This window comes from Triplophysa rosa, linkage group LG12 (genome assembly GCF_024868665.1).
Source record: "Triplophysa rosa linkage group LG12, Trosa_1v2, whole genome shotgun sequence".
In the NCBI taxonomy this organism is placed as follows: domain Eukaryota; kingdom Metazoa; phylum Chordata; class Actinopteri; order Cypriniformes; family Nemacheilidae; genus Triplophysa; species Triplophysa rosa.
The window spans coordinates 1,240,716-1,312,804 of record NC_079901.1 but is presented as its reverse complement, the minus strand read 5'-3'; the positions used below and the strand labels follow the sequence as shown (position 1 = coordinate 1,312,804).

The window sequence follows — 72,089 nt, the reverse complement described above, 5'->3', positions numbered from 1 at the left end:
CAAATCCGATTTTTCTGCCGTCACAGAATGTGCAAACACCGACCAGCTGACAGAGCAACACAATGATGCTAATCTTCTAATTCTCTGTAAACAAATGAAAATATGCCAGTGATTGTATGCTACTTTTCCCCCTGGATGGACAAACACTTTATCTTACACAAACACAGAGACAGATTACCATGAGTGACTGGGGTTTAAAATCAGCAGAGGTTTCATTGAAACACTGTACGTCAATGTAAAGCACCATCATTATTCAACAAACACAGTCTTCATCTTTATCAAAAGCTTTAGCATCTCACATGTTTCATATGTACAGTAGCAGACAGTGAAGAATGTAAGGATGACATTATAAGCATTATAAAGTATAGAATAGGGTCCCTTTATATCAATTCAGATTAGGTGTAAGTATGGAATTTAAATGGACCCAAAACTCACGCGCATGGAATCCGCACGCGCACGCGCTATGCAAACGCGCGGAAAGCTGCTCCGCGAGGGCGCATTTAAACTCCGCGAGCGAGCAGAACAGTAATCGCGTGCGCGTGAGTTTTGGGTGCATTTAAACTCCATATGTAAGGCCCTGTGTGGCTCTACAATATGTTAAAGTGGGGGTAACATGCTATGTCATGCATTCTGACTTCTTTACACTGTTAAACCTGCTGGCTTCAAGCTTAACATGGTCAACTTGTTAAAAAACGTGTTGGACGTATGACGTAGTATTTCTGTGCTCCATTCACTCCGCCAGGGTTCTTACGGGTTTCGGAAAGTTTTTTTCAAACATGGATTCCCATTTCCAAACAAGGGTTCTTAGTCCCTTATTGGAGAATTCTCCCAGAAAAGCACACCCACGTGCACGAGCGTGAGAGAAAGACCACGCCCACGTGTCAACCAGCCAGCATGACAAAGAGCAGCACGCCCATCAATGCCCGCTTCACTCGGCTGACGGAAGTTCAGCTGTGTTTGTTTGCTCACTGCATTTCAGGGATGGCTGTTATATAAACGGTGGATATAACGCTGGATTTGGAGATGGTTTGAAACTGATAGATGGGGCTGTCCCAGCGCTAAAAGATGCCGGACATGAAACGCACGCGGTAAGTCAAACTAAGTCATATGTTTGTGTTTTGTTGGCAATCGGCGCATACGTGCATAAAGTAAACAACACAAACTTATACTGAATCAATGCGATGATGTGTTGTGTGCTCGTGCTGTACTTCCGATCCCCCCCCCCCCACCCCCCACATGCCTCCAGGCGCTCGTCTTTTTCCGGAAAAACTCGTACAGCTGTATCTGTCTTTCATAAATGTGTGAGCAAACTAAATGCTCTTCGAAGATATGAAGTATGCAATACTACTCTATAGGTACTGAAGATTAACATGCGATTGGCAGAAACCGCATGTGATGCCTCATCTTTAAGATTATAAATGGTTTTGAAGTGCTGTGTAGTTCTGGAGGAGCACTCGAGTTATGTTTAGAGGAGTTTGAGATGGGATTCCTCAGGGCTTGAGGATCTTGTTTCACACATGGAGTCAGGAGAGATGATGGTTGGATCGCTTTGCCTTTTCAGGCTCCTGGGGGATATTTCGATTCGTGTCCTGATGTTGTCTCCTTCACATCAGCTCTGGAGACGCCAGGTAACTGAATTCAGCGACACAAAGAATGGATCAATGTTTTTGTCTTTCTGATATGCGCTGTCTTTCATCAGTCCATCCCTATCGTTTGTCTGTGGGGTGTATGGCGGGGCAGGTGAAGTGCAGATGTCACAGCTGAGATGAGCACACACGCAGACAGACTGGCGGGTGTTGTGCAGACACTGCAGGAAAGAAACAATCATTGATCTAATTATCCTCCAATGAAGGTGGAGAAGACACCACCCCCATCCTACACTGTCGTTTCTCTCTCGCTCTTACTCACTCGCACACACACACACACACGCACGCACGCACGCACGCACGCACGCACGCACTCTGAGCTTCAATTCAAGCATGCTAATGAAGGGAATGTGTTGTGATGGCACACGACACGGGTGCATTATATTGATAAAGAGAGTTTGTGATTGAATGTTAATAACAACACTCCAGTGATGTCAGTGTTAATGCCTCTGCCCACCAGATAACACTCACAATACCATACCCGCTAATTACAAAACAACACACGGATACACCGAGTAAATCCATCATCGCATGTGTTTGTTAGTTCTGTAAACAACAGGCCTGTCAATCATTCATGAGCAACACTTAATGCCAATCTTCTCCTGCTAATGACTCTACTGCCTGTAAAGTGACAAAAAAAAGACCTACTAAACCACATGTTTCATATACAGAAATGAAAGTTATTAGCAGTGTGCATAACTAATGTAAGAGAACTAAGATCTCAAAGTACTGGTACATGTCTTATCTTAGCTCATATCCACATTACTGTATATAATAGTGCTATTGTCAGGGGTTTAAATGACACACCTGAATAAACTCATCAGTGTGTGTTTAAGAAGAGAAGAATCAAAATGTGCAGAACTCTGCTGATTTCTATTATATATCCTATGAGACATCTTAAGAGAAACATCAATGAAATCCCCTGAGTTATGTATATAAAAGCAGAGCAGACTGAGCAGACTTCAGCTCTGGGAATACATAATAGCTGTATTTTGAGAATAACAATGATTTCTGTGAACAGAAACTTCAGATGGGTTAAGATGAGATGCTGGTTAATGATGGGATCAGCCAATAATTGTGTTTTTACACCATTATATGAGCGGAGTATTGAAAACTGTGAATAAGAGTTGGAATGTTAATTGAACTTGAATTGGTTGGTAAGACAATAAATCTCACTGTGTCAGGATGGCTTTACCCAGCTGGAGAGATCAGTGCCAGATCCCGAGGTTATGCCAGAATAAACTAAGCCAGACCAAAAGTTTAACCCAAATGGAAAAACACAAAGAATCACAGTAATAAGAAGCTTCTAGTTCTGGACAGCATCACACATGGAAGTGTATTTATGTCCATACCAGGCTAAAGATTGATCTACAGTTCAGTCATCAAACTCTAGAAGTGCTGACAGTTCCTAAATGCAGTAGACCAACACACTTTAAAGAGATGCTCCTCAGTTCTTCTCAGTTCATCATAAGAAATGCATTCTTATATTGCCTTCACGGTAAAAGACAACTGTGATGCTGCCAAAGAATTGACCAAAAATGAGCCATTAAAGCAACACTTTGGAACATTTGCTCACGGGTTCCCCCATGTGGTTGATAAGCGCAATCGTCTGTTACTAGTGTCGTAAATAGGCCTATATGCTTCCCCGTGGGCAGCGCAACACCCTTGAATTTTTTGAAATATACAGGCAGAGGAAGAAATCTTAACCATATCCATCACCACAGATTCTTTTCATTTAAGTTTTTGTTTGAAATTTTTTAAGATTAAGTTATTTATAATAAATAATATTTTTAAAATGCTCCAGTTTTTCGTGTTATGTTCAAACAGTGGTGTGTCCTCGTGTGTAGACGAGTGTGTTGTGGTGGACGGCAGATGACACAGTAGAATCCGTCTGGTCGCTGACCTCTTCCTTCCTGAGAAGATTAAAGCTGTAGACAGTGACATTCACTACGAGATCTGTCCTCTCAAACAAGCCATGGCCTACTACAGTGACAGAGCGAAGCCTAGCCTTTCTCCTCCAGAAACAAACATCTGACATTTAACTAGCGTTTTCCATCTTTTGTGCTGACAGGAAGAGTTCAGTCACAACAGTGCCCCCCGTCTGGAGGTGGGATTTAGTCGTCTGCGAGGTCAGCTCACCGTCTTTGAGAGGGATGATGTCTTCTTTGAAGTTTCATCAAAGACGGCCTGACTTTAACAGCATTGAGGACAACGCTGGACTCATATCTGAATACATGCTGTGAAAAACAGCCCTGACATCAAAACATGTTCAACAAAGACTCCTAAATAGAGGATACACACAGTCTACACAAGAATACACAATGTCAAACAGACACGGGTCAGGTGAGGTGGTCCCTATGAGATGTTTGGATGAGGTGCACACCATAGACTCAATGTTGGATTCCAGTTATACACTATATGGAGAAAAGAACTGGGACGCCTTCTTTTCATGAACAGGTTCGAACAGGTTTAGTCATTTCCATGAGAACAAATTTTAATTTTAATTGATTGCAACAGCAATCAATGGTCTCATGCCTCGTGAATGTAAATATAAGCTGTGTTCGACTGTTTGTGGCGCTGCACACACAGACAGATCTGCAGATTTAAATGGGCGTGGTCACTGTCAGAAGTATGAAGGTATTTAGTAGCAAAACTTGAGAGCATGTAGATTTTAATTTGTGAACTTGTAAAGTAAGTATTTGTACCTGTACACTAAAATGTACACTCACAGCCCCAATGTCAAAACTTGTAAAATAAAAAACTGAAGTTGAATGTTGAGATTTGCACTCGTGGACAAAACTCACAAATCTGTCTTCTTTGTGACGTCATCAAATGCCGTTCTTTCTCTCGCCTCTGAGCTTTCAAGTGCACAAGTTAGTTTTGCAACGGGTTTATCGCGAAAGTAGTAGCAAAAGTCAAGGCGGGAAGATTTGAAACTGCAGTGACAGGTTTGAGAGGTTGTAGATGCCTATTTGTGGTTGCAATTCAAATCTGAATCTAGGAAAATGTGTAAATATGTCCTAATCATTTGTATCTGCCAATGTATTTTGTAAATGCCAGTTTACAAATTTGTGACTATTTTTCTGCAACTTCAGATGCAGAAGACAGATTTGTGAGTTTTGTCCACGAGTGCAAATCTCAACATTCAACTTCAGTTTTTTATTTGACAAGTTTTCACATTGGGGCTGTGAGTGTACATTTTAGTGTACAGGTACAAATACTTACTTTACAAGTTCACAAATTAAAATCTACATGCTCTCAAGTTTTGCTACTGAAATACCTTCATACGGAAGAAGGGTTGGGGAATGGGCGGAGCACGGGAGAAAGAGAGGAAACAACTGTCATCTGTTAGTCTCCTCACCAAATACCAGCATATACAACATAATATGTTAAATGTCATTTTCCATTCAAAATAATATATTATATTAGTAATATATTATATATTAGATTAATCATAATTTCGTATAACACTATCGAGTTGTTTTGGCTCAATGAAGTGCTCAGCAATGCAAAGAGGATCTGTCATATCGCTTATATATTACTTTTTTAAATCTAATAAAAAAACACCCATATTTGCCCGCCAAAAATCCTCCTTTTCCCACACAGTGCTATACGACTGGAAACGACTCTGCCGTCCCAAAAGCTCACCGGCGCCATCTTGTGCAACTAGCCGTGCTGTTAAAACACAATAAATATGAAGAGTGACAGCGAAGTTAGCAGTGTCAACAGTAGGCAGAGCTCTGATGAGGTGGAGGACTACTGGTCAGGAAATATTTGAAATGTGTTTTGTAAAGAAAATAAAGGTGTGTTATAGGCTATATAGGATTGTTAAATGCATTACAGTGTTAAACACTAAAGAACAGCAAAGTCTGGAAAAGCATGAGCATCAGTTAGAAAAAGTAACGCAAAAGTACTTTGAGTTACTTTCCACAAAAAGTACCCAAGTACCGTATTTAGTTATTTTTTTATAGAGTAACTCAATCTTGTAACTAGTTACTTTTAAAAGTAACTTTCCCCAACACTGCTGTTCACAAAGCCCGATTCAAAAAGAAAGGGTTGATTCAGTCTGATGTGGAAGAAGAACCTGACAGAGCTGAACCCAACTGAACATCTTTGAATCAAACGCTCATCACACAAATCCATCAATGACTTTGAACACAGATGTACACAAAAAGACCCTTCCAAAACTGTTGCAACAAAGATGGAAACCAAATTCTTTGTGCTGTTGTACAGTATATGGCATTAATATTTGTTTTGATTGGAATTACTGGAATAAATAAAGATGTTTATAAGAAGGGGACACACCAATACTTTTGTCCATATAGTGTGTCTTGTAGACTTGGGTTGGGCTCTTTTAAACAGCAAGTAACCATGTAAAAACCACCTAGCAACACCTTAGCAACCAGCGGCAGTGCTGAGTGCTGTGCTGTTGAAAGAACATTATATGATCAGTGGGTTTAATTGCATGTTGATGTCTAGCAATAATTGTGAATACAGGAGGCAAATAAAAACAAACTACAGCAGAGTTTAGAATCACACACAGACATCAAGTATTAGTGTATGAATCTCAACAATGGAGACAAACAACAACAAAAAATGAATGCAGCAATGCATCCTGGGTAACATCATAGAACAAACACATTCTTGATTCCCAGTATGCATTGCAGCATGAAGCTTTCTTTTGTTGATTGTCACCTTTATTGAGATTCATACACTGATTCTTTATGTCTGTGTGCTTCTAAACTCTGCTGTAGTATAAGTTTTTATTCATGTCCTGTTTTCACAAATCTTCCTAGACATCAAAATGCAATTAAACTTTCTGACATCACAACGTTTTTTCAGCACACAATCCAGATGAGATCGGTAAATCAAGCTAGATATGGCGGTTAGTTTAACAACCAACACCATTTGATTCGATTCGAATTAGTGTCACCACAAAGAATGTATTTCAACAGTACACAGGTACAGCACGCCTGAAAATCCAACAAAGAATACGTTAAGAGACTAACTAAAGGTGACTTTATGAACAAAGCAATATTCTGTTCATTCTTAATAAGAGCTTTTGTATACACATATGAGGGAGATAAAGTAAAGATGTTAATGGTGTTTGTATTTAATTCTCCTCTCATGAGATCTTGACAGATTTACACTTGATGTTCATCTAAAGCTGTGTGACTGTACGTCAGCGGTGTTTTTTCTGTTTTCTTCATCTTTTCTTCAGTGATTCTGCTTGTTAGCAGCAAATGTTTATGTATGATCAGCACTTCATTATTCACTCTCATTAACGTTTGCTGTGTAGCTTAACTCAAAAGCAAGATGAATATTTTATGTTAGGATAAAGACTAAATGCAATATTTTATTGAGAAAACTCACTGTAAAATCTTGTGAAAACCTGGCAATGTTTTACAGTGTACAGTAAATTGACTTTGTAGGACTTTTTTATTATGATCATGAATATTTGTTATTACATCGATATATATCCGCATTTGAAAATGACTTGGAGAAACCTGAAATTACAAGATTTTCCTTTTTTTCATGAATTCACTTTTAACTATTTTGTACTCATGTGTAGAGATGAGAAGAGAATGTTCCAGGTCCGCATTGCGATTTGACTGTGATGTTTTCATTTCTCATAGTGGATCAGAGAGCGAGTGAGTGTGGAAGTAGACGTCTGTTTGATGGAGTGAGCTCAGGCCTGGGTTTCGATGCTAACAGCATTAGTTTTCTCTTACCCTGCTAAAGGATCTGCGCTGGCGACGGTTCCAGTCCGTCAGTCGGCTCCTCATTAGCTGCCATGGCAACCTGCCAGATTAAACCAGAGCAGAGGATGTTAAACGTGGAGCCCGGTGGGACGGCACGCTTCCTCTTAGATAAATGACCATGATCAATCTCTCCTCTGCTCCGGTGCTTTTGGGAAGGCTCTATCTCTCTAAAGTGCTGCGGAGCTGTCATTGATCTGGCTTCAGCTGAAACAGGACAGACGGCTCAGCAAGCGCACACAAGACCATGAAACAGAATGCAGAAGACACCTTTTAACACCCACCATGAGTTAACTCGTGTAGTCTACCTGGATGTGTAAATGGATTTGCTACACAAGCTTGATTTTTTGTGTGTTAGATCACAATTATCATAACACAGCTGCACATTATGCAAGTGGACATTGCATTCTCAGAATCTTAAACTTACAAGTATACTTGAAGTAGAAAATCTACAGCCGTTTTTACTAAATGTGCAGAATGATAATTGTGCTATTGTACTAAAAATATTCACGAGTCATGTTGAACTCAGTGGAGGCAGTGTGGGCAAAGCTTCTGATAGGGTGGGCAAAGCCCACCCTGGCCCCCCTGTGGAGACGGGCCTGAACTCGGCTGTTTTGTCCAATCAAATGATCTCTAGAATGAGATCACCTGCCTCTGTGCACCAATAAAAAGCAGTTTATACCTGTGACATAAAAAAACTCTTTATCAAAACAGGAAAGAAAAATGCACTTGTTTAAATGATGTTATTGCCTTGATTTGTTATATTGTCTTATTTTGCAACATGTTATGTACTAGTACTGCAGCTACAAACACTTTGACCAATGAAACACAGAATTAAAAAACTGCATTTCCACACAGAAGCTTCATTTAAATGTGATCATCATGGCCCGAGTTTACCTCAGCCTACATTCAGCTAAAACACACCGTCACTTAAGTTAACTAACACAAAACATGTGTTATATTTTTTCAAAAACACAGAAAAATGAAATGTGAGCGGAGCTTTATGTTGGTCTGATCCCTTAGTAAAGTAGTAGCACAACAACATTCAGCTAGATTAATGCATGCTGTGGATGTTGGAGTTCATTTTACTTCACGATAGCTAATGCATGACCGAAAGAGATGTGTCTTTAGTGCACCCTGATATGATGAATGAAAAGTGCTGAGGTCTTGGTTCTGTTTCTGTCCTGTCAGCAGCCAGCTTTCAGACATATTAAGTGGTCCAGAGAGATTTCACTGAGACAAGACCTCCAGAGGTCATCACCTTCTGACCACAGCATTAGTTCTTCACGTCCACACAGCAAATCCAACATGACACTACAGGCTTTCAGAGCTAAACCAGAGAGAGAGAGTCATATAAAGCGTTTACAACAGGTCAATAACAGGTGAACTGTCGAAACAATTTGAACCTTTATTTTTATTTGTTATACTGTATATAGAACTCGTCATTGTGTCACCCAAGTGAGATAAATATGAAGGTTACATTTGTTATTATTTATTTACTTTCTAGTGGCTTATTTTGAAGAACATTCTACATTTGTTGCTGGGAAAAACCCCCCAATGGAATACATGACAGTAAATTCTGCACCGAAGGAAAAACAAAGATGTGTATATTGTGGTGGATGTTTTCTTTAGCAGGTGATTTTGGTTGTTGATTTAAATCTTTCACATCGCAGACAGTAGTAAGGGTCAGACTATCATTCTTGCCATTTGAAATATTAATAATCATGTTATATCTTAATAAAGTTACCCGCCAATTAAGGTTTGTTTACTTAAAACCATTTTTTCTCATACGCTCACATCTCTTTGAAGAATCCAGTGTTTCACGCACTTGTCTATGAGCAGAACATTTGAAGTTGTCACATTTTAAATGGTGTATTTAACAATAATAATTATATATTATATAATAATGTTGTATACTGTGAGTTTCTGCATTTGCACAAATTAAAAATGTAGGTTAACAGACAAATGATAAAAACAAAAATGCTGTTATTTGATTGTTTTTAGAGATAAAATGGAGACTAGAAGCATAAAGACTGAGTGGCGGCATCATTTACACGTCTCAGTCTCAATCTTTGCATAATTTATTCTGTTGATTTTCAAAACCTCATAAACTCCGAAGATCATTTCAGGAGCACCAGAAAACAAAAGCAAAACTGAGAGAATTTTCATTCCTCTGAATCCATCAGCACAATCTCTGAGGTGAAATTCATTAGCTTATAGTCATCATTTATCCTTAAGTGAGTCTGTGATGACTGTGTCTCTGTGATGGATCTCTTATTTTTGTTTATTTCTTTTGCTTTCTCGTTCTCTCACGCTCTCTCTCTCAGGGAACACAAAGCCTCATTAGAAGTCTGCAGACCACCTTAAGGCGTCTCCTCACGGGCTGAAGCGGGTGCAGACACCCCCCCCCCCCGGTGGTCCCCCTGCAGAGCAGTCAAATGGTCTTTTCCTCCCTACGGCCTCACAATCTAATAAAGTGCAGATTTCCCCCACAGCGGCACCATCGCTCTCTCTAAAGCCCCACATGATGCCTGTTTCTACAGTAACTCAAGAGCTAAAGCAGCCGAGACGTGTACCACCAATTAAAATCTGATCATGGTGTGCCCTCCCACCGCCTGGCTATTGTCACCTCTCATAGTTTAAAGAGTACATTCCTCGAGATCATAAAAAATACATTTCATGAAGTGTTTAATTTTGCCGTGTTTGAATGTAAGCAATCTGCCAAGTTGTAAATCCGCAGGCGAACGAATAACAAAGTTATTATCTTATAAAAAAGGTAATCGACTCTGAATCACGCGAACAAGTCATGACCTGTCCGAATCTTTAACCACAATGTATCTACGTCACTAGAAATAATCCCCGCCTAGGACTGACTGCGAAAACTTAACTCTCTCCTCCCCAAACACTGTACTAGCTCGTTCGTGACGTGTGCATCATGTCTAAGGGAAGCTGTGTTCTATGTAGTGAAACTAAGTCAGTCTTATTTTCACTACCAAAGGAAGAACTTCTGAGGAAAAAATGGTTACTATTTATTTTTCAAACGACACCAAAGGAGTATAAACCGAACGTTTTACTTTGCGCGCGTCATTTTACCGAAGATTGCTTCATCAATCTTGGCGCCTTTACTGCAGGATACATTAAACGTCTTTCCTTAAAAGATGTTGCAATACCAACTTTATTTGGACCTGTAAGCTCCACCGAATCACAACCTGTAAGTGTGACTCTTTATTTTTGTCTTTACTTAAAATTAAATTTGTGTGACGTTATCTCATGTCTGTGTTTAGCTAACGTTACCGTTATTTTGGGGGTTGTTACTGTTTGTTTACCTAACGTTAGCTATAAACTCGTTGCGCTAATGTAAGTGTTCAACCATATTAACTCACAAAGTCTTTATTTCAAGAACTGCGTGGTGTACTATAGTTATAATAACATCTGAAGATACGAACACCGTACACTGTATGCCGTGATAACTAACTGTTACAAGAGAAGTGTCTAAAACAGTCCTTTTTCTTACTGGCATCTGTATAAGGATTAAAGAATGATTCGTCAGACTCGGGCTCGAACTGGTAAGGTAAAATCGACGCCATCTCTCTCTATACACTGTTAATATCCAACCACCTGCAAACCGTAATACAGTAGTAATGATAGGCGGTCCATTTGTGACACATGCTGAACATGTTTGACCAATCACAGCAGACTAGACCATTTGACCAATCACAGCAGACTAGACCATCTGACCAATCACAGCAGACTAGACCATTTGACCAATCACAGCAGACTAGACCATCTGACCAATCACAGCAGACTACACTATCTGACCAATCAGATCAGACTACGCTGGCGGAAAGGCGGAGATTACACAGATGAATCGCGGAACGAATCATTTGAGAGTCAGTCAAGAAGTAAGGTAATAAAAACGGCTTATTATTACGAAATAACAGTATTTTTACATCATGTATGTACATAAACTTGTTGTCGGACACTCCATAAACCAAAATAAGCCCTTAAAAATATTGAGGAATGTACTCTTTAAGACGTTTTCTGCTTATTTTCCTTCTGAACCAAAACACAAACTTGACAGTGGACCATTGTTTTTAAAGAGCCAGTGTACAGTTTTCATTCTCCACACTGTAAAAAAATTCCCTGTTAAATTACAGTAAACAACTGGCAGCTATATTTGCCAGCACATAGCTGTAATTTTACAGCATACCTACTGTAATCTGCAACAACAGTTTATTACTGTAAAAGACATTATAATTTGCACAATATAATACTGTTATTTTAGTGTTCCTGCTGTGATTTCCATTAATTGTTTATCAGAGGTGGGACCAAGTCATTGTTTTCAAGTCCGAATCAAGTCCCAAGTCAAGATAGGCGAGTCCAAGTCAGGTTGCAAGTCCTGAATGTTAATGAACTGAATCAATATCACTTTTGTGCCCACAAAAATCACCATTATTGTGATCAGTGTACTCCTTCCACTTCTACTCCGCGTGTTTCTCTGCACAGAGCCCAGGCTTCGAGAACACGGTCAGCCCAAATGAACTTCACTCCTGCGCCGGCACACCCACGGTGAAAGGCGCGCGCCAGGACTGGAGCGATGACCCAACTGCCGCCACCGGTCTTCGAGATCCCGACCAGGAACCGCTTTGCCGCCCTCTGCGAGACGGAATGCAACGCTGTGGTCATCGGAGACTCAATCGTCCGGAACGTACGCGCTTCCTCCTCGATGCTAACGTGGGAGCTGTCGTGCTGCATGCGGGGGTGAATGACATCAGGATGCGGAAGTCGGAGATCCTGAAGAGGGACTTCAGGAGTCTGATCGAGGCGGTACGCAACGCATCGCCCACGGCGAGGATCATCGTATCAGGGCCGCTTCCTACCTACCGACGAGGGAATGAAAAGTTCAGTAGACTATTTGTTCTAAATAAATGGTTGATGTCATGGTGTATTGAACAGAAGCTGCTCTTTGTTGATAATTTTGATCTGTTCTGGGAGCGACCTAGGCTCTTCCGCCCTGACGGCCTGCACCCCAGCAGCATCGGAGCGGTTCTTCTGTCTGACAATATTCTTTGGTTCTTCCGTCTCCCAGCGGTAAGTCAAAACTTTAACCATAGTCTGTGTTCCTCCCACTCATCTGTTATAAATGTTACTGCTTCCAAATGCATAGAAACTGTGTCTGCCCCCCGAATAATACTACAAAATAACAAAATAGCCAAATCTCAGAGAAAAAATCTAATCGTGATTAAACCCGAGGACAATGTAATAAACGACCAAAACAAACTCATAAAGTTCGGCCTACTTAATATTAGATCACTAAATTCAAAAGCAGTTATTGTAAATGAAATGATCACAGACAACAGTTTTGATATACTTTGCCTTACCGAAACCTGGCTTAAACCAAATGATTATTACGGTCTAAATGAGTGTACACCACCAAGCTACTGTTATATGCATGAGCCACGTGCGGTTGGTCGAGGTGGCGGTGTCGCAACAATTTTTAGAGACTTTCTTACTGTAACTCAGAGAACGGAGCATAAATTTAAATCATTTGAAGTGCTTGCGTTGAACATAATTGTTCCAATTGACAGTAAAAAACCATTGCTTTCTTGTACGTTGGCTACAGTGTATAGACCCCCTGGTCCCTACACTGATTTTCTGAAAGAGTTTGCGGACTTCCTATCGGACCTATTGGTTAACGTTGATAAAGTACTAATTGTCGGAGACTTTAATATCCACGTAGATAGTGCTAACGATGCATTAGCAGTGGCGTTTACAGAGCTATTACACTCTTTTGGAGTAACACAACACATCAATGGACCCACTCATCGATTTAATCATACACTAGACTTGATTATATCTCACGGAGCCGATCTAACCAATATAGATATTATACCTCAAAGCGACGATGTCACTGATCACTATCTTATAACATGTACACTGCGCACTGCAGAAATCAGCCGTTTAACTCGTTATCGACAGGGTAGAACAATTACCTCGACTACTAAAGATAGTTTCGCAAAGAGCTTGCCAGATCTGACTCCTTTAATAACCATACCAATAAATACAGAATCGCTCGATGACATGACCAGCAAATTGGGCACTATTTTCTCTAATACATTAGAAGCTGTCGCACCTATGAAGTCAAAAAAGATTAATGAGAAAAACGCAGCACCATGGTACAATAGCACCACTCGCGCCCTTAAAAGAGAAACACGTAAACTGGAGCGCAAATGGAAACAAACCCAATTAGAGGTCTTTAAAATTGCGTGGAAAGAGAGTGCAAACTGTTATAAAAAGGCACTAAAAGCAGCAAAGGCCGAGCACCTCCGTAACCTCATAGAAACTAACAAAAACAATCCAAGGTTTTTATTTAGTACAGTTGCTAAACTAACAAATAAACAGACTTCACCTGACCTGGGTATTCCGCCGCACCTTGGTAGCAATGATTTCATGAATTTTTTTACAGAGAAAATCGAAAACATACGAGACAAAATAGTAAAAACTCAACCTCCAAGTCTGTCCTATAAATTAGTACCAACCATCGCCCCAAAAGAAAGGCTACAGTGTTTTTCACCTATAAAACAGGAAGATTTAATTAAACTTATTGCAACATCTAAACCTACAACTTGCTTATTAGACCCCATACCAACTAAATTATTAAAAGAGTTATTACCCGTTGCAATTGAGCCCATTTATAACATTATCAACTCGTCAATTAATCTAGGCCATGTCCCAGGAGCCTTTAAACTGGCCGTCATTAAGCCTCTTATCAAGAAACCAAACTTAGACCCCAATGAACTAGGAAACTATAGACCGATTTCAAATCTCCCTTACCTGTCTAAAATACTAGAAAAAGTAGTGTCCACTCAGTTGTGCTCTTTCTTACAAAATAATGACATACACGAAAAATTCCAGTCAGGCTTTAGACCGCATCATAGTACTGAAACTGCGCTCGTTAAAATTACAAACGACCTGCTTATAGCATCAGATAAAGGTAACATCTCACTCCTAGTCCTGCTCGACCTTAGTGCTGCGTTCGATACTGTAGACCATAAAATACTTCTAGATCGCTTACACAATTATACCGGTATTCAGGGACAGGCACTACAATGGTTCAGATCTTACTTATCAGACAGACATCAATTTGTCCATTTAAATGGGGAATCATCAAATCTAACGCAAGTAAATTATGGATTACCTCAGGGATCGGTTTTAGGACCCTTGCTATTCTCCATATACATGCTGCCCCTTGGAAACATTATTAGAAAACATGGAATTAGCTTCCACTGTTATGCAGATGATACTCAGCTATATATCTCATCAAGACCAGATGATTCCTTCCAACTATCCAAATTGGCAGAGTGCATCGACGATATAAAGCATTGGATGACTTGTAATTTCCTTCTTTTAAATTCTAATAAAACAGAAATATTACTTATCGGACCAAAGACACGTGAGCAGAATATTTCGGATTATGACCTGCAAATTGAAGGCTGCACTGTTACTCCAACAAATACAGTTAAAGACCTTGGCGTTATATTAGACAGCAACCTGTCATTTAAAAATCACATCTCAAATGTCACAAAAACAGCCTTCTTCCACCTTAGAAATGTTGCCAAATTGCGAAATATTTTATGTGTGGCTGATGCAGAGAAGCTTATTCATGCATTTGTGACCTCAAGACTTGACTACTGTAATGCACTGCTTAGTGGTTGTCCTGCAGCATCAATAAACAAACTACAGTTAGTTCAGAATGCAGCTGCCAGAGTTCTAACCAGGTCCAGAAAATACGATCACATAACCCCAATGTTATCAACCCTTCACTGGTTACCCATTAAGTATCGTATTGACTTTAAAGTTCTTTTAATTACTTATAAAGCCTTAAACGGTTTAGCCCCTACCTACATAACAGAGCTTCTACCACACTACAACCCATCACGCTCTCTAAGATCTCAAAACTCCAGACTTTTGATAACACCTAGAATAACTAAATCCACCAAAGGGGGTAGAGCTTTCTCATACGTAGCACCTAAACTCTGGAATAGCCTCCCCGATACTATTCGAGGGTCAGACACACTCTCCCAATTTAAATCTAGATTAAAGACACATCTTTTCAGCCAAGCATTCACTAATACATAGCTAATGAACAGCAGCTACGCTAATTATTCTCTTTCTGCCCTCGCCTCGGGATGCCCATCCCGAGGTAGGGAGAGATTCCGCCAGGCCCAGATGAACGTCATATGCCCATCCACAACTAGAGATTACGCCAGCTACATCGGAAAATCCCGTGCCATCCTCCTGCGAGAGCCTGCGGACTGACTGACCATCCAGCTCCATCCAAGGCAATTCCATCACCACCCAAGAAAAAGGCGACCATCTGGCCGGCCCAGCTCAGACAATTCCATCCCCAACCGAGAGCAAAGACGGACTACCTGTCACATAAATGCTAAATTTACAATACTTGGTATTTAATGCTAAACTTACATCACACGACAGCAGTTTGAAGTTATGGCTGCACTCAGTGACTTTGATTGGAGGTAGCTGGGTGGGTGTTGTGGGGAGTGGGGGGGCTTGTTGGTTGTGGTTCGGGGCGTTTCATTTGTTGGGACTGTGTGGATCTGGTCTGGTTGGTCTTGTTTTGTGGTCGATGTCGGACAACAGAGGAATAAAGTTAATTATGCCATTACTACTTTTCCCTGGTTGTTCCTCTGTTGTCTGTTGTTGATCGCGGAATGAGACCGGGTTGGACCTGCACGGTTTCGGCGGGTGGGGCTTCCTGGGTCGCGGCTCGTGGGCTCTCCCTGTTCTTCGTGGACGTTGCTCGGTGGCTTTGGTCGGGGTCACTGAGTGCAGCCATGACACGTCAGAGGAGATCTGGCCCTCCCGGCTGAGCCTGGTTTCTCCCGAGGTTTTTTTTTCTCCATTATTCAGCATTGGAGTTTGGGTTCCTCGCCACAGCAGAGCAGTGCAGTGTTGGCTTGCTCACCGGGAGACTGCATTTATTTATTTATTTATTCATTTATTTATTAGATATTATTTATTATAATGATCTTGCTTGGTCTATAAACACCATGCACTGTGCTGTGTTTTACCTTTCTGTGTTTTTCTTATTTGCTCCTGTAAAGCTGCTTTGGAACAATGCACATTGTGAAAAGCTCTATATAAATAAAATTGAATTGAATTGAATTAACACTAAAAACAGAATATACAGCATCCTGCACACAGCCTGTGACCCATCAGCCATTGTCTTGTTGAATGTTAGAAGACTCTGTGGCTGCATCTGAAATGGCCTACTTCCATACTATATAGTAGGTGAAAATGAGTATGAGTCATGAATAATGTGTCCGAAACCTCAGTATGCAAAAACAGTAGGCGAGAAATACCCGGATGGACACATTCGTCAGAGTGGATCGGATGGATACTTCTCTATCACATGATGCCACGGGAGCTGAGCAACGGTCACATTTCAAACGTAAATCAAATAAATATAGTGGAAAACTTTAAGGCGGACGTCCGTTTTTAATGCAAGTGCCAATAAATGAATTTCTCGTGACTAGATTATGTTTTATCAACGCTCACATGTAGGTTGTTGTTAATACGTCATTGGTCAAAGAGTTTATGGGTCACATGACCATAAAACATGGCGGATGCAGTATGTCCCAAATGTATTCATACTACTCCCACTCATACTATATAGAACATACTGTTTTAACGGCCGATAGATAGCTACTTATTCAGATTCAGTACGTACTGCCACAGTATGCCATTTTGGACGCAGCATCTGGTTTGACTGTTGAGCTGAACACTTCCTGAGGGCTTTTAGTGTATGAAGTCAGCAGTGTGAGCGTGACAGAGGGCAGCGTGTACTGCTTTAAGTGCATATTGAGTTTGGTCGGTGGGAGTTTAAGCCGTAAATGGGCTCTGTAATTTTGCAGAGTGCTTTTCTTTGCAGTCCAGTGAGCTGTCCGAGGTGATTCATGATATCAATGTGCTTTACTGTGTCCATTCAGCACTCACAGAGGTCAATAGCTGCATGAATCACTGCCATTAATTAACTGCATTATTTCTTACTGATGAATGAAGAGTCACACACACTTACTGTATAAAGACCAAATAAAGACGCACAACTACACTACAAGAACAACTGAATTGAAGTTTACTGAAGGGGTCATTTGACTCATTTTCACTTCAACTTTAGTTTGCGTGTAATATTGTTGTTTGAGCATAAAAAAACATCTGCAAAGTTACGGCACTACAATGGAAGATATTCTCTTGAACAGAAATCACTTTTAAAACACAGCAAACAACAGCTCGTTGGGCCCACAATGAGCTTCTTCTGGGTTTGTGACATCACAAACCTCTACATTTACAGAAGCTGCTTTAGAGAAGATGAAGGGCTGCTGCTGCCGTAGTGTTTTGATGTCATGACTGAGCTGTGTGCTCACTGTCACTTTTGTAAGTCTGTGTTTACTGCTGTTTGCTCTGATGATTAAGATGTAGTTTAGATTTAGTAAGATACTGAACTGACGCTGAACGGTTACTACATTGTTTATAATGTAGTAATATACCTACTAGCGGTGTCCTCGACTAAGGATTTACATAGTCGAATCAGAATTGTCACGTCTTGCCTATAGTGTGTGTGTGCATGTGTGTGTGTGTGTGTGTGTGTGTGTGTGTGCGCGCGTGCATGTGGGGACGACGCCAAGGTGGTTAACAAGTCCTGAAAACATTCATTTGCGAGTCATCTGCGGGTTCATGCGGAACGTGCTGCTTCTCTTTACCAGTCTCACAGCACAGAAGACGCGGGGGGGCGCGATCCTGCGCTGAGTCATAGCCAGACCTCGCGCTCATATGCCCAACCCTAATTTTTTTTTACATCATAAATAATATTTATGGTGGTGCAGTGCAGGGGCGATTCTAGGATTTTTTTCAATGGGGTGACACAGGGGGGACCATTAACCAGTCAGGGGGGCCATGGGAAAAGTCATGTGCCTCAACAATAGTGGGATGATATAAAAATGGCACTGCACAAGTGCCTGGACAACACATCTCTGTTTTTATAAATAAAAAAACATTAAACAGACAATAATTGTTAAACTTCTTTTCAATTGTCATTTTTAAATGGTTAATGTATTATTATGAAGTGATATTGTGTGAACTTTTTGTAAAAATTGCTCATGTTCTGACTTTCACCTGTTGCTGCAGATAGCTGGCTGCTGGTGTAGTCCTCACTGGCCCTCTCTGGCTGGCTCTGACCTGTGCGCACTGTACTACATCTGCCTGTCTTTGACATGGTTTCTTCTTGAAGAATTTTGGGACAAAATTATGTATAAAAATAAACAAACTTCTAACTTAATTATCAATACTACTCAAATAGTATATTTAATAGCCATATATATATATTTTTAGTATATTTTTATTTATTTTCCAAAAAAACACAAAAACAGGAGCATCCTACATCCAGAGTATAGGCGTTTCACAATACGAAAATAATAATAATAATAATAAAAAACATTAAAAATATAATAAATAGAAATTAATAATAGCCATATTTTCATCTGATTAAAGACAAGATCATTTAACCGTGAAGCTGTTCTTGGACATTACAAACGAAAAAAATATATAAGACTCTACCATGTAATAACATTTGTTTATTCAAATTTATTATTCTACACCTTAAAATTCCAAGTGTCAGAACGCTAACATTCTAAAAACCCTAAAGTACATTTCAGCCTTTACCACGTTACTGCAGTGATTGTGCCTTTAATCTTTGAAACAACAGGAAGAAATGTAACATAACGATTTCTATTTTAAGCGGTGCTGATGTATAACACAACCAAGCTTTCAACATCCATTAACGTATTTCATACTTAATTTAATACTTACAGGAACATAGACGTGGTCTGCAGCCTGCGAAATCGCGCTTGTGGCTACCCGATCCGTGCCAGAAACACGATTTGTTCCGCGCATGCGCGAAACTGACGTCACTTCCTGTCTGAAATAAATCGAAACACTTTACGGCAGTTTCGGGTATGTAGGCTATACCGTTACTGCTGTTGTTTTACACTCGGTGTTTAATATATATATATTTTTATTACATTTATTAATAAATGTATTTATTATATCTGTATAAGTTTCTTTTTTCTTAATTTGTTTCTTACAATGCTTTGAGATATTTCCTGGCTTGTTAAATTGTTGCTGAATTATAATGCATGTTTGTTTTAAGGTGGTCATAAAAAATAACTACCCGATCCATTTCGGTTAAAATTTGGTTAATATGTGGCACAAATTAACTTCATTGAATTAAATAAATGGTCAAATTAAACTGAATTGTTTAAATTTGCTAGACACAATTTGGAAAATACAGATGTTCATACAGATGTGTTTTCTTTCTATTCATTTTCTAAAGATAGGTTCTACATAACTGTTCTAGATATTTAACTGCATTTAAGAAACACACAGAATACAGTTATATATATATTCTTTCAATTTATTTATACATTTGTTCCATTCCTCACACACGCTCACTCACGCACACTCTCGCAAACGCACACACATGCACACTCTCTCTCACGCACACTCACTCACTCACACACGCGCACACACACTCACACACTACATTTCTCTTTGTAGAACATAGCATTGACCTTTAGGCCTTGGTCATCAACACAGTACGACAAAAATGTTTCCATGTCTTCTTGGTAATGAAATATAAACAAAAAGGCATCCTTCGCCTCAGAGAATTGACCCCCCAAGAGGTTCTTGATGGCATTTTGTTGATCACCCCTGTTCATCTGCAAAAAGGCAGGCTCTGTCACCTCCCCACGGAATAAGTGTCTGTGATTCTGTACCCAGTACCACGCTGTATTTAGGTCTCGGACAATGGTTGGCTGCTGCACCTATTGAAGTAAATGAAGTTTATGCTTCATTCTAATTGGTTGACTAATTAAATGGCCTATAGTCATTTATTCCTTACATAGTAAAATGGCACAACAGTTATACTATTTATTCAGCAATCATGCAAATGCTTCATGTATAACCACTACTGTATAATCATTAACCTTATCAATGTCCTTGTCATCCACAACTCTTCTGCTGGGTGACAGTTTGGTGGTGGTGAATTTCGACACCCTAAACACAGGCTCAACGATCCCCTGAAGGAGTTGGGATGCTTCTTCGGTCCAGTATGCAAACCTCTGTCCATGCCTTTGAAAATATATGTAAATGTATATGAACTCTATGTAATAGCTTTAGCTAACTTAATACAGCCAAGATACTGAAATTATATCTGTAGAATCTATCATACCCTTCTAGGCAAAATCTTTCCATGAGGTTAATGCACCACCACTGGCGAATCAATGGCACCTCCTCCTAAAACACACAAACACACAAAAAAAATGCACACATACCAGTAGTTCAATGACATACTTGTGTGAAAATCCAGCTTACCTCTGTGAATGTTAAGGGACATGATGTGCAGATGCTGAGAGCATACTGTGAAACACAAATAACACTGTAAGACTTTGGTTTTATTATCTAACAGCTTTGATAAATTAAACATTCTTACCATCAGCATGTAGACACCACAAGAATCCCCACTGGACTGTTGAGGAAAAAACTGGAAAAGGAAAAGTGCATCCACAGTTAGTTTAAAAAACAACTGCAATTTTTAGGTAAGGGATGATGTACAGGCAGCAGGTTGTTATCGCAGAATAAAGCCTGACAGTGTGATAAAGACTGGGTTACCATGTGTTATTAGTTTTGTGTGCTTGTTATCTGGGAATATCAAAGCTTGGAATGTTGCAACTGGCCAATCAGAATCAAGTATTCCAGAGCACAGTCGAATAAACATGTTTAGTTATATACATACATTTGCTTGACACAATTCCATCATTTAAAACATACCTCAAGGTCTCTTCCTGTTTTTTCAGTCCAGGATCCTGGGTCAATGAAGCTTGCAATGTGTCTGGGATTCCAAAGAGAACACAAAATGACATAACGTGCAATTAAATTATCAGGTGTACAGCCTGAGAACTAGGCTCTTTGATGAACTTGAAGCCTGTGAACGAGGCTCTATACAAACTTGAAGCCTGAGAACGAGGATCCTTTTGGAAACTGTAACCAAATAACATGCCTGGAACAAGGCCAGTAAATTATCTTAAGTCTAAACCTAAATATGGTTCTGTAAGTGTTATCTCCAAAACCATCAGGTTGTCTTCCTCGGACAGGACAACTAGCCGCATGTACTGTTTAATTGGGCCGGTGTAGAAGAGTCTGTCGCCTGTTTGAAGAAAAAAAGCATGAAAAAGTTGCAGTTAAAAGAAATATCATATTATCTGATATCTGACTAAAATTAAACTCCATAAAGGTCAATAAAAACATCACATAAATTTAACCAATTTTATATATAAATTGATTTTATAATTAATATATAAAATAATGCACAAATCACACTACAAAGAAAGAAATTTGTAATGGTTTTAATGGTAAAAGCTAATGGTTCATAGTAGTATTTTAATGTAAACCATTAGCATCTCTGTGAAGGGTTCTATCGTTTTCTTATTCTATACGGGAATTTAACAAGTACAGTTAATGTAGCTCGATATTTTAAACATAACTTTGTAAATTAAGCACATGACCCAGGTTGTAACAGATTGTCAGTTCTCCTTTTAATTATAAAATCGCTTAACGCAATTTAATTACCTTTGATGATAAAATTCGAAGACGCCCGGAACAGGTGTAATGCCGAGAAATGCACCCCTGCCAGATTCCGAGCTGGTCCCAGGTCGAGAAGACTGTCGTAAAACGTCGCCGATAACAGGAAGTGACGTCAGTTTAGCGCACGCGCGGAACAAATCGTGTTTCTGGGACGGATCGTGTAGCCACAGCGCTTCTCCTGTGTTTGAGCTGTGTATTCCCGTCACCAGTGTGCATAGCGTAACCAATGGCGTTGAGCATTGGCTGCGAAATTGACAGCACTCTAATCCAATGGCGTTGAGCAATGTAAAATTGACGGCACTCTAATCCAATGGTGTCGTAAATATACGGGAAATAATTGGTAGTGAACCAGACAGTGAATACACAGCAAAGTTGCTGGTGTACATTTTTCAGGGATGGTGTAAAATTCACAGTGCTGTCATTATTTTTACATTATATAGTAATAAAACAACGCTGCCATTGTTATCTACAAAAGAGTGTGAGTGTGAAGTCAGCGTGTATTCTAAAACATTACGTCAAGTGGGGTAAATCAAGCCGCGCCTCTTCTTAACTATAAGATGGTATAATTAAAATGTGAGACTATCAGTACACACTGTTTAAACCAATAAAGATAATGTTTACATGAGATATGAACCGTTCAAATGATTGAGGTGTATGATATAAGTTATAAACACGACGTAATCTAAATTGGCGGTAAACACATTAAAAATCATTTATTCATGATATTGTTTTCTGTGTTTAACAAATATTTCACCGGCAAGGCAATAAGGTCTTTTATATGCACCCATTAAGCTGATAGCTGTTAATATTCCGTTTTTAAAAACATGGAGAAAACGGCGTTCAATGTTTTCTTATTTTTATTTTGGAGGTTGATTAAGGCAGTGGTCCTCAAACTTTTTTGTTGTAAGGCATTGCTTTGTGGCCCCCCCAAATAAAGACTTATAATCTTAAACTTAAAAGGGAGAAGCAGCACATTCAGTTCAGACCGCACTGACGCGTGAATGAGAGAGGCATGTACAAACAGTGTTTCCAAGAGCTAATCACTTATTGACCTTGTTTGAGCATTTATGATTTAAAGCGATGACTGTATTGACACATGTGGAAATATTATTCAGTTAGAAGTATGATTTAATTACCAATATAATCAATAAGTGTTTTCTTTCATTAAATCATTAAGCTGTGTGCTTTTATCTCATGTGCTTGCTATTTTACTCAGTGGAAAAAACTGTGATAAAAATAGTGTGTGTGTGACAAGCCGAGCGAAACCACAAAAGAGGAACAAGCTTTGTGCATACGTGCAGAAACAGTGTTCTAAGTCAGCACACACACACACCCAAAGAGTCACACAGAGAAGGAATGTTATGAATTAATCCACTGCATATGTTTTAAGTATAATCATGAGTTTTGATGTGTTTTATTGAATCATAGGATTAAGAAACAACGCTGCATAATTAAAGCATTAGATGATTGAGTGTTTTTTTTTACTGAAAGTATTTTGACATGTTGTCTTGCCAAATGAAACTGTCTCTAGGGAACACTTCCTAAAACTAGCAACTGACCGCAGGGTGCAAAAGATGCGTTGCAAAATATGTTGTTTTGCAGGAACTAACACAGAAGGATGGAGTCAGATATACGTGGTGCACGGTGATTGGTTGCCAAGGAGCAATACTCCCTAGAGACAAAGGAGGAGTCAGAAGATGAGAACGACGTCAAATACTTAATAAATATGTGTGTTTTTGAATAATCTGGGTTGTTGGCTTGTGGTGGAGTGAGGAGATCGTCTGACAACCCAAAGCTTTGTTACTCTTTTACATCTGATAAATAAACTTCAGTTTTTGAACTTAAAAGTTTCTCTTTGAATTCTGAACATGCAGGACTGCCTCTAAAGTCCAAAGTCCACACATGAAAACAAACGGACTTTAGCTGTTCAACGAAAGTGTCTGTTAGTTTTAAGTGGTTGAGTTCACTCACTATTACATATTTTTCTGTTTCTGTTCGCAGACATAAAAAAACTAAGTCATTAAGAGCCTATTTATTGTGCATTTGGGTGCATTTGTTTTAATATAATACTGTATACAACCGCTCAGAGAGTAGAGATATGAAGCAGACCTGAAGCGCTTAGCTTGTCAGATGCTACGTGATGACGTCACTGATATGCTAATTAGTGCGTGACGTCATCTGGCGACGTTTAGCGACTTTTCGGGTAGGCTTTAGCTACTTTCACTTTTTTTTAGCTACTTTTTGACTGCGTAAAACACGAAGGAACAAGCTAACGGTAAGCAATTATTTTGGAAGTAAATGATGGTTAGATTAGCCTGTTTGTAGCCAGCTAAATTAAGTTCGCTGGAGAGCTGGACGGAATGCATTTGTATCTGCTGTAAATTATGGTGTTCCAGTTTAAATGGTGATTACCGCGTGAGGCTGGGTTTTTATTTTTTTTGGCGCGAGGCTGCTGTTGTGATAGCTATGAACATTGTAAGTTACGTTATCGCCACAGTAGGTCGCTAACGTTACCCTTTCCAAAAATGCTTCTCAGTCTCGACCTTAACATTTGTCTCACATATCAGTAAGCTATTACTCTGACATGAAGTCGATTTGAGAACTGTTCGACCTACAAGTAAAGCACAGCGTGTAATGTACAGTAATATTACCCAGATAGCACAATCCATCTGGTTTACGTCTATTTGACGTCTGCATTTACATCTGCAAGACATCTTAAATACATAGTTTGCTCATCTGCAATACGTCTCGGAGACGTCTGAACGTCTGTAATACGTCTGCTAAAGATCTGGAGATCTGCTGCTTAAAAACATCTGCTAAACATCTTAGAAAGAGCTGTTGTACATCCATTCTAAATCATAAACATCTTACAGACATCTTCTAGAGGTCTATATGACGTCTGACAGCAGACATCTCCGAGACGTATTGCAGATGAGCAAACGATGTATTGTAGATGTCTTGCAGATGTAAATGCAGACGTCAAATAGACGTAAACCAGATGTATGTGTGCTATCAGGGTAGTATCACTCAGCTCAAGTGTCAGCCTGTAACAGCCTGTTTCATGACGGAGAAACACCTCACGTTTAGCCCGTCAGCCGCTTCAAAAATGTGAGTGCTGAAATGAAGATTTACAGTGGTTTATTTGCCCTGACTAAGTTCATGTAACATCTTAACAACAATCCTTGTTGATTTTAGACCGTAGTTGTCGCTCAAACGTTTTTTAATCATATAAAGGTGTTTATCCTTGAATTGTGCACTGCAAAAAATGCTTTCCTACTTAGTTTTTGTCTTGTTTTCTAGTCCAAATATCTGAAAATTCTTAAATCAATAAGCATTTTCTAGCCAAGTAAAAATTATTGTCTTGTTTTCAGGAAAAAAGTCACAATTAAGTGAGTTTTACCTTAAAACAAGCAAAATAATCTGCCAATGGGGTAAGCAAAATAATCTTAAACAAGATTTTGTTTGGTTTATTTTTTTCTGGAAAAAAAAGAAAAGATTTGATTTAAGAATTATTAAATATTTGGACAGGAAATAAGACCAAAATGTAAGAAAAGCATTTTTTGCAGCGTGTTACATTTTCTCCCTATAAACTAATTTGACTTGCCTTTGCGTGTGAAATGTGCTATGTAAATCAGAATCAGAAAGCGCTTTATTGCCAATGTTTGCACATACAAGGAATTTGTTTTGGTGACAGGAGCATCCAGAACACAGAAACAGCAACAACAGTACACAGAGACCATAACACAATAGAATACAGTACACAATGATTTAAATAAGGGCCTATGGGTATAAAAAATTAAGAAATACAATACAATAAACATACGATAAAGATATAGAGAGTAAAGCTATGTATGTATGAAAATAATCAAGTAAAAATAAGAATAGACTATTGTAATACAAGGTACAGTATGTGCTATATACAGCAGAATGAATGAAATATAATTTACAGAAAAAGTTGTATAAAAATAGATAGTGTATTATCTGGAGGATATACTTAATATTGCACTTAATTATTATTGCACAGTTATTAATTGCACGGTGTGTAAAAACATTTAACTGTTCAAGAGGTAGATGGCCTGAGGGAAGAAGCTGTTTTTGTGTCTGGTTGTTTTGGTGCTCAGTGCTCTGTAGCGCCGACCAGACGGCAGCATTGTGAAGAGATGATGGCTTGGATGTGAGAGGTCCAGGGTGATTTTCTGAGCCCTTTTCCTCACTCTGGATGTATACAGTTCTTGGAGGGTGGGCAGGGGAGCACCAATGATCTTCTCAGCAGTCCGAACCGTCCTCTGTAGTCTTCTGATGTCTGACTTTGTGGCTGAGCCAAACCAGACAGTGATGGATGTGCAGAGGACAGACTCTATGACAGCTGAGTAAAACTGTTTTAATAGAGTTTGTGGTAGGTTGAACTTCTTTAGCTGATGTAAGAAGTACAACCTTTGCTGGGCTTTTTTAGCAATGGAGCCAATGTGAATGTCCCACTTCAGGTTCTGAGAGATGGTGGTGCCCAGGAACCTGAATGACTCCACTGCTGACACAGTGCTGTTCATGATGGTGAGAGGGGGTAGTGCAGGGGGGTTTCTCCTGAAGTCCACAATCGTCTCCACTGTTTTAAGCATGTTCAGCTCCAAGTTGTTATGACTGCACCAGACAGCTAGCTGCTCAGCCTCCTGTCTGTACGCAGACTCATCACCATCCTGTATCAGGCCAATGAGTGTGGTGTCGTCTGCGAACTTCAGAAGTCTGACATAAGGGTCCTGGGCAGTGCAGTCATTTGTGTACAGGGAGAAGAGCAGTGGGGAGAGAACGCACCCCTGGGGGGTGCCATTGCTGATTGTGCGGGTGCTGGATGTGAGTTTCCCCATTCTCACTAACTGCTGCCTGTCTGTCAGAAAGCTGGTGATCCACTGACAGATAGAGCCAGGAACAGATAGCTGGGTTAACTTTGTATGGAGCAGTGATGGGATGATGGTGTTGAAAGCGGAGCTGAAGTCCACAAACAGGATCCACACATAGGTCCCTGGTCTATCCAGATGTTTCAGGACAAAATGCAGCCCCATGTTAACTGCATCCTCAACAGACCTGTTTGCTCTGTAGGCAAACTGCAGGGGGTCCAGTAAGGGTTCTGTGATGTCCTTCAGATAAGCCATTACCAGTCTCTCGAATGACTTCATGACCACAGATGTGAGAGCGACGGGTCTGTAGTCATTCAGTCCTGTGATTTTGGGCTTCTTTGGGATGGGGATTATGGTGGAGCGCTTGAAACAGGAAGGAACTGTGCACAGCTCCAGTGATCTGTTGAAGATCTGTGAGAAGATGATGGCCAGTTGAATAGCACAGCTTTTAAGACAGGCTGGGGAGATACCATCTGGGCCTGGTGCTTTTCTTGTCTTTTGTTTCCTAAAGACTCGGCACACATCCTCTTCACTGATCTGAAGTGTAGGAGGTGGGGTGACTGAAGGTGATAGGTGTTGTGTAGAGAGAATGTCAGAGTTGGAGTGAGGTGTAAAGTTAGCATTTTCAAATCTGCAGTAAGTCATTCAGATCATTGACCAGGTGTTGATTGCCTGCAAAATTGGGGGATGGTGGCTTGTAGTTGGTGATGTCTTTAAGGCCTTTCCACACAGACGCAGGGTCGTTGGCTGAAAACCTGTTTTCCAACTTTTTAGAGTCGTTTCTCTTAGCCACTCTGATCTCCTTTGTCAATGTGTTCCTAGCCTGCTTGTACAAGACTTTGTCCCCTTTTCTGTAGGCATCCTCCTAGGATTGGCGAATCTGTCTGAGTTTTGCTGAGAACCATGGTTTATCATTGTTGTATTTTAAGGAAGTCCTGGTAGGAATGCACAAATCCTCACAGAAACTGATGTATGATGTTACAGTCTCTGTGAGCTCGTCCAGATCGCTGGTAGCAGCTTCAAAAACACTCCAATCGGTGCACTCGAAACAGGCTTGTAAGGCCCGCTCTGTTTCGTTGGTCCATCTTTTAACAGTCCTTACCATAGGTTTGGCAGCTTTTAGTTTCTGCCTGTAGGCTGGGATAAGGTGAACCAGGCAGTGATCAGACAAATAAAGCTGCTCTAGGGACAGAGCGATATGCATTCTTTATTGTGGTGTAGCAATGGTCCAAAATATTTTTGTCTCTGGTAGGACATGTGATGTGTTGTCTGTATTTTGGCAGCTCGAGTGCAAGTTTTGCCTGATTAAAGTCGCCAAGAATAATAATAACAGAGTCCGGATGTTGTTGCTCAGTGTACGTGATGTGATCGGCGAGCTGTTGTTATGCCACGCTCACGTGCGCTTGCGGTGGAATGTAAACACACACGAGAATGAACGAAGAAAACTCTCGTGGTGAGTAAAAGGGCTTACAGTTAATGAAGAGTGCTTCTAGGTTGAGACAGCACATCTCCTTCATCACTGTTGTATCTGTACACCACTTTTCATTGATGTAGAAACATACCCCACCACCGCGCGATTTCTCTTTTGATTCTGCGTCGCGGTCCGCTCTGAACAGCTGGTAGCCGGGCAGATGTAGCGCGCTGTCCGGGATGAAGTTATTTAGCTACGTTTCCACGAAACACAAAACATCAGAGTTTGAAAAATCCTTATTTGTCCGGTAGAGTAGAAGAAGTTCGTCCGTTTTGTTTGGCAGAGAGCGCAGATTCGCCAGATGTATGCTAGGCAGCGCAGTTTTAAAGCCGTGCTTTCTGAGCCTGATAAGCGCCGGCTCGCTTCCCACGCTTGGGCTACCTGGAGCGCTTTGTTAGCGCCGCTGCTCCTCCGACTACGATGTTAAGTAAAACGTCCGAATAATCAAAAACCGGTAAAAGATCAGATGGTGTGCACTGCCGAATGTTCAGCAGTTCATCTCTTGTGAAACTGATTGTATGGGAAAGACATAAAACAGGACAAACTAACAAAAACACTAAAACAACTGGAGAGCTCCACACCAAGGCAGCCATCTTGGAAATCTTATTAACTTGCCTTTACCTATGTTGGCATTTAACTAGCGGGGCGGGGTTCGGGCGGGGTTTAGTTTGTCACCTTTTTCACCCCTGACGAGTTTGCAGCCCTGATTTTATTAAAACATATTTATCAGTTTAGAAGTGTCTTAACGTCTACAGCTATTTTTTATTTCGAAGTGTGTAAACTTGAATTTCTAATTGAGAGTTTGTTATTAACATTTTTCCAAAGACATTTATAATATTGTAATGAACTAAATACTCTTAATTTCAGTATTCCTTCCATTTCCTTGACTGTGCATTGAATTATGGTGACAGTTAATTAAAAAAAATATTCGTAATTGCGGAGTTTAAATTCATAAATATTGTTTATTTTTTGTTCATGTAAACGTTTTACTTATACGACCTTACTGTAAAGTTTTAGCTTGTAATAATGTTAACATAAAAGTTCTTATTTGCAACTATTATGATACATTTAACCATTTAATTCTTCTGATCTGAATGGTTATGCAGTCATTCTTTTAGTACTTTAATAAAATATAAAAATAAATAGAAATCCCTTATATTTGTAAATGGTACTGGGATTAAAGTTAGATTGGTTTAAACGTGGCATTTAACTCTTTATTTTTTTATCTCAGCTTCAGCAAAGTTCAACTTGCCACCTGGAACCAATGTAGTCCTTAAAGATTCTGCAGGAGTCACAGTTGACGCTGATATCTTTGATGAGTTTGTGAGAACATCCAAGGCGTCTTTCAAAATTGTGTATGATGATCAATCAGGTAAGAAACTCGCATGACTTATTGCCATGTTTAATGAAAAATATTGAATTTGTATTCCCTCATCCTTCATCTTATTGTATAATATTTGATAATTGTTTATAAAAATAGCAATATATGGAGTTGTTCTTATTTTGAACATGTTTAATGGTGACTGTCTTGTCAAGTGTCCTCATGTTTTTGATTCTATGATAATGTCCTCCAAGCTGAGAGAGAATTCTCTGCACCCTTTGCTCCGCGTCGATTTGTTCATCAGAAAGTTCAGACTCGCCAGTGATTCCACAGTCCTCTAAAGCACGCAAAAGCCCTTGGTCCTCCTACGACCCTCCGCAGCAAGTGGGGGAGGAGGGCGTCCGGGGAGACATCTACGGACTCCTCCGGCGCGGAGCTAGCCACTCCCCCCACCGCTGCCTCGCAACCGACCACAGGCCCTGCGGCTCGGTTAAAGAAGAAGAGGCAGCGGAGGGGGGCACGGACTCCAGTGCAGCCTGTGTCCAGTCCAGCAGCCTGTGTCCAGTCCAGCACCCAGCCCGGCGCAGCAGCCGGCATCCCAGCCGGCGCCATGTCCAGTCCAGCCGGCCATCCAGTCGGCGCCATGTACTGTCCAGCCGGCCATCCAGCCGGCGCCATGTCTTTGTTTGGACTTTTTTTATGTATCACGTTTTTTGGTTATGTCTTGTGTAGTTATGGTTTTTGTCACAGTTTGTCTTGTCTTGTTTGTCCCTTTTGGAGCTTCAGGATATCTCTCCTTAAGGCGGGGGTTCTGTCGTGATTCTGCCTCATCTTGTCATGTCTGTCTTGATCTTGTGGCAGAATCACGACTGGATCCCTTGTTTTACGTGGAGAGAGGCATTTTGGCCCTGTTGGCCTTCCACTCTCCGGTGTCACGTCTCTGTTCCCGCCCTTTCGTCTCCTTAATTGCTCGTTATTGGTTTCATGCCCCACACCGGTTCCCTCTTTATTTGTCCCCTTATTTAATGCCCCTGTGTCCTCTGTCTTGTGCTGGATCATTGTACTGTTGTGTACGTGTCTTTTGTCTGGTGAGTTCCTGTCCTGTCTTGTCAGTGTAGTGTAGTTTTTTGTATTTAATTCAAATGTTGTCTCTAGTTTAGTTTAGTTAGTCCATGTTCTTGTTATATGTCATGTTTACAGTTTGTTATTTTACCCCCACGTGGGTCTTTGTTTTGTTAATTATTTATTAAAAGTCTGTTTAACCCCTTACCTCCTGTCTGCACTTGGGTCCTCTGTGCCTTGTCACCGTGTCTCACCGAGAATCATGACAGCATGCAGTTCAGATTCAGTTATATTATGACGATTTCGAAACCGCTAATCCACTTGGATCTAAAAAAGGCATTCATAAACTTGGCTGTGTTTACTTTATTTTAAAAAATTTGCCCCCTAAGATAAACTCTGCTTTAATGAACATTCATCTCGTGGCCCTTTTCCATACCGAGGATTTGAAAAAATATGGCTTTGGTCCAATCCTTCAGCCTCATGTTGAGGATCTAAATATTCTGGAGTCAAAAGGAATCAATGTACCCTTTTCAGATGCTGCGTTACAGGGTTCTGTTATTCAGGTTACTGGAGACAATTTAGAATTACATGGACTTCTTGGGATGGTTGAGTCCTTCAGTGCAACCTACTGTTGCAGATTTTGTTCAACTGACAAAACAAAAATGCAGTCAGTTTTTAGTGAGGATGATCCAGATCTGATCATTCGCACAAAGGAGCTCTACTCTGAACATTGCAGTGCTCTGGAGACTGATCCCACTCTTGCACACGTTTTTGGAATTAAGAGAAGTTGTCCCCTCAATTCTTTGCAGTTTTTTCATTCTTCAGACAATTATGCTGTTGACATCATGCATGATTTACTTGAAGGGGTTGTACAGTACGAGTTAAAACTTCTTTTCCAATGTTTGGTTAGAGACTGCATTTCATAAAACACCCTTTCGGAAAGGATTCAAAGCTACAACTATGGATATAGTGAGAGAAAGAACAGGCCAAGTGGAGTCAACGTTGATGATAGTAGCAAAGACTTTGGCCTCAATGCCATTCAAACATGGTGCCTTCTGCGTAATACTTCTTTGATGTTAGGATATCTAGTTGATAAGGACAGTGGTTACTGGAATGTGATACTACTTTTGATTCAGATAGTGAGCATTGTATTCTCACCTGTATTCTCGTGTTATAACACAGGGTATGACTTATTTTTTGAAGCATTTCATTTCTGATCATCATAAACTCTTTAAGTCTGTGTTTCCAGAGAGACGATTGATTCCAAAACATCATCTAATGATACATTATCCTCGCTGTATTAGGAAAGTGGGTCCACTTATACACATGTGGTGCATGAGATTTGAAGGGAAGCACAACTTTTTTAAGAATGGTCAAATGGTGAAAAAACATCAACACCAAATGGCTTTTCATTGGGAACATTTTTATTTTAAAAGATTTCAATTTGGTCCTCTTAATGAACTCTCTGTTTACAGTTTGGAAGGTAGTGTAGTTTTAACTGAAACTTGGAATGTACCAACTGTCTCTACTACATCCTGGGTAAAAAACTATGGAACTGAATACCAAGTTGGAATGTATGCTCAGCTGAAAATGAAATGCCTGTGTTTAATAAGATAATCAATATTATTGTTAAGGATGAGCAAGATTTTCTTTTAGTCAATAAGGTAACTGCAGTGTATTTTGATGAGCATGTTCATGCATTTTGTATTGAGGGAGTGGCTAATGTTTTTACTCTTAATTTCTGTAGATGATTGGATGTATTACAGACCTTATGACAGACAATTTTCATATGATTGTGATGAGAGATCTTACATTGTCCCTTGTTGTAGTTTTGTTTCGAATTGCGACTAACTGCAAGTTTTAAAATATGCTGTAAAATGTTGAATGTGGTGTACCTAAATAAAATTAGGTTTTGCAGAACTTCCTCTCATTTGTCTTTTGTGGAAACAAATGTGTATTAACATAAGTGCTATTAAAAACAACATAAGTACTGCTATTAATTAGTATTTTAAACACTCATAATTGTTGAATTCACACTACACTGGTGTTGATGTTAATAGAGGAGTGTTCCATTTTAACACTGTATTTATATGCCAACACCAGTGTAGTGCAAAAGCAACAATGACAAGTGTTGAATCTGTTCACCATTTAACAATGATTGGTGTTAAAACTGCACTCAATGGGTGTAAAAAAATTAACACTATCAAAAGTGTAACATTTACACCCCATAGTGTGGACACATAGACACTTTGATGGTGTTAAATTTGACACTGTGGGTGTTACTTTTACACCGGCGATTTTGCTGTTTAGGTGTGTTCTACTTCAAACAGCGCTGCTTAGGGTTGTCACGGTACCATAAACATGTCTTACGATACTATACCAGCTGAAGTATCTCGATACCAAGTAGTATCACGATGCTGTGCCATATAATTCAAAACTATACAAAAAACACAGATTTAGATGAAACATTTTGTATTTACTATAGTAAACTGTATTATACTTTGCACTAGAATATGTTGTTGTATTAACTGTAGTAATTGGATAAATTGTAGCAAATACATTTACATTTAGTCATTTGTGAATACTATAAATACTGTAGTATACTTAAATATTTACTATAATAAGACTCAAAAACACTAGTATCTATGAGTTTTAGTAGTTTACTGTAGTAAATACTAAAGTACACTAGATCATTTTTCACGTAGGAACTAATTCAAATGTGGGACAAATTTAATTGATACAGCAGTCTTTATAAAGGGAAATATTAGGCTTACTTTAATACAGAACTAAAACGGCCAGTAGGTGGCGTCAATTTTCCACTGAGTTAGGGAATCATTTAACCAACTCGTTCAAATCGCCAATTTGAATCTTTAACTCGTCCGAGACATTCAAAACACACATTCATTTTGGAGATAAACACCGCAAAAAGGCAGATGTAAGTGTTCAAATAAATATTAATGCGCATATGCAACATTAACTACGGTACTACGATATACCGTTTCAAAAATAGAGAGGCATCGCGGGTATTTTGAAGCTTTAGCATCACGATGCTACCGTAGCACCGGTACACCGTGCAACCCTACTGCAGATTATAACATCAGTACAGCGTGTGAGATTTTAAATGCACCCGAATTGCTCCTGCAGATGTTATACGATCAGTCTGTGCTGTTGGGGGACACAAGGGGGCAAAGCATATTTTGTGGCGGGCCGGTGCACACTTTTAGACACGCCCCTGGTGCAGTGCGTGCCCGTCTGCTACGCCACTGCGATTATAACCAAAATGGCATGATCTCCATTGCATAGCACCTCTGCCAAGATTCCACTGTGAGATTGGTAGTTGAATCAGGCTCCTCCTATCGAAGCATCGAATCTTCGACTATTCAGGGTCACCCCTAATACCTTCTATAAGTCACTCTGCATAAAAGCATCTACTAGATGACTAAATGTCAAATGTGAGAGCTACAGCACACAACTATAAGTGGCTTTTGTATAAATGTGTATGCTGTGAAATAAATACATTCAATGGTGCAACAGCAGATCAGACTAAATGTGCACATAAGAATGTACGAATTCATACAAACTGCCACCTGGTCAAATAGTGAAAATAGTTAAAGATGGTTCCCAAAATTTCCAACTTCTGCTCATCATCTTTAACTATCTTAAATTGTTTTCTAACTACACAAAATCTTCTCCCATTTGAATAATACCAGCCAGAAATAATACCAGCATATCCATTACACGCACACACACACAGACAGACAGACAGAAGTCTCGTATGGTTCTCATTGTGGTTAATTGCAGCATGTGTCACCTGTCTGCCCCACAGATTCAGGTTTCCTGCAAATCTCAAGTCAAGCTGTTTGAGTTCTCACAGACAGACCTGGAGTGATCAATTTAAGAGAGAGACGGAGCAATTTAAAGGTTTAGTAATCTGACACTCGGGTTTCTCTAAATCCTGTCCCGTCCAATTAGGTGAACTTTTCCCAAAACTGCAGGAGGCAAACTGACATGTGACCGCAACATAGACTGATGTGAAATACTCAACAGAAGTGACTAACACTCACATCCCATTCTTCCCAAGAGAGTTTGATGTATTTTCACCTAAATATAAGTTAACAACATTGTCAACTCTGACTAACACCTTACAGGATCACAAACAAAGAAATATAATAATAATAAACATTTATTTATATAGCATTTTTCATACATAAAATGTAACTCAAAGTGCTTCACAGGTGCAAAAATAGTCAAATATTACAAATGACAAAATATAATAATAATAAAAAAAGGAAAAGAAAGGGAAACAATTAAGACAAGGATTAAACACAGCTCCAACTACTTTTATCATAGTCAATTTTAAAGAGATACAGTATGTCTTGAGCCGCTTTTTAAAAATATAAATACTTGGCGATTCTCTCACTTCATTTGGCAGACAATTCAACATTTTTGGAGCATGATAACTAAATGAGGTACCACCAGATCGCCTAAAATTGACTGTGCAATGTTCTAAAAGACCACCACTAGAGGATCTTAGAGTAGGATTTGAGATATATTTTGACAGACAATAGGAAATGTATGTACTGTAGGTGCCAAGTTATGCAGTGACTTATAGACTCATAATAGAATTTTTAAATCTATATTTTGGTGGACTGGTAGCCAGTGTAATTCCATTAAAACTGGTGTAAAAGGATCTCTCACTTTTGTTTTCATGAATACTCTGGCTGCTGCATTTTGAATTAATTGTAACTTTGCTATAGAGCCCTTAGGCAAACCAGTATACATAGCATTACAATAATCAAGTCAAGAAAAATTAAATACATGAATTCATTTCTCGGCATCATTCATGGATAAAAAGGACGAACTCTGGCAATGTTCCTCAGGTGATAAAAACAACTTTTTGTTAGTCGATTAATGTGTGACTTAAAACTCAGATCACAAGAATAACACCTAAACGTGTTACCTCTTATTTGATTGCAGTGCTAATGAAGCCAGTCCCACTTCTATTCTCTCCCTCTCATGCTTTGGACCCACAATAAGGATTTCAGTTTTATCTTCATTTAACTTCAAACAATTAGCTAAAATTATAATAAAAAAAAACAAAATATAACTCTTGGCCTGATGCATTCTGGGATTGCTTAATCCACAAAGTACACATGCACTGCTGGGTTATTTTACTCTACACGTACTCTGGATAAATGATGAGTCCTGGGCCATCAGATTTCAATAACAGTTTACATATTTACACACATATAGACACACACACTGTTTGCCCACTTGTTGATGTGTGTAAGCACAGTTTTGGTTGTGGTCACTCATTCAAAATAGCGGTGTCACAAAATACTAATATTGCCAATTACCGCGATATTAAAACCCAAGATTATAAATATTGTTGTAATTGTACACACATCGTAAACTATTCAGCATCCATTGAACATGTTGCTGTAAGAGTTACAGTGGTTACAAACTCTCTTGCTCTGCATCCATGCACTTGTATTTTGAGTGTGCTTTGTTGACCAAATAACACATTCAATAAATATTGTATTATATCGTTATTGTGTTATCGTGACAGCCCTTATTCAACATACAAATAAAAGCGGAGCAGCGTTCGGCTTCACTGTAGCAAACGATGATGTCAGGCAGAGAGATCTTTTATTCCCTATGAAATAATGCGACTAAAAAACACCTAACATCAGTAATGTGCATTTAGTTGTTTCCTTTCTAGCTTGCCCGCCCAATACCAGACCAAAATCTAGTTCTTATATTTATGAAATGTATCACCGACATTCTAAACAAGCCCTGTGCTTAACAACTAGAACCTGGGTTTGGAATAATAGCACATTATGAATAGATAAGAGGCCTTTCTGCTGGATACACAGGGCTAATAAAGGGAGATGGTTCCTGGATCGGCTTTATGTGGGAGAACAAACGGTCTCATTTAATCCCTTAAAACAATCGAACAATCGTTTTACAGTCTCCTTGCAACTATTAAAAATGGCCCTGAACCCCCAACAGATTTGCAACACCTATCTGCCACTATTGGTTATAAAAAAGGAGGATGCTCAGCTTTTCACACCATTAGAAATGGTATATGGTAATCTTAACGTCACATGGCTTTCATTTTTTTTCTCCCTCAAGTATTGCCACTATTATTATGATGATGAAAACTGTGAAAAGTGCTACATAAATCAAATTGAACTGAATTGTTAATGCACCCAATTTAAACAGGAGGGATGATTAAGAAAGACACGTTGATAGATGGCTGAAAGTCATGTCAAATATTGCTATTGTGTTGGGCGTGTGATATTTAAAAGCCTAACGATGGTATCGTTTGTTTATCAAAACACGGAGTCCTTTTCTTCTACATGTAGATAAGAAAAAACATCTTTGCATTATCTTCTTTCTTGGTTCGTAGGTTCCTCTTTGTTGTTTCCATTAGTCCCATCAGTTCTGCTTATGTAAATCCCAGTATTTCTTGAGTCAGTTATCAGTTGTTTTGTGTTCTTGACTTGTTTCCATGCATTATTGCCTTTTCCTTTTGTATGTTTATCATTTGTTTCATTACAGTTCTCGCTGCCAGCAGTTTCACACATATAATCAAACAAACTGAATAATGAGAAATCGGTTCATCCTGATAAACCCTCAGCTATTCGACACAATTACACACAAACATGCTTGCACGAATAAGTGAACAAACACGCGATTCTCCCAGCATGCTTTGCTGTGTGTAAATGAATGCTCTTTCTGGTTGACTTCAAATGGACTCTGTGTGAGTGTAAATGAGCAGCTTCTAACCCCGACGAGTGCTCTCTAACAGACTCTGACTCCTGTCAGCAAAGCACTATGGGAAATAAAAAACCGCATCCTACATCGTCTCTCTGTCGTACCACTCCCTCCTGCTTTATTCCCGTCACCATTTCATCTATCCCTTCTTCTTCAAGTGTGCTCAGACCTCAGCATGACCTCGTCTCGGCGTGCGTGCGTGCTTGTGGTGGCAGGTCTAAGCAGAACGGCTCACAGGGGGTCCACCGAAGCACCAGACAGACCAGACGCGTGACAGTGAAAAGCGCTCTCGGGAGAAAAGATCTCTGACACGCCAGCAGGTTGAGTTTCTCACATATGCATATGAGAGGAAATGAAGCAGGAAGGGGAAACGTGTCACTCCCGCGTGACTTTGTTTACGGTTAAGTTCAGCGCGTCCTGTGGCCTGTTAGATGGTGCAATAGAGCGTCGAGAGCATCGGACCCAAACAACGAAATAAAGAGCTGAGCGTGTGCTTGATCTGATGCTGCGTGTGATTTCACATCAATGCTGGGGGATTTCCTCCTTCATTTGAGATTCTCTCGCTGTGAAGAGAAGCATTCCAACCTTCTGGACTTTGACAAGCGCAGATGAATGAATTACGTTGAATGATCTCATTCTCTCTTTCAAGTTTCTGAAGCTGTGTGTGAGAAAGAAGCTTTATCTACTCAAAATGATCCTCTGCACTTACTTTTATGTAAGTCAATCGCATTCACATACGTTTCAATATGGCCCTCAAAGGCACATTAGTGTAGAGAATGGCCAACTCATCGGGTTGTGTCAATGCTGATGAAACTGAAGTGCATGCTTCATATAGGGATCACACTCATGGCACTTTCATGCTGCGTCCTTCAAAACTTTTCCATAGATGAAAAAGTCATACATCGAGCTGAGTACATGGCAGGGTTTTCTTTCTAAGGTGAACTGTGTCCAGATGTTGAAATCTCTTTCCTTCGTGTCTGTTCTGTGATTCTGTTCTCTGTCTCAGTGTAATGCGGTCATACGCTTCACTGGACACATGGTGCTGATCCGAATGGATTATGAACAGACAGATTCATCCAGCTGCTCTGACATTGATGCTGCCTTTATAGTCAACTGCAGGATGCTCTACACACACGCACACACTTTTCACACAAACATCCACACACATTTATGTACATAAACACAGAGGCAGAGGTGTGAACGCACAGGACAGTGCAGCGCTGATAAACAGACCAAACAGACTCAGAGCTGATGAAAACAAACAAAAGGCTGAGGACTGCACGGTTCTGGCACACATGACTATTTGTGTGCTTAACACACACACACACACACACACACGCTAGAGGTTGAACCACCTTAGATTTTTTTAGGTCAACTATTATGTGATAAAAGTCACGTCGACTAGTCGATGACGTCATTAATAAATAAAATAAGAGCTAGGAACTGTTTTGCAACAAGATTTGATGGGTGTGCACAGTGTGTGTGTGTGGCGGGACTTCCGCAAAATAGCCTCTAAATAAATAGTATATAAAGTAATATAATAGTAATAAACTGTTGTTCATCTATTGCACAAGAGCAACAACCACTGAACTGAAATAAAACTATTTTAAAGCGCAAGGTCGGTGGTAGCGGGGGCTGCGTAGTAAAGAGCAGCAGGTGGATCTCTACAGCAGGCCTGATCAGACAGAACGCATCTTTTGCTGTTAGACGCGCCTCTTTTGAATTGTTTTCAGTTGGCAGGGAGCGTTTTGCGCGCTGCTTATGCGCGCCGGGCGTTTTTGCCACCTACTGCGCCTGGCGTTTTTGGCTGAAGTTGAAAAAAACTCAACTCTGAGCAGAAAAGCGCTTGACGTCGTGCACCTTTTTTCCTTTTGTCCTATCGAATGAAAGGAGAGGCGGACCTTTTGATGTGGTGACAGAACTTTACAGGTGCTTGAAACATCTGGAGACTGCAATGATGAAGGAGAAACTTGTGTTGGCTGACGCGGGTTACACTGCAAAAAATGACTTTCTCACTTAGTATTTTTGTCTTGTTTTCCAGCACAAGATGCATTTTCTTGATGAGCAAAATGACCTAACAAAATAAATCTTGTTTTTGAAATTTCAGTGAATTTGTGCTTAAAACAAGCAAAAAAATCTGCCAAAGGGTTAAGAAAAATAATCTCGAATTTAGTGACTAAGAAAAAGGTAAACCTTAATTCAAGATTATTTTTCTTACCCCATTGGCAGATTTTTTTGCTTGTACAAAGGTCATTTGGCTCATCAAGAAAATGCAACTTGATTCAAGAATGTTAAGACATTTGTACTGGAAAACAAGACAAGTTTGCAGTGTAACCGAGCAAGGTCAGAGCAAGTGCCCTCTGCTTGTACATTTTTTAAGTTTCTGATAATATGTCATGCGCCTTCTCCGCTACTTCAGATCTGAAGCGTATGTACAGACCAAACATTTACAACAAGTCAACTGAAAGTGTCATGTGCACTAATAGATGAAACAACAGAAAACTGTGTCGAGTTTGTGACGGCCTATGACTTTAGAACAACGTCAATATATTGATTAGCCTAATGCAGCAGACGCTTTATCGCGGATTTACAGACGCAGCATCTGCGTTAAAACATCTGCGTGTAGAAGCTAGCGCACTGAAACGTAAGGCTTTACCTGCGAGCTTTTGTGGTGTCAGAACAAATCGAGAATGTTGCGGACAAAAACAGGACACACTGGCTGAGTCCGAAATGGTATACTCAGTGGTACTCAATTTCAGTAGGCACGTACTCAACGGGGCTAAACGGATACGTACTGTTTTTTGAATGGGTGTAGTATGAATGCGTTCGGCCGTTGTCCGCCATATTGATGATCTTCTTCTCCTTTTTAATGGCGGGGAGCAAATTACTTTGTGATGCATGTCCGCCACCTACTGTACTGGAGTGTACATGGGCCACAGATTAACCATGTGACGTAATAACAAGTGCAACAACTTAAGCTGTGAGAGACAGGTGCATTAACATCAGTAATGCTAACTTTACCTTCCATGAGTTTTCCCAGCATTTGCAACATGTTTGTAATGCCTTCACAAAGGAGACGTCGGGTAGCTGCTCGACGATCTCGCCTTAGGAGAGCACTGCTGACTTTATTGTCAAGGAATAGTATTATTGCTTATAAATTAAGTGTACCCTATATGTCATCTATACATTAATACAGACTACAAAAATGTGAATGCATACGTTTTCAGTGAAGCAATGACATAATGCATGAAGTAATGTAATATGTTTTATTTACAGAAAACTATAGAATAAACATGAATAAAAAATTCGTAAATTTGATGTAAGAAAATAAATGAATTTAATCATTATTAATACATATACAAGTAAACATCACATAAATCAAAGCTTTATTTCAATTTATTGTTGTAACAAATGATCCTGTATCTACAGGCATTGAACCCCACACCCTACTGCCATCTCACAGCGGACCACCTTCACCACCTTCGTGATGGTAACCAGTGTGCTCATCTGTCCCTGTAACAGTCAAACAAGATTCAAGTGACCTCTGTGATTTGTGCTCAATACTGCATTTAAATGTGGAGGTAGTTGCTCATGTGTTAACTCGCTGTTTATTCAACTCAAATGTTCCTGAATTCATCAACAGTACTAATGGACAAATAAAATATATACATTATGTTACTTAAGTAAATATGTTTATTTACATGACTTATATGTATCTGTGCAAGCAGTGAACAATGCTTTGTACCACATGTTAACAGACGTAAGCGGCATTACTGTGATGTGTATTTCATATTGTGATGTGCTCATTTGCAATACTTATCGAGAAAATGACAGGTCACATGTTACACAGACATTAAAAGCGTGTTTAACATGCGTATGGTTTTAATATATGTAACGTTAAGTCTACTTGGAAGACGCGTGTGTGCGTGGAACGCCCCTTTAAGCTAGACATATTAAAACACTGCATTTTCACAGAAAAATCACAAATATACTTTACTATGTAGCATCTTAGAGGTTAACTTTACACTACAGCACTTTAACAAATGCAACTGCAACGCAAAGAAACGCGTTGTTGGCTAGTAATACTCACATTAGAAAACACCTGCCTCGCAGTTCTCCGCTATGCTCCTGTATGAATTGATCCTGTCCCGTGGGCTCATGGGATAGAGAAGTATCCCAAGTATCTGTCGCTGGGTGCTTCAGAATGTGGGCGTAACCAGTAAGCCATCCGGGAATTTCTCACCTACTCTTTTATGAATACTGAGGATTCGGACATACTACTCTGTTTTCTCATACTATATAGTAGGTAAGTAGGCGTATTCGCACGCAACAGTAGTATATGCACGTCCAAATCTCATGAGAAATAGTGCACCAGCCGGATAATTCTCACCTACTGCTGATAGGGGACACTCTGTTCTGTCGTTGATTTCTGGGTACAGATGTATATATTGCGTAGGATTTTTTTTCTTTTATAAAGAAGACTTTTACCGAAATGCCCATAATGGGAAACTCCAGTGGGAGTGCGTGACCGTAACTACATTTCTTAGTTTTTATGAAGACCGAGGTTTCAGACATACTATTCGTTCACCTACTGCTTTTCGCCTACTATGTAGTATGGCAGTATGCGATTTCGGACTCAGCCACTGTGAATGATGCGTGTGGAAGCAGGACAAGATAACGTATTATTGGCGAGAGTGTGACAGAATCCCTCTGAAGCGGGTGGGAATGACATCCGTCCTGCGCGCAGCTCTCTTGTAACAGTCAGCTGTCTTCTTGAAATCACATGACCCGAGACTAGTCGACATCAAGCTTTAAATGTCGTGCCAGAGCATTAATGTCAACTAGTCGTCTAGTTCGTGCAACCCCTAACACACGCACACACATGTTGGGTTTCCATGTTTTATGGGGACATTCCATAGACGCAATGGTTTTTATACTGTACAAACTGTATATCATATTCCCTACCCCTAACCCTAACAATCACACACAACTGTCTGCTCTTTTACATTTTCACAAGTTAATTCTGTATGATTTATAAGCTTGTTTCCTCATGGGGACAAAAAAATGTCCCCACAAGGACAAGGATTTTGGATATTGCCATCTTTGTGGGGACATTTTGTCCCCATACCGTAGGGTTTACCCTTCCCACAGACACACATGTACGCACTCATGCACAGCAAATGAGCTTAGTGTGTATGGCTGACAGACAGTTGCTCTCAACACTACATACAGCACAGCACAACAAAAAACAAATAAAGAGTTGAAATGTAAAGACCAAACGAATGTGAAGAAATAAAGAATAAAATAATCCAGAAATGAAGAAAGATTTATTTCTACCGTAAGGATATTAGAGTCCTTACGCCCTTACGCTAGAGCTAAATGACTTAATGTAAATGTAAATGTAGAGTACACAGGAGTCAATGAGAACTTTTTCATGTCTGCGACCGAGTCTGTGAAATCCAGGCTAAAGTGCCTAGATTAAAGTCGGATTTCAACCGCTCATTTCACTATTATTTTAATCTTTGACATGGCCAATATAACATTTCTATAGTGCTGAGAGCGAGGTCATCATCGAAGACATTGGTCAGACTCATGTGATGCTTGTGTGGAGTAAATGAAAGTATTTCATGAATGAATTTAAACTCGAGGTTTTGATCTATGCCAGACTGATTGGCTGTGACTTGATGCATTTCTTCTGCGTCCACTGACCTTCCACCTAAAGATGTAACTTCCAAGAACATTTGAAGTGCAGTGCCAGGCTGATATTCAGAACGTTTTCAGCAGCACCCGAGTCAATAAATCGTGCTATTGCATAAACTAGAGCAATACGTTTTGTTAGGACATAAGTGCACGAGACTCACAGGGTTCCCATTCTTCAGTGTGCTGTGGTTTCTACTCTTTTTAAGCAGAGAACCTCTTTGGTTCTTGCTTGCCTCTTGGGCTTTTGTGAAATACTTGGCTGGAAACTGCACTGTAAAACATTTACTGTAAAATTTACAGCAATTTACTGGCAACTTTGGTTGCCAGTAAGACTGTAAATTTTTACAAGAGTACTGTAAATCATTAACTACAGTTTCACTGTAAAAATACAGCATATTTCTGTATATATACACATGTGAAAATGTGTACTTTTTTACAGCTGTCACTGTAAAATTACAGTTAAAGTGTACAGGGGCAACTGTGAATTTATATGGACTGCTATACTTGTATAGTGAATTATAGCATTTGGTGTGAAATTCGATTCACTAAATTAACTACAGTTAAGATTTTTCACTGCTAGTACATTTATGTAAACCAACCTTTGCTGTACATTTCTGTAGTGTTTAGATGTGTTAATTTAATGTAACGTGAACAATAAAACTTTTAAAATAACAGGATTTCATTGATGTAGCAAAATGCATTTATTGTACAATAAACATGAACATTAAGTGAAATAAGAGATTGCGAAATAAATGAAAGGCCCTAAAAATACAAGAATGCTTCCTTTCACAACAGTGAAGATTACACAATAAATAAAAGGCTTTAGCCTTAGGAAAAATGCATATTGCAAAATATGTCTTTAAACATGAGAAATGGTCTGAATTGTGCCTACCTTTAAATTTCTTATTTAACAGGATAACTTCCCTTTCACCTGACATCATCCATTTGCTTGGGGTCATCAATTCACCTAGAAAAATGTGAAAGAGTAAACTTTAATAAGGGTTGTAAAAGTATGGTTCATGGCCTACAAAAAAAAGAGCTTATCTTACTCAGTAATTCTGTTTTTCCAGTCAAAATATATACAAATTCTTAAATGAAGATGCATTAACTAGATAAGAAAAATGACACAAGATATTATTAAGTCTTGTTTCAAGGGGGGAAATCTAAATTAAGTGCATTTGCTCAAAACAAGGAAAATGATTTGCCAGTGGGATGAGTAAAATAATCATCTTTTTGGATTATTTTACTTGCCCCACTGGCAGATCCTTTTACTTACAAATGGATAAGCCCTTTCTTGCAGTGTGGGTGCCTCATGTAAACTAAAAATGATAATACTACAAAATATGAGATACTGGTGATTACAGTAGAAAGCAAAGAATCGTTTGTATAATGTTTACATGGACACAATTCAAATTACCTTGGATAATCAGTGTGGGTGAATCCGGTAATTCACGTCTTTCCATGTCGGCTGCAGTTGCTGCTACCTAAAATAAGTAAACAAATTCAAATTTTGCATTAAAAATTATATATTTTATATATATAGAACATAAAAAATAAATAGTACTTACAACAGCTTCAATTAGAAGGGACTCGGGCTTTTTCTTTAAAATGGGCCATTAAGAGGTGCAGGACAAACAGGACCAGAGAATTTCCCTGACAGAACGGCACGCACCTCATTGTTTGTTGGCTTTTCTAGAAAAAATATAGAAGGTTAAATTTCTTACAAAAAGAGATTCATCAACAATTTCGGAAAAATTTAGCTCAGCAACCTCTGACCTATCGCTTTCAGACACAACATCAGTTTCCATGGCCATGGCAGGCTCTTTCAAATGGTCTACAGAGCACTTTTTGTGTGTCCGTGACAGATGTGATGCGAATGTAGATCTTACCTTAAATGTCCTATTGCGACCAAAAGGGCACTGGATCTCCAGTCCTGATTGAATATGGCTCTTCAAATGAAACAGAAACTGTGTTAGGGTCCCACCTTGAACTTTACACATAGCATTTCAATGTTTTATCACATATCTGTGCCTTAGAGAAGAGTCCTAATCAAACCTGTGACGGTCACTGTGACATACATCTGTAACATTATATGTGGGACTTAAATAAAACAAAGAAAACATGTTGCCAGTCAGGCACACCACATTGAAATTGCGAATTAGTTTCAAATGATGCACAAAACACGTGAGTGTACTGCTCTCGTTATTACACAACTGACAGGTAACTTAAACATGTTAAACAGGATGACACAAACCTGCATGTGAATGGCAACTTTCTAACGAGCTCAGGTACACATATGAACACCATGCACGCTTACAAGTGAACTTAAAACAAAACAAAAACACAAAGAAAACTCGTTCCAGCATGTTCATCGAACTAACACGCACTAACTACATCGAATTATGTGCTAGACTCACCTAATAATAAATTCAGCGTAGAAACCAAATTAGACTGACAATCTAGTTTTGCAATGTGACAAAATAAAAATATTACTCGTTCACGATTTAACAGAGGTACTGGGCTATACATTACTCACCACTTCACATCCCCACTCAGTCCACCTTCGGTAGTCGCAATGTGCATGTGCAGCGCGTGAAATGTCCATGTCCACTGCTGATGACGTCATGACATTGCGCGAACTGCGCTACGCAGATATTGTCCAAATTTGTTTTCTTTACATTAAACATTAAACCAGTATATGTGTACGTTATCAAAATCTGCAAGTTTATAATTCATTTTAAAGACTGCATTCATTACAGTTGAGTATAGCATTTGTGTTATTGTAAAGTACCAAACTTATTTTAAAACTAGTGCCACAGTTGACTTTTTAAATATACAAATAAATACATAAAATAAAACAATATGTGTCATTACAAAAATGTTGTCCTGTAGCATTTGCTACATATTAGCATTTTTAAAAAATACAGTAGGCCTATTGTAGACATACAGGCTGACTGTAAAATTTACATTGGTCGTTTAGCATGCTCCCACAATTCATAGCAAATTACAGTAGCACTGTAATTTTCAAAGTACAGTAGTCTATTGTAAAAATTTACTGTAAAAATTACAGCAATTTCTTACAGTGTGACCATATTTACTGTAAACCATGATATTGAGAATAAGGAACTATCAGCAATCAAACAAGCCCTAGAAGAATGGAGCCATTGGCTTGAGGGTGCTCATCATCTCTTCACCATCCTCACGATCATAAAAACCTGCAGTATCGTCACAAAGCCAAACGTTTGAATCCCCAACAAGCACGATAGGCTCTTTACTTTGCCCTGTTTAACTTTCACATCTCCTATCGTCCACGTTATAAGAATGGCAGAACAGATGCTCTCTCCAGACATCACGCTCCCGATGATGACCATCAAATGGACAACTGAGGATACTCAGGCCAGGGCCTCCGAAACCCACCTGCCAGGCTGTCCACCAGCACATTGCCTTAGCACATAGCACAGGGCTGGTCAACCCTGCTCCTGCAGATCGACTGTCACTGTAATCAGACATGCCTGAATCAATGAATCAGGAATGAACTTCAGGATCTCTTGAAAATGACAGTCAGATGTGTTGGAGCAGGTTGGAGTTCAGCCGGACAGTCAGTCTCAAGGAACAGGGTTGACCACCTCTGCATCAGCAGATATTATGTACCATATGAAGGTATTTTAAATATTTTCAGAGACTCATGAGTGAATTCAAATATATATATATATTACTATATTGAAGTATAATATTCTTGTAGTTGCCTAGCTGTGGACGTTCTGGTGTGTATAAGCAGATTGGCGTGTAGAAAGGAGGTCAGGTTGCCCTGCAGTGGCCATTATAGAAGAGAAAAGCAGGAATGAGGCCAGTCAGCATGTGTTGGGTCTCCACCCCATGCATAATTCACATCTTCAGCGTTAAAAGCTTCAGAATCAGAGCTGTCTGGGTTAGTAGCTGGGTTACCTGAGAAACACTCTCTCTTTTCTAACCGCTCTTATTTACTCCATTCTGAGAGCCTGAAGTGGCCTGATAATACATGACTGGGGCTCATGCTTGGATCAAGAATAGGCCATGATGTTTCAGTGGCTGTTGAAGGTGTGAGGCTTTGTTTCTCTGTATATACTGTATATGTGCTTTTAAACCAAACAGCTCTGGAAATAAGTGGTTGCAGTTCTTGACCCTTTGGTCTACGGAAATGATCTATTTAAAACTACAAGTTCTTGGAAATGTGTTAGATTTAATTAAGTAAGGGATAATGTACAGACAACCGGTCGTTATTGCAGAAATAAGCCCCGACAGTGTGACAGAGTCTTGTATTATCCACCTATTACACGGCTAGTTGCCACATGAGAAAAAAACTGGACATGAAATGTGAATTTGAAATATTTTATTAGCTAATTTTTACAGAATGCAGACCTTCCACGAGGAAAAGCCGTTTACTTTCGGTTTTAGGGTAAGAAACGACGTTCAAATGTCATGAACAGGCAATTTGGTTTAATCATTTGTAAATATAATGCCATATATGTGATTAAAAGACATATTTATATTTAATTTGTTTAAAAAACCTGTCAAAATGATTTGCTACATCCAGGTTACCGTGTGTTATTAGTTTTGAGAGGTTGTTATCTGGGAATAACGAACCTGCAAATGTCGCGACTGGCCAATCAGAATCAAGCATTCCAACGAGCCGTGAAATAAAATGAATGTAAGTAATGCAGAAAATGTGTTGATCCTGTTGGTGGGTGATCCTGTCCAGAAACATTTTTTGTCATGTTGGTTGGAAGTGTCTTTACATCCTGATAGCAATCAAGAAGTATAGTGGTCAAATACTATTTTTATAATTATATTTCGTCTGTGAAAGGCGTAGGACCAAAAAACGTTCGCCCAATCAAAACGTTCTGGCCAAACGCTGTGACTGGTCATGTGTACATTTTCAGCCAAATCAAATCTTATTCATAAAGCACTTTTATAAAACAGCAATTGTTTTCCAAAGTGCTGTACAAGCATGATGAAAATAAAAACAGATAACACATAACGTACAGACGTAAACGTCGAACAAGTACAAAAGACAGTTCTCATAATGATTTAAAAGCCAAGGTATAAAAGTAAGTTTTGAGACTGGATTTAAAAACAGTACGTGATTGGGCCTGCCTGATATATAGAGGTAAAGTGTTCCAAAGTTTTGGAGCTGTGACAGCAAAGGCCCGGTCACCCCTGCTTTTTAGCCTTGTTCGAGGTACAACCAAAAGTAATTGGTCAGCAGATCTAAGTGCTCTCACTGGGTTATGCAGAATAATTCAATCAGAGAGATACTTTGGAGCAAATCCATTTAACGATTTATAAACTAAAACCAATAGCTTAAAATCAATTCTAAAACCAACAGGTAGCCAATGGAGAGATGCCAATACTGGAGAAATATGTTCATGCTTTCGCGTCGTAGTTAACAAGCGAGCAGCAGCATTTTGCACAATCTGCAAACGTTTGAGGTCAGCCTGATTTATACCTACATACAGGCTATTACTGTAGTCAAGACGAGTCGAAATAAAAACATGAATGACTCTTTCAAGATCATTAAAAGATTAAAAAAACTTAACCTTGGTTCCCTTTCTGTCGGTCTCTGGACGTTGTGTCGAACCGACAGATGGGGTTCGTCCTTGAGAACCAATCACTTCCGACTTCTTAGAAAAGGCCAATAAAAATTGGCAAATGAAATTTGCATGCCGGACTCCGCCCCCGGATATCCGGGCATAAAAGGGAGACGGCGTGCCTCATTCATTCACCTTTTGTTCTTTGGAGCCTTCGCTCGTGATCAACAGACTTCGCTCCAAGACTGCCGGCTCTACGACGTGGTGCAGCGGACTGTCCCTTCCTGCAGTGACTTCCCCTGGGCGTCTCGGCGGTTCCAGAAGTGTTCGAGTTTTTTTCTCTAAAAGAGCAAATTTCTCCAGCGTGGCATGTCCCGCTGTTCTCTTGGGTGCAACACACTCATCGAGGAGGGGGACGGACACGATGTCTGCTTCCAGTACGCTGGGGCAGATGTTGTGGATACGTCCTGCCCGCACTGCGGGCGGCTGACGATTCAGACGTTGCGTCACGGGTGGCTGTGTTCCCACGGGACTCAGCCACCACCTTGTCTGTTTCCCGTTCCGTGACGGCAGGACTACGGCCCTGCCGCCCGCTACGGCGAGCAGCGAGGGTGATATGAGGATTCTGTGAGCGCTAATCCGTCAGCCACTGGCTCGCGGACCGTTTGCACCTCGCCTTGCTCGTCTGACCGTTCCCCATAAGACGGTCCGCCGTCTTATTCCTCAATCACGTATCGGACACGGTACATGATGATGAGGTGTCTTTTGCAGCATCGGAGGGTGACTTACTGGCATCAGACTCCGACGATTCCTTGAAGCTCCCTCCCTCTGGGGGTCGAGATCAGGAAGAAGCGGATGTCGAAATGTCAGCCATGCTTTCCCGGGCCGCCCCAGGGGCTCGACCTAGACTCCTGTCCAAAGCACGTAGACTTTTCGGCATCTGAGGTGTCGAGAGCTTACTCTGCTGCGGGCCAAGCTGTCCCCTCTCTCCACGCTATGGCCATCCTGCAGGTCCATCAGGCCAATGCGCTAAGAGAGCTCCACGAGGGTAAGACCGACCCAGCGCTTATGCAGGAACTCCGCGCCATCACCAACCTCGCTCTACGGGCGACCAAGGTGACCGCGCGGGACCTGGCCCTTCGGGGCATCCTCTCAACCTCAGTCAGAGGCAAGGATGCTCCCGTGCTTCGGGCCGAGGTTGCCACCCCTCTGGAGAGGAAGCGATCATGCTCGTCCCTCTAGCCGAGATGTTCAACGGGTTTTACAGCCCCTACTTCATCGTCCCCAAAAAAGCGGGGGTCGCTAGATCTGCGTACCCTGAACAGGCACCTACTCAAGCTGCCATTCAGGATGCTCACGCAGAAGCACGTCCTAGCATCTATCAGATGTCAAGATGGATTCATGGCAATTGACCTGAAGGACGCTTACTCTGATGTCTCGATTCTCCCTCGTCATCGCCCGTTCCTACGGTTTGCTTTCGAGGGTCAGGCATATTAGTACAGAGTCCTCCCTTTCGGTCTGTTCCTGTCCCCACGAGTCTTCACGAAGATCGTGGAAGCCGCCCTCACTCCCCTCAGGGAGAGCGGTGTGTGGGTACTAAACTATCTCGACGACTGGCTCATTTGATACACTCGCGAGATCTGTTATGTACACACAGGGACCTAGTGCTTCGGCACCTAGATCGATTGGGACCACAGGTCAACCGAGAAAAGAGCAAGCTCTCCCCTGTGCAGAGCATCCTCTTTTTTGGTATGGAACTTAACTCTGTCTCCATTACAGCGCGACTGACTACAGAAAGCGCTCAGTCAGTGTTGAACTGCCTGGAATATTTCAAGCAGTCAGCGGGAGGAGGCTCCTGGGTACATGGCATCCTCGGCGGTGGTGATACCCCTCGGGTTGATGCACATGAGACTGCTCCAACACTGGCTACAGAGTCGAGTTCCCTGGAGAGCGTGGCACACCGGCAGCAGGCGGATGGTGATTATGCCTCTCTGCCGACGCACCCCAACCCCTGGTCTTCAATGACCTTTCTACGGATGGGGGCATATCAACTGCCTAGAGTTGTTGGATGTGCTACTTGCACTGAAGGGGCAAACAACCTCTCGTGCAGGACAAGCACGTGCTGGTCCGGTCGGACAGCACAACTGCCATAGCGTATATCAACCGCAAGGGTGGCGTTCGATCACGGCAGCTAACACGACTCGCCCAACGCCTCCTCCTGTGGAGTCCACATGTGAGCAGATCCCTGTAAGCCACACATATCCCAGGCGACCTGACCCAGACAGCCGATGCGCTCTCTCGTCAGTTGATGCCTCGCGGAGAGTGGCGACTCCACCCCCGCGCAGTCCAGCTCATTGGGAACAGTTTGGGCAGGCTCAGGTAGACCTGTTCGCCTCCCTGGACACCACCCATTGCCCGCTAGGGTACTCCCTTCCGAGGCCCCCCTCGGCACAGATGCTCTAGTGCACAGCTGGCCGTGGGACAAGCGGAAGTACGCCTTCCCCAGTGAGCCTCATTGCACAGACTCTGTGCAAGGTCAGGGAAGAGGAGCATCAAGTGTACTAGTTGCGCCATACTGGCCCAACCGGACTTGGTTCTCGGAGCTAATGCTCTTGACGACAGCTCCCCCCCGGCCGATTCCCCTGACGACGGACCTGGTTTCCCAGGGGAAACACACATTATGGCATCCCAGGCCAGACCTCTGGAACCTCCATGTCTGGCCCCTGGACAAGATGAGGAGATCCTGAGTGGCCTACCCCCTGCGGCGGTTAAGACCATCACTCAGGCTAGGGCCCTGGCCACTAGGCGGCTATACGCCTGTAAGTGGTGCCTCTTCTCATCCTGGTGCTCTTCTCGAAGAGAAGACCCGCGGAGTTGCTCGATTGGGAATGTGCTGTCCTTCCAGAGACTCGAGAGTAATCTCTCCCCTTCCACACTGAACGTGTATGTAGCCGCTATTGCCGCTCATCACGACCTAGTTGCTGGTAAGTCTCTAGGACAGCACAACCCGATCAATTGGTTCCTAAGGGGTGCGGGAAGGCACTGCCTCACCCGCGCTCCGTACCCTCTTGCGACCTTGATGCGGTCCTGGAGCCCCTCGGAGATGCCACTCTTTCTCACCTCATGATGAAGACGGCTCTTCGGAGGGCGCTCAAGAGGGTAGCGGACCTAAAAGCATTCTCCGTGTCCACAGATTGTCTAAACCTCGGGCCCAGTGATTCTCACGCTATCCTGAGACCCCGGCCCGGCTACGTACCCAAAGTTCCCACCACTCCCCCTACACCAGGTGGTGAACTTACAGGCGCTCCCCACCGGGGAGGAAGACCCAACCCCATCCGTGTTGTGTCCAGGCCGCGCATTGCGCCTCTGCTTGCACCGCACGCAGAGCCACAGGAGCTCTGAGCAGCTCTTTGTCTGTTTTGGAGATGAGCAGGGAGGGCTGTCTCAAACAAAGATTGGTGCAATGGATCATGGACGCCGTCACTACGGCGTACCTGTCCTAAGATCGCCCCCGCGCCCACTGGGTGAGAGCTCTCTCCACACGGAGTGCAGCCTCCTCGTGGGCACTGGCTCGAGGCGCCTCTCTGGCAGACATCTGCAGAGCTGCGGGTTGGGCTACACCCTTCACCTTCGCGAGGTCCTACAGCCTCCGCGTAAAATCATATCAGCTCAAGTCTTGCAGGCATCAGGCAAGACTGGCGGCCGGTAGGGTGTACGCCTATGACAGTACCTTCCCCCCTTTCTCCTAAGGGGATCAGCGTACTAAACTAGCCTCCCTTCTTCCCCCACTGGGTGAAGAACAGGCACTCCATCCATCAATAAGCAAGCACCTCCTGCGGGCGGGCTGGGCAGAGCAGTGCTGCCCCTTAGGCCGGATACCAACTGAGTTATCCACAACATAGCTCTAACCGGACCTAGTGCTACCAGACGTTGTAACCCCCCAGCAGGACGGTTCCGTCTGATGTATCCTCATGATTGGTTCCCACCTTGGTAACCCATGACCTTCCCTAGGTGGTCCACCCGGGGAGGTCATGGGTTACCAAGGTGGAAACCAGCTTGAGGATACATCAGACGGAACCGCCCTACTGGGGAGTTGCAACGTCTGGTAGCACTAGGTCCGGTTAGAGCTATGCAGCGAATAACTCAGATGAACCCCGGCCTAAGGGGCAGGGCTGCTCTGCACAGCCCGCCCCAGGGGGTGCTTGCTTAGTGATGGATAGAGTGCCTGTTCTTCGCCCAGTGGGGAAAGAATGGAGGCTAATCGGTATACTGACCCACTCGAGAGAAGGGGAAAAGAACCGAACAGGCGTACACCCTACCAGTTGCCGGTCCTACATGTGGCCATGCAGGACGCGGGCTGACACCGGCTCTACGCGGAGGTTGTAAAACCTCGCGAAGGTGTTGGGTGTAGCCCAACCCGCAGCTCTGCAAATGTCTGCGAGAGAGGCCCCCCGTGCCAAGGCCCAAGAGGAGGCAACACCCCGGGTGGAGTGGGCCCTCACTCCTAGGGGGCACGGGATATTTAGGGATTGGTAAGCTGCCTTGACAGCGTCCACAATCCAGTGGGCCAACCTCTGCTTGGAGACAGCTCTCCCCTGTTGCTGACCTCCGAAACAGACAAAGAGCTGATCCGAGCTCCTGAAACTCTGTGTGTGGTCTAAGTAGAGGCGCAGCGCGCGTACTGGACACAACACGGACGGGGTTGGGTCTTCCTCCCCAGTGGGGAGCGCCTGTAAGTTCACCACCTGGTCCCGAAAGGGAGCGGTGGGAACCTTGGGCACGTAGCCGGGCCGAGGTCTCAGGATAACGTGAGAATCCCTGGGTCCGAATTCTAGGCAGTCAGGGGACACGGAGAAAGCATGTAGATCCCCTACCCTCTTGATGGAGGCGAGCGCCAAAAGGAGAACCGTCTTCATCGTAAGATGAGGAAGAGAGGCATCCCCTAGGGGCTCGAAAGGGGGCCTGGTGAGACCTGACAGGGCTACATCCAGGTCCCAAGAGGGTATGGAGTGCGGACGAGGCGGGTTACGCCTCCTCGCACCCCTTAGGAATCTAATGACCAGGTCGTGCTGCCCTAGAGACTTTCCAGCAACTGAGTTGTGATGAGCAGCAATGGCGGCTACATACACTTTCAGTGTGGAGGGGGAGAGGTTAGTCTCGAGTCTCTCTTGTAGGAAGGACAGCACGGACCCGATCGCACAACTCCGTGGGTCTTCTCCTCGAGAAGCACACCAGGTCGAGAAGAGGCGCCACTTGTAGGCGTACAGTCGCCTAGTGGCAGGTGCCCTAGCCTGAGAAATGGTAGCTACCACCGCCGGAGGCAGACCACTCAGGATCTCCTCGTCCCGTCCAGGGGCCAGACATGGAGGTTCCAGAGGTCTGGCCTGGGATGCCATAACGTGCCCTTCCCCTGGGAAAGCAGGTCCTTCGTCAGGGGAATCGGCCAGGGGGGAGCTGTCGTCAAGAGCATTAGCTCCGAGAACCAAGTCCGGTTGGGCCAGTATGGCGCAACTAGTACACTTGATGCTCCTCTTCCCTGACCTTGCACAGGGTCTGTGCAATGAGGCTCACTGGGGGGAAGGCGTACTTCCGCTTGTCCCGCGGCCAGCTGTGCGCTAGGGCATCCGTGCCGAGGGGTCCCTCGGTCAGAGAGTACCAAAGCGGGCAATGGGTGGTTTCGAGGGAGGCAAACAGGTCCACCTGGGCCTGCCCGAACTGCACCCAAATGAGCTGGACTGCGCGGGGGTGGAGTCGCCACTCTCCGCGAGGCGTAGACTGACGAGAGAGCGCGTCGGCTGTCTGGTTCAGGTCGCCTGGGATATACGTGGCACGCAGGGAGCGGGTCACCTGCTGACTCCACCGGAGGAGGCGTCGGGCAAGTCGTGTTAACTGCAGTGAGCGAACGCCACCCTGACGATTGATATACGCTACTGCAGTAGTGCTGTCCAACCGGACCAGCACGTGCTTGCCCTGCACGAGAGGCTGCAGCCTCTTCAGTGCAAGTAGCACAGCCCACAACTCTAGGCAGTTGATATGCCAGCGCAGGCGGGGGCCCGTCCAAAGCCCCGACACTGCGTGCCCGTTGCACACTGCACCCCAACCCTGCAGGGAGGCGTCTGTTGTCACCACGACATGCCTCGTAACCTGCCCTAGGGGTACCCCTGCCCGAAGGAAGGCCATGGAAGACCACGGGGTTAGGGTGCGTCGGCAGCGAGGCGTAATCACCATCTGCCTGCTGCCGGTGTGCCACGCTCTCCAGGGAACTCGACTCTGGAGCCAGTGTTGGAGCGGCCTCATGTGCATCAACCCGAGGGGTATCACCGCCGCCGAGGATGCCATGTGTCCCAGGAGCCTCTGAAATAGTTTCAGGGGAACCGCCGACTGCGTGAAATGATCCAGGCAGTTCAACACCGACTGGGCGCGTACTGCGGACAGTCGCGCTGTCATGGTGACAGAGTTGAGTTCCATACCAAGATAGAGGATGCTCTGCACAGGGGAGAGCATGCTCTTCTCTCGGTTGACCTGTAGTCCCAATCGATCTAGGTGCCGGAGCACCAGGTCCCTGTGTGCACACAACAGATCTCGCGAGTGAGCCAAGATAAGCCAGTCGTCGAGATAGTTGAGTACCCGCACACCTCTCCCCCTGAGGGGAGAGAGGGCGGCCTCCACGATCTTCGTAAAGACTCGTGGAGACAGAGACAGACCGAAGGGGAGGACTCTGTACTGATATGCCCGACCCTCGAAAGCGAACCGTAGGAACGGGCGATGACGAGGGAGAATCGAGACATGAAAGTAAGCGTCCTTCAGGTCGATTGCCATGAACCAATCCTGACATCTGACGGATGCCAGGATGCGCTTCTGCGTGAGCATCCTGAACGGCAGCTTGTGCAGGTGTCTGTTCAGGGTACGCAGATCTAGGATGGGGCGCACCCCCCCGCCTTTTTTGGGGACGATGAAGTAAGGGCTGTAAAACCCCTTGGACATCTCGGCTAAGGGGACGGACTCGATCGCACCCTTCGCCAGAAGGGTGGCGACCTCGCTCCGTAGTACGGGAGCATCCCGGCCTCTGACCGAGGTGACGAGGATGCCCCGAAACTTGGGCGGGTTTCTGGCGAACTGGATCGCGTAGCCGAGACGGATCGTCCTTCTTAGCCACCGTGACGGTGTGGGAAGCTCGAGCCAAGCTCCCAGGGACCGTGACAGGGGGACTAAGGGAACGATCTGCTTCATCGACCCCCCGGGGGGTGGTTCGATGGCTGGCAGTGCGGGTCTCTCGCCGGGGAGCCCCCGGGAAGAAGACTGGCTCTGCTGGTTTGCCTGCCTGGCGATGCAGGTCCCCGCACCGTCGATTTGAGAGTGCTGAGGGCTGCAAAATACATTCGATGTTGCGCCTCGCCAAGACGCAACGTCGAGTGGCCGAACACCGTCTGACAGAGGGTGAGAGCGGCTGTGAAGAACACCCAGGGAGATAGGAAACTCTTTTTGTGAAAAAGTGGGCGCTAGGCCCCCGTGGGAACGGGGCAGGAACCGTTCCGGATCGACCGTCCAGCGATGTCATGGCTGGATACGGGCCCGATGGTGTTAACCTCCCTGGGGTCTTCCCGTCAGGAACGCTTCTTCCTCGAAGGTTGTTGACGGGGTGGTGGTCTCCCTTTCGCCGCCCTTTCCGGGATGCCGCCTGGGTAGGGAGTGCTGGAACCGGAGCTGGCTTCGAAGGGGGCCGGGGCTGCTGGGAAGCAGAGGCCGCACGGGAACTCGAAGGCCTACGGGCGGCCGAGTCTCGGCGGGGAATAATATGGCTAATCGCCTCCATCTGCTTCTTCACCGTCGAGAACTGCTGAGCGAAGTCCTCGACAGTGTCACCAAACAGCCCACCCTGCTCAATGGGCGCGTCGAGAAAGCAGACTTTCTCGGCGTCGCTCATCTGCGCAAGGTTGAGCCAGAGATGCCTCTCCTGGACCACCATGGTGGACATCGCCCGACCCACCCTTAGAGCGAGGTCGGTTGCATTAACCCCGGGTCGGTCTTACCCTCGTGGATCTCTTTCAACGCCTTGGCCTGATGGACCTGCAGGATGGCCATGGCGTGGAGAGAGGAGGCAGCTTGGCCCGCGGCAGTGTAGGCCTTCGACACCAGCGATGCCGAAGTCCTACACGCTTTGGACGGGAGCTTCGGTCGACCTCTCCAGGTGGACGCCGCCTGCGGGCACAGGTGCACCGCGACTGCACGTTCCACCTGGGGCACGTCGACGTAACCCCTAGCCGCCCCACCATCGAGGGAAGAGAGAGAGCGACGGAACCGTTTTCACGTGTAGATTGCCGAAAAGGGGGCGTTCCACGTCTTCGCCAGTTCCTCATGCACTTCTGGGAAAAATGGAACCGGGCTTGAGCGCGGCTTGGAGTCGCGCTCAGAGCCCAAGAACCACGTATTCAACCGTGAGCGCTGGGGGAGAGGCACCGGAGTACACTCTAACCCAATGCACACGGCGGCCCGGGAAAGCATGGCCGACATCTCGACATCCGCCTCCTCCAGAGCTCGTCCCCCCCTAGGGGGGAGCTGCAGAGAGTCGTCGGGATCGGATGCCAGCAATTCGCTCTCCGATGCTGCGATGGACATCTCATCCTCATCACGCATCGTGTCCGACTGCTTGAAGGAGGACGCTGACGGTGTGGCACCGCCAGCTAGGGAACAATGAGGCGAGCGAGACGGGGTGCGAGCGGTCCGCGAGCACTTGGCTGACGGATAAGCGCTCGCAGAAATCCCCATATCACCCTCGCCGCTCGCCGCTCGCCTTGGCGGACGGAATGGCCTTAGCCATCCTCGTCACAGCCCGGGAAGCATGCGAGGTGGTGGCTGATTCTCGGGAGAAAACAGCCACCCGTGACCGCAACGTCTCTATGACCATCTGCCCGCAGTGCGGGCAAGATGAGTCCACGAAGGCTGTCTCAGCGTGTTGGACCCCCAAACACCTGACACAGACATCGTGTTTGTCCCCATCCTCGATGAGGACACCGCACCCAAGAGAACAGCGGGACATGCCACGCTAGAGAAATTTAACTCTTTTTTGAACGCAGACGGTGAGTCACCGTCTGCAGGCTCGAACACCTCTGGAACCGCCGAGACGCCCAGGGGAAGTCGCTGCAGGAAGGGACTGTCCGCTGCACCACGTCGTAGAACCGGCAATGTAGAGAATTTTGCAAAGCAGCAAGAGAAGATCTTCATAACCGAAGGCTCCGAAGAACAAAAGGTGAATGAATGATGCACGCCGTCTCCCTTTTATACCCGGATGTCCGGGGCGGAGTCCGGCATGCAAATTTCATTTGCCAATTTTCATTGGCCTTTTCTAAGCAGTCGGAAACGATTGGTTCTCAGGGACGAACCCCATCTGTCGGTTAGACACAACGTCGAGAGACCGACAGAAAGGGAACTGAGGTTACATCAATAACCAAGACGTTTTCCTTATTATAACCCTTAAGCATTTTTTAAAATATTTTTGTGAAAGGGTAGCAACCTTATTTTCTTTGTGTATTTATAACTATTGGCAAAACCACGGTTTTACTACAGTATCAATGGTTTCACTATGTTTATTAAAACCATGATTATTCTGTGGTAACCATGGTTTTACTACAGTAAACATTTTTTTGTTTCAACTGCAATAAAACCATGGTTAATTTTCGTAAGGGACATCATTGGTTGTAAATGTTTAATGTTTACTAATGAATGAATGAATAGAGTTTTTTCTGAAATGTAAAATATTGGTATGCTTATTGCAACACAAAAGTTCACAACACTATTTGTACTGCATATATGAAAACCCATGTGATTGTCATCTTTTACAGTTAAACTTAAGAATGCAAATGTGAATCTTTAAATTTTAAAAACTGCCCTTCATGTCTCACAGGTCATCATGCAGAAAAAGGTCATTTTTTCCCCTGGAAGGGTTAAGGTCACGTTCCGTAAGGGACCGCTGGGATATCTTCTGCAGGATCCAACTGACCAGGCCAGGGCGATAAAAAACAACCCATCTTTGCAGGACAAGTCGGCACCAATTAAGGAGGAGCTTGTCAGACAAAATGCTCTGAATGTGGTCCGTCAAACAGGAGGTGATGCATCAGACCAAAAGAAGTTTTTGGAGAGTACATCCAGCAGTTTGGAAAATACAAGGGGAAGTCCTTCCGGTGGCTCCTTGAAAATTATGTGGGGTACACCATCTACCCGATAAAGAACCTTCAGCAGAAAGAGGCTGCAGGAGTTACGATGACTGAGGGGCACAGCAAGAGCAGCCTGGTCTCTTTTGTGAAGTACGCCGACAGCTTTGAGGAAATCCAGTCTCTTTTAAGCTATGTGTCTAAAACTCCAGCTGCACCAGTGGCCTCATCGGAGGACGATTTTAGAGTTTCAGCGCTCATGCCAAGAGTACACGGAGGGAGATTTGGGACAGCAGAGCTGATGGTTACACTTCCTTTATAATGGGGGCAAAATGTGTCCGAGGGACACGGATGTATAAACTGCAACAATACCTGTTGAAGCAGCAGCAGCAGTGTGCCCGTCCACGTGTGCCTGACTCAAGTGCCACATCTGAGCCCACAGGTCAGTTGTTTATTTTCCCTCATTTGCCCTTCAGAAGAGAATCTTTACAATTATGTCAATAAGTATATGTACCTTATTCTTTGTATAGCACAGTTACATTAGAAAAAAAAAAATCCAAGTGCAGCATAAAAGCAACCTTTAACTCTTCTTTGTCAACCATACAGAGATGGATGAAGATGCTGAGCTGGAGAGTGCAATGCTGAACATCACTCCCTCTAAGCTACTGGTGCAATGTAAGTGTTTTTTTTTTTCTTAAGTCACACCTTGTATTAAATTAGTTGATATATTTAATAAATGTTGCTTTTTTTAGCTTTTTGCACAATTTTGCACATTTTTTTACTTTTTGCACCATTTTTTTTTAACTTTTTGCACAATTTAGCACAATCTTCATCAGTGTCCTCAGCTGCTGAAGTGATACACTCCATGGAAACAGCAACAGTTTTTTAAACATTTTAGATTCAGCACTGTTGTATTGATGAATTATGATATGAAATGTTGTCCAAAACTCAATATGAATTATTTTTGTCTTAATGTGCCAGTGTGTTGGCTGTGTGTCACTAACAAATCTTTGTGCTGTTGGCATGATACTAACTGTTCTAGGGGCTATGAATTGATTCCCCCACCACGATGAACTGATAAATCCCCATTCTGGGTAAGTGCTCACTTTTATTGTAAACATACATATTTCTGTTTATTAATACAAGACGACGTGCATGTTCTTGCATTTAAATGTTTTACGTTCCCTGTTTAGTTTGTAATGTTTGTGACATTCTTTGAGAAGGCATAATGCATCCTTTTCATTCATTCTATTTGAGTAAGCAGATCTCTTAAGAGTCTTAAGATGTTATGTCTTGCAGAACCATCTACTGTTCTTTCAAAACCACTGACTGGCACTATAAAGGAACTGCATCTGTCTCCTGTGGATGGTAAAGACATTGCATTTCCGCCTCTCTGATCAAATAATTGTCTTCCATATAACTTGGTAATATTTTGGTTTCTTTGTTTTTTTTTTGTCTTCCTTTTTAAAGCACCAGCTCTGAAAACGCCTGTGCCCCTTCCCAAAGAGCTGATGTTTCTTGCGCAGGAACCACCGGCTTCTACACAAACAAAGAAAACTGTTTCAGCCACAGATGTGTTTTTAATGTCAAGTTTATGGATACACAGATTATAAATGCATGTTTTTAAAATGATAATTCAATCATCTCTTTTACAATGCGTCTCTTCAGCAGAGAGCAGTATCTCTCGAGCGTGCAGGACACTTTCTTTTGAGTAATGTAACAAAGATGGTAAGAATGTTTTGCACTACATATATATGCGTTGAATCATTTCTAAATTCTTTTTTTTTATATTAATTTTATACACTTCAGAGACCTCATCCTATAGCGTCCCACACAAAGCTGAGGCATCGCATGGTAAGTTTGTAGTTTATTTGTTTGTTTTGTTTTACTTTGTTAAGAACAGCTTTAATTATTGTTTTTGTGCTTTCAGAACCATGTTCCTCTGCTCCTGCTTCTTCAGTGTGCAGCCCACCACCTTTGCGATAGACAGCGCAAAGTAAGAGAGTATTTTGTGTATACAATTACCATATTTAATATCGGTGGCTATACTTTATTTGTTTCTTCTCATTTTCAATCACACCTAGGCCCAGAGCTCTTGCTCCACAGCTTCCTGGATACGATCATGACATACATCAGTGGAAGTGTTCCCATCAACAGAGGATCTGGATGAAGACAGAGCTGGAGTCCATGGGTCTGTGGCCAGGCTCTCCTCCTGTGAGCAACCCCATGAAGACCGTGTCACTGTGGCGTTTACCTCAGCCTGAGCTGATAGACAGTCTCTGATCTGCCTAATGTCTTTTCCATTTACAGAAAGCAGGGTATGGAGAAGGAGATGACATGGAAAGAGTTTCAGAAGTCTCAATTTTACAACATGGAAAGACAGAGATGGGTTTCAGAAAAAAGTAAATGAGAAATTTTCTCATGTAAATATATTTTGCTTGTGTTTGTTCTGTCAGTTAAAGTGTTGAGAAAACAATAAAACTACTAAGAAACACTGATTTATCTTGTACTCTGTTTTTTATATTTATAAATAAATAGCAAATATATAAAACCTGACGTAACATATATTTGAATTATAAATGTATTAATTACATACATTTCATTGTACAATTGTTTCTACCTTTGTAGTGCTATTAAACATGTATTGTAATTAGAGTTTAGATACAAATACTATTCATAAATGTATGCACATTTGATGCCATTTACCTTATTATTTTACCTATGTTTAATAAGTTATTTACATTTAGTCATTAAGTAAATTTTACAAAAAAATACTAAAGGATAATAACATGGTGACAAACGATAACAAAAAACTTTCTGTTTATTGTTACAAAGTAATGTTGATTGGTGTTTAGTGGTGTTAAACAGTTGATAAATAAAATGTTCATTTTATTAATATATTCTATATGCTTATCAACATTTTCATTAAACACAACTTCATTTTAATACTAATGCATTGTCATTATTTCTACATTTTAAAAGCTTGCTTGAATGTCATAAATAACGCACAAATTACTGTAAAACAATCTTTCAGAGTGGCTTACAGTATGATTCGAACACACGTCCAAGCGAACATAAAAAAAGATGTGAAAAACTCTGATTGGCTGTGACATCATCAGCATTCTTTAGCAGAAATGCTTCAATTTTATTGGCTGGCATTGTATTACAGCTATTCGCAACTGGCCCCCGCGTTGCACTCAGACGTTCTACCACTGAACCACAGGGGGGTGTACACTCCAACAGACAGAAGCACTCAAGTGCAAGAGTTTTTTAGTAGTAAAAAAATACTTTTCCTCGAAGCAGGTATAATCCACAACGTTGAGGAAAAAACTAAGGAAAACCAAAAAGGGAATACCCAAAATCCAGACTAAAGTAAAAATCCAACAAAACACAAAAGAGGTAAAAAAAGCAGGTAAATCAGAATCAACTGAAAATGAACAATAACCTAGCAAAGGCCTAGAGACACAGAGTCTCTTAAATGGGCAAACACATACAAGACACATGTGAGGGTAATCTCACTAATTACAGGCATCAAAGAAAAGAGAGAACCCAGAAGGGACCTCTAGTGGCAAAAATAAAGCATAACACAAAAACTCTGACAGGACCCCCTCCTCTAGGAATGGCTCCTACGTTCCTAGACGGCTTGAGAGCGTGGAAATCTCTAACCAGCTTGGGTCTAAGATGTCCTTGGCCGGAACACTGGAGCACTCCTCAGGCCCATAGCCCTCCCAGTCCACCAGATACTGCCGAGAACCACGTACTCGCCGGGCCTCCAGAATACGGTGGACTGTGTAGGCTGGCTGGCCGTCGATGATACGGGGAGGACAAAAGGAACATACCCGAACTGACACTTAAACAGGGACATGCCAGTAACAGAGGATTTGAGTTTGTTGTGGGCATACTTTGCCCACATGACAAAATCAGACCAAGAGGATGGATTGTTAGCCGCCATGCATCTGAGGGTGGTTTCAAGATCTTGGTTTAGCCTTTCCGTTTGTCCATTAGACTCTGGATGGAACCCCGAGGATAGACTTACAGTAGCCCCTAAGGATTGACAGAAATTCCGCCAAAACCGTGAGGAGAACTGGGGCCTCGATCTGAAACGATGTCTTGAGGGATGCCAAAGACTCGAAAGACATGGTCCATAACTAATTCGGCAGTCTCTTTGGCCGTGGGCAGTTTGGGCAGGTGAATAAACCGGGCGGTCTTAGAGAATCTATCCACAATGACCATGATAGTGGTTTTACCATTAGACATGGGTAGACCAGTGATAAAATCCATGGAGAGGTGGGACCAGGGCCTATGGGGTATGGGAAGGGGGTGCGGTAATCCTTGAGGTAAGCGGTGAGAGACCTTGCTTTGATTGCATGTGGGGCACGCATTAAAGAATGTTGTGACATCCTCCTTAATGGTCGGCCACCAGAACCGCCTCTGGATGAACTCGAGAGTGTGACCAGCACCAGGGTGACAGGTGAGTCGTGAAGAGTGTCCCCATTGCAGTACCTGGGAGCGGACAACTTTGGGGACAAACAGACGGTTGGTAGGCCCTCCTCCTGGATCGGGTTCTTGGGCTTGAGCTTGCCTAACAGTATCCCCCAGATGCCACTTGATGGTAAAAACCTGATGGTATAATCTTGGAGCTGGGAACAATGGGCTTGATGGAGTCCTCTTGAGGAAATTTAACATAAATACGGGACAGTGTATCTGGTTTAAGATTCTTCGACCCAGGGCTGTAGGATAAGGTGAAGTGAAAATGATTGAAAAATAGGGACCACCGTGCTTGGCGGGGATTGAGTCGCTTGGCCTGTTGAATGTACTCCAGGTTTTTGTGGTCTGTGAGCACTTGGAAAGGGTATTTGGCACAATCAAGCCAATGCCCCCACTCCTCGAGTGCCAGTAACTCTCTATCTCTTACATGATAATTCCTCTCTGTGGGCGTGAGACGATGTGAAAGGAAAGCACATGGATGCAGCTTGCCATCATTTCTCCTTTGAGACAGCACAGCTCCAACCCCTATGTCTGAGGCGTCAACTTCCCCAATGAAGGGTGTGTCAGGGTTAGGGATGATCAAAACAGGCGCATAGGTAAAGTGTTTCTTGAGTTTGTTGAAGGCAGACTCGGCTGCAGGTCCCCAACTAAAGCAGGCTGTATTCCCTTTGGTAAGAGCAGACAAAGGAGGCACCACAGTGCTGAAATTCAGGACAAACTTTCGATAAAAATTGGCAAAGCCAAGAAAACGTTGTACATCCTTAACAGATGAGGGAATGGGCCAGTCTACAATAGCTTGAACCTTTAATGGGTCCATCTACACCTGGCCAGGCTGGATAATGAATCCCCAAAACTGCACTTCAGTCACATGGAATTCACACTTTTCTGGTTTTACATAAAGGTGGTTGTCAAAGCAGACGTCTGAGAACCTTATTGACGTGTATTGCATGCTTTTGAGGGGAACTCGAGAAGATGAGAATGTTGTCTAAATAGACAAACACAAACTGGTTGAGCATGTCTCTGAGAACATCCTTAATGAGGGCCTGAAACACTGCGGGGGCATTAGTGAGGCCAAAGGGCATGACTAGGTACTCATAGTGCCCAGTCGGGGTGTTGAAGGCAGTCTTCCACTCATCTCCTTGTTTGATGAGCATGAGGTGGTAAGCATTACGCAAATCAAGCTTAGTGAAGATGGAGGCCTCTTGCAAGATCTCATAGGCTGTGGCCATAAGTGGTAAGGGATAGCGGTTTCGAACCGTGATCTTATTAAGTCCTCAATAGTCAATACATGGCCGGAGACCACCATCCTTCTTGCCTATGAAGAAAAACCCGCAGGGAAGGTAGATGAGCGGATAATTCCAGCTTCAAGGGACTCACTAATGTATTTGTCCATGGCAATACGCTCGGGAGGAGATAGAGAGAATATCCGACCCCTAGGGGCACAGCTTTCTGGGAGCAAATCAATGGCGCAGTCATAGGGGCGGTGAGGAGGCAGGGAAGCCGCTCTTCTCTTGCAGAACACAGTCTTGAGATGGTGATACTGGGAAGGGACTCGAGACAGATCTAGCGGTTCTTGGGGCTCAAGGACAGGTTCAGAGAGGTTCTGGGTCAAGTGGTCTGACAAATGGGACCCCAGCCGACTACGGCACCAGTGGTCTAGTCAAAGTGTGGGTTATGCTGGAGAAGCCAGGGGTGACCTACTATAACAAGGAGCTCAGGAGACTGCATAAGGTGAAAGCACATTCTCTCTTGGTGTTGGTCAGTGGAGAGATTAGAGAAGAGAGGCAAGTAATTTTTCCTGGAGCTAATGGTCTGCCATCCAAAGCTGTAACAGTAAGTGGAGCAGGCAGGGGATCCGTGGGGATCTGAAGACTCTTGGCAAGGGAAATGTCCATGAAGTTCCCGGCCGCCCCAGAATCAATAAAGGCATGTAATCTGTGACTTTGGTTTCTCCAGGTGAGATTGATAGGAAGGAATAGCCCAGAGTTGGATGGTGGACCTGTGGGTGTGACCCCCGTTACAGTCCATCCTTGCCTGTTGTGTCCGAAGAGTTTGGGGCAAGTTGAGCGAAAATGACCATATAGACCACAGTGCCGTTCTCTCATGCGATGATCTCACTCTGAAGGAGAGAGCCGAGTCCTCCCCAACTGCATGGGTTCGGGGGGATCTTGGGGAACTGGCAGCATGAGAAGCACTGGTAGATGGGGTAGTGAAAGCCAGACGGGCATGGTTCCTCTCACTCAGGTGGTTATCCAGTTGAATGGCTTGATCTATGAGAGTCTTGAGATCGCTTGCCGGTTCTCTGAAAGCTAGATCATCCTTGATCACTTCCGAAAGTGGATCATGTGCCGCTGGATTCATGATGAATGGCTTGGTTATTCTGTCAGGCGTGGCACTCAGATGTTCTACCACTGAACCCACAGGGAGATGTAGAATCCAACAGACAGAAGCACTCAAGTGCAAGTAAGTAAAAAAATACTTTTCCTCAAAGCAGGTATAATCCACAACGTCGGGGAAAAACCAAAGGAAAACCCAAAAGGAAAAAACTGAATACCCAAAATCCAGACTAAAGTAAAAATCCAACAAAACACAAAAGAGGTCAAGAAAGCAGGTAAATCTATCAAGGAGAGCTCGAGTTAGAATCAACTGAAAATTAACAATAACCAAGCAAAGACCCAGAGACACAGAGTGTCTTAAAGGGCACATATTTTGCAAAATTCACTCTTATAATGTGTTAAAACATTAATACGTGTCCACCGTGTCTGTAAACAAGCAGTCTAAACAGTTAAAAATGTGTTCACTTCTTTTTTAATAACTTGCGTAATTCAAAAACCCTGCTGGTAAAAGCAAAGATTTGAATTCTGCCGTTAATGTCGTCACTCAACGGCAAAGCCCGCCCAGCAGTGGTGACGATCTGCCCTATTTGCTTAGACACAGTCCAATGTGGGAAGTTCAAAAGGCGCCATCGTTAGATCATCACTGGAGCTAAACAATGTCTGCGCCACGGAGGGAACTACAGTTGTTCTGTATTAGGATGTACCGACCAGCTTAACTGTCTCCATAGACTCCCGCAAGCTGAGTTACAGAGAACAGCATGGTTAAATTTCATTTATGAAGGCAATGTCCCACTGAGAATCGGTAAAGTATTTCACGTTCTGATCATTTCACGCCAGACTGCTTCAGGAATGAGGGCCAGCACAACGCTGGACTTTCAATGAGGTTGCTACTGAAACCGGGAGCTATACCAACACTTCGTGCCCAGTCCTCATATCCAGCAGAAGCAGTAACGTTAAGTATCACACCTCATATTGTTGCTGATTAGTCATTCAAAATTGCCACTCTTAATGTGCTTGTTATCGCGCTATATTGGTAATGTTGCTAACAATAGAAGTACAGCGTCTAAATGTATTTATTGACGCTGCCCTCTCATGCTGTCTGGCTTATCGTAAACAATATGTAATGTAAGTGTGACAGTATATGATAGAACAACGTTGAAAGCGTATTATAACTGTAGTAACGTTAAACTATACCTGCTCGACCTCCATGCAGCATTTATTCTCTCACTCTGTAGTCATTTTACTGCAAATCCCACACGAGCACCTGCACAGCGATTTATACATTATCATGACGGACCATGCTAATGCTTATCGATCACTTGAAGAACGTTCATTTCACAATAACTGCAAAATTACAACTAACCATTCGGAAACGTCCTGTTCAATTCTTAAGGTTGTCACTTCTTGTGTCTCTCCATCAGTCTCAGACTCCGGTTCGTACATATAGGGCTGAACACCACTAACAATTACTGACATTTTTGATTTTTTTTTTTGGCCGGTAACTTTATGCATCAGCACGAGTTCCTGAAACTGGATGAAAAGCTCATTAACATTTAAAGAGATATAAGCAAAATCGGTGCGTTTTTACACACACTCAAAAACGGGCAACTTCAACATTCTATAATAAATGATCCGCTGGGCATTTTGAGTTAAAACTTCACATACACACTCTGGGGACACCAGAGACTTATTTCACATCTAGTAAAACCATTCGAACAACCTCTCCTTTGAATGGGCAAACACATGCAAGACACATGTGAGGGTAATCTCACTAATTACAGGCATCAGAAAAGAAAAGAGAGAACCCAGAAGGGACCTCTAGTGGAAAAAATAAAGCATAACACAAAAACTCAACTTGGAGACAACTTGGAGACATGAAAACATTTTTGGATTTCAGATGTTTTAATGTCCTCTTTTGCCACGGATTATTGAAACATCAATGCTGTCGTTTTACCATGACAAAATGTCATTGAAATAAAGCTTAAAAATGATGCATTGTTAGTCAAGATTAGTTTTTGTTATTGTTATTGTTTTATTAACGTTGCACAGACATTCATTATAATTTTAATTATCCAGCGTGTAGAGGGGTGATGGGCTTACTTCAAGGGTTTTTACTTTCACTTTTTTGATTTTGTTGCCTGATTGAAAATAAAATGAGTGAATCCCAAAATCCAAAATCTCGCCACTCAAAATGTGCTTGCTCACAACCACTCAGATGCATTAACTGCATTACTCTAACTGCAATGATATTGTCATCCCTGCCTGTGTGTCCTGGTTCCGCCAGCAAAGGAGCAAAGTCATTTCAAAAGCAGAGAATAACCATGAAATCAAACCCTCTCCTCTTTAGATTAATGTGTGCTGAAACATGCACAAGATCAGAGACTTTGATGGAGAAAGTTTTGATTTTATGTCATCTTTAAACACCTGTGATGTTAAATGAAAGTTGCTGTGGCACTTTCTCTAACCCTGGCTGGGGTAAAGAGGCGAGGTCTGTCTGCTCCAGCTCTCCAGCTGAGAAGAAGTTCTGGCGTAAAACTGCAGCGAGATGAACAGCATATGCAGCGTCTCTGTCCTCCGTCAGAATGACTCGATGTGCTGGTCGTCAAACGCCAGGCTACCAAAATCCAGCCACGTTCACCATAGCAACACGGACAGAAAAGAAAAACGGCGTACCTGGCACAGGGCATGTACAGAATGCCAGCCGCTGATCCTGTGTGTTAGAGAGTATCTGGCATGAGTGTGATGCCATCTGGGGGCTGGGGGATGCCAGCCTTGCTTTACCTCCTCCAGCAGCAGGAATCATCTCGACTCCTCCAGCAGAAAAACGACCTTATAATGGAAAATCATTTCCACCAGAGAGGAGAGCGCCCCGCGCAAAAACCCCGGCATAATGCGAAACAAGTCCTCGCCTCAAAAACAACCTCTTTCCATGCCTTTATTTATGATTGCGTCTCCAAGGCAGAGATGAATCTGAGAGAGGAATTAAATGTGTCTTAATGGCTGGATGTTGAAGCTCTGTGGCCTGCAGCTCTGCACAAAATATTCAATAAAGAGCAAAATAAACTCCTTCTGTGGTTGTGTGGGAGATGTGTGTCCTGTAGGGGTTCTTATACTGTCAGATACTTTCCTCTGTGTCGCACTATCCTATCATTTAGAATAGTAAGGTCTTTATTAGATAAGCACTGTCTCTGTTTTACTGTAGTTTTACAGCAATGTTGAATGGTCTTGATTATGTTTTCTCTGTCTTAAACCATGAACTCCGTGATCAGTGAATCCTGACAGCAGCGTGGTATGTTTGGGTATTTTGAAGCTAAATTTAACCAGCTTAGCATGTAACAGTTTTTTGTCCTTCAGTGTTTTATGGTTTGAGATGTACCTTGAGAACAATACCATAGACGGCTCAATAGCTTTTATATAGGAAAATTTCAATAGTTTTATCTGCTCTTCTAGTTTTCTTTTTGAAGAATCTGTTGCTTTATGTTATTCCACAGAGACATGCTGGGTTTTCTCTCTCTGTCTCCAGTGGGACGAACCTTCACTGCTGCTGCTGCTCTTTTGTACTACAGTATATTTCATATTTTTGTCAAATTTCTATCCAGGGTTCACTAGGTCTTTATAGACATATGTTATGTGTTCAACGCAGTCTCACTAGCATGTGATTTTGCCTGTATTTCTGCCTGAAATCCATTGCTCCAGGTACGAATCACAGCATCTTCCAGTTGTAATGTCTACTAGATGTGTTTGGTTTTTCTCAGGGTTTATTAAACCCACAAATGAAAACATGCTCGTCTTTGTTAACTAGATTTGTGCCGTTTAGTACGCATCCATGATCATATGCCTTTCAAACATGAGGATGACGCTGTCCTAGCAGTGCAATAAAACACAGCATTTTATTCTGACAGTAACGACATCAGACGTTTATCTGCCACATTCACACAAGCATGAAGAATATACATCAATAATGTTCAGTATCATCTGCTTTATAACCTTGAATGAACACCTTCAGCGCATCTAGTGGACATTCCAACCAGAAGATGCAGTGATTGGTACCCAAAACAATGTATTTCATGTTATGCAGAAATGTAGACAGAGTCACATATTGCCAATGAGCCTGAGCAGCATCACAAACGCATGCACACAGTCCCATTTCTTCCTGTGTTCAGTATTATGTAAAGCAGCAGCAGTGTTTAATCATCCATCTGTGCTTTGAATCAATGATTCTTTCTTTTCTTCTGTAAATCTGACTGCATAAGTCAACAGGATTTATACACTCATTCTTTCAGACAATTCACAGTTTGTCTCCAACAGACAAAAATCAAAAGACGCAGAGACAAAGTAAAAAAAGGTTTACAAAGTCAAAATGATGCCCTCACCAGTCATCCACTACATGAGCAGAACACTATTAGCCTTTATAAAGTCACGAGTTCGCCCTTGCAAATAAAATACAAAGGAAATAATAGTATTCAATCAGGTTTTACTACCCATCATAGTACTGAAACAGCACTGTTGAAAGTAATGAATGATTTGTTATTGGTACGGTTGACTCTGGGGATAATGCATTTTTGGTTTTATAAGATTTGAGCGCTGCTTTTGGTACGGTAGATCATAATATCCTTTTGTCACGTCTTAATCAATGGGTGGGCATTAAGGGTACAGCACTTTGTTGGTTTGAGTCATATCTCAAATCCTGGTCTTTTTCAGTGTCTGTTGGCTAGTTTCTCTCTTTATCTGTTTCTCTTCTCTGTGGGGTTCCTCAAGGAACCATTTTGGGCCCATTAATTTTTAACTTGTATATGCTCCCGCTTGGTAATATCATAAGGAAGTAAAACATTTCTTTTCATTTTTATGCTGATGATTCTCAGCTGTCCCTTCCATTAAAATCTCGAGACTCTCTGCAGCCTCTCATTGATTGTCTGGAGGATATTAAATGCTGGATGTCAAACATTTTCCTGCAGCTTAACAACGATAAAACTGAGGTGATACTCTTTGGTCCCTCTAAAATCAGAAATTACATAGCTGAGAATGTATATAGTCTCACTCCACATTACGTCACATGTAAAAAATCTGGGTGTTATTTTTGATTCTGAGCTTTGTCTTGAAAAACAAATTAGGTCAGTTGTTAAAAATAGTATCCGCTGAGAATCATCTCCAGACTTAAATCTTCACTTTCTTTCAAGATCTGGAAAAGGTCATTCATGAATTTATCACTTATCATCTAGATTACTGTAATTCTCTATATGTTGGTCTTCCACAATCCTCACTGGCACGACTGCAGATAGTACAAAATGCGGCGGCTAGACTTTTAACTAGCACCAAAAAATGTGACCATATCACTCCTATCCTCGTGTCCCTTCATTGGCTCCCTGTCTCTTTTAGAATTCAATTTAACATTTTACTTATTGTTTTTAAAGCTCTTAATGGAACAACCCCATCTTATATCTCGGACCTTATTCAGTCGCACTCAGCTCCAAGGTCCCTTAGGTCTGCTAACAAATCTCTCTTACATGTCCCTCGGTCACGACGTAGATCCAAAGGTGACAGAGCCTTTGCAGTTGCTGCTCCATGCTTATGTTTGTTTGTTTATGGAATTTTAGAAGTTGTTGTATTTACTGATGGATATGTACAGCACTTTGGTCAGTGTAAGGCTGAATTTAAATGTGCTTTATAATTAAACTGACTTACTTAATATTATATAGCGTATTTGGCGTGCTGTCCGGGTAGAGGGCTCCAAGCTCGGCATTTTGGCCCAAACCCAGAGCGCTCCCCCCATATTCGGGCTGATGTAGAAAAACAAGGCTGATGGTGGAGGGATGCTGAAAACATTCGAGAGAATAGAGGTAAGATGGCTTGTCTACAGCAGTTTCATCTTAACAACATAAACAAACGTTACTGCGCATGCGCTCTTTTGTGATCCCGACTGAACTTCCGCTACACATTCACAAACAATAGAGCGTCTGTAGATTATTTCTGATAACAAGCTAAAGAAACCCAGAAGAACCGTTACTTGGCTAAACTTGTCTCTCCAATATTTTTAATTTAGACTGCGATACCAAGCTCAACCGCTAGATGTCAGTGTTCCATACGCTTTCTTTAAATGCGACCGAACAACAGGACCCATTCAACAAATTGTTTTTTAATAAAATGAACATACCACAAAATTCAACAAATCGTTTATTTAACACAATTATTACACAGTAAAAT

General features: G+C 42.3%; 1 protein-coding gene and 2 long non-coding RNA genes across 3 annotated transcripts; 1 reads left to right on the top strand and 2 right to left on the bottom strand.

The window, feature by feature from the left end:
• Nucleotides 1–19,291: 19,291 nt before the first annotated feature.
• On the bottom strand, nt 19,292–22,416 carry LOC130562743 (structural maintenance of chromosomes protein 5-like). The gene is made up of 7 exons (XM_057347967.1): nt 22,109–22,416; nt 21,311–21,371; nt 20,973–21,023; nt 20,855–20,899; nt 20,712–20,776; nt 20,467–20,611; nt 19,292–20,304 (listed from the first exon to the last, which is right to left on the bottom strand). The coding sequence occupies exons 3-7, from the start codon at nt 20,979–20,981 to the stop codon at nt 20,014–20,016; spliced, it is 555 nt and encodes a 184-aa protein (XP_057203950.1). The 5' UTR covers nt 20,982–21,023; nt 21,311–21,371; nt 22,109–22,416; the 3' UTR covers nt 19,292–20,013.
• Nucleotides 22,417–40,195: 17,779 nt separating this feature from the next.
• Nucleotides 40,196–45,382, bottom strand: LOC130562745 (uncharacterized). The gene is made up of 5 exons (XR_008964010.1): nt 45,239–45,382; nt 44,918–45,041; nt 44,767–44,833; nt 44,242–44,316; nt 40,196–41,162 (listed from the first exon to the last, which is right to left on the bottom strand). It is a non-coding gene; the product is annotated as an uncharacterized LOC130562745 (long non-coding RNA).
• A 13,441-nt stretch (nt 45,383–58,823) lies between these two features.
• LOC130562746 (uncharacterized) lies at nt 58,824–60,628 on the top strand. The gene is made up of 5 exons (XR_008964011.1): nt 58,824–59,506; nt 59,671–59,739; nt 60,107–60,158; nt 60,364–60,432; nt 60,535–60,628. It is a non-coding gene; the product is annotated as an uncharacterized LOC130562746 (long non-coding RNA).
• The last annotated feature ends 11,461 nt before the right edge of the window (nt 60,629–72,089 follow it).

Coding starts and splice junctions, on each gene's coding strand:
- LOC130562743 (XM_057347967.1), bottom strand. Junction 20,612..20,711: donor GAAAGATTTTGCCTAGAAGG/GTATGATAGATT, acceptor ATATTTTCAAAG/GCATGGACAGAGGTTTGCAT. Junction 20,305..20,466: donor ATGACAAGGACATTGATAAG/GTTAATGATTAT, acceptor TTACTTCAATAG/GTGCAGCAGCCAACCATTGT.